The sequence below is a fragment of the Siphateles boraxobius genome, unplaced genomic scaffold (genome assembly GCF_051911475.1).
Source record: "Siphateles boraxobius isolate OS27281-9 unplaced genomic scaffold, OSU_SipBor_1 13, whole genome shotgun sequence".
Classification (NCBI taxonomy): domain Eukaryota; kingdom Metazoa; phylum Chordata; class Actinopteri; order Cypriniformes; family Leuciscidae; genus Siphateles; species Siphateles boraxobius.
The window spans coordinates 5,590,449-5,661,257 of record NW_027508733.1 but is presented as its reverse complement, the minus strand read 5'-3'; the positions used below and the strand labels follow the sequence as shown (position 1 = coordinate 5,661,257).

Genomic DNA, 70,809 nt, shown 5'->3' with positions numbered 1-70,809 from the left:
TGAAGCACTCGTGAAATCAGTCCAATGGCGTGACGAGACGTCATAGGCGGGTGACGTCATTGACCAGGAAACTATATAGCACCCCTGAACCAAACCATGTCAGCTTCTGATAGGTCGAACAAGTTGGTCACAGGCATGCCAGGAGTATGGCAAAGCGACGCAGCGTCTCGTTCCCTCTCAAGGAGCCATGGTTACATACGTAACCTGAGACGTTTCCTTTCAAGGGAACTCGCGCTGCGTCAAGCGCTGCGGGAACTGAATACCCACGTCGCCATAATCCTCAAGTGCCTGTATATGTGAAATCGTGTGCAACTAAACGCAAGCAACAAAATCTCTCCATTTTAGGGCATAAAGCCTCCTCGTAGAAGGAGCTCTGGAGTGCAACATGGTCTCCACTACCTCAGTAGAAAGACCTGAGTTTATGAGCTGAACCCCCTCAGAGGCCAGGCCCACAGTTTTCATAGCTCCGGGCGCGGGTGAAACCCTGGCCCCACCGTCTGGGAGAGAAGGTTGCTCCTGACTGGAATTTCCCACGGAGGACCCTCGAGGAGAGCCACAATGTCTGACAGCCATACTCGACCCGGCCAGAACGGGGCTATCAATAAGAGCCGAACCCCGTCCCGGCGCACTCTCTCCAGAACTCCTGGTAGTAATGCCAGAGGGGGAAAGGCATACACATGGCATCCAACCCCAAGGGGGCTGGGTGTGTTAGGGAATAATACAGGGGACAGTGCATTGTCTCTCGAGACGCAAACAGATCCACCTGAGCTTGCCTGAATCGGCTCCAAAGGAGCTCCACCACCTCGGGGTGGAGTCTCCATTCCCCCGGCACCACTCCCTGTCTCAACAGAGAGTCTGCCGCCTTGTTCATATACCCCGGAATATAAAGTGCTCAAACTGATAACAACTTTCCCTGGGCCCAAGCCAGAATTCGATGTGCCAATCTCCAAAGTCGGTAAGATTGTAAAACCCCCTGGCGATTTATGTAGGAGACCACCGCTGTGTTGTCCGTGCGAACCAACACATGGTGGCCCCTGAGGTCTGGGGGAAAGTGTCTGAGTGCCAGAAACACGGCCATCATCTCGAGCTGGTTTATGTGCCAGGAAAGCTGATGGTCGCTCCACAGACACCGAGCCGAGCGGCCACTCATGGTCGCCCCCCAACCGGTGAGGGAAGCATCCGTCGTTAGCATTAAGCGACGACAATGAGCTCCCAGCACCGGACCCTGGGACAAGAACCAAGGATCTTTCCACATCACCAACACACGTAGGCATCGCCGCGTGACCTTGATCATGCGAAACGGATTTCCCCTCGGGGAGAATCCCTTGGTTTTGAGCCACCACTGCAAGGGTCTCATGTACAGCAGGCCAAAAGGAATCACGTTGGACGCTGCTGCCATCAAACCCAGAAGTCTCTGAAACTGTGTTACAGTGAGTGACTGGCCTAGTCTTACCCTGCGCATGGCATCCAGGATCAATTTTATCCTGGCGGGTGCCAAATGGGCTCTCATGGTGTTTGTGTCCCATACTACGCCCAGAAAAGTGGTATTCTGTTGTGGAATTAGCACGCTTTTCTTTACGTTTAGCCTCAGCCCCAACGTCTTCATATGAGCTAGCACAGCATCTCAAGACTGAGCCACCTGATATTCCGACTGTGCCAGGATGAGGCAGTCGTCTATATAATTTAACACGCGGATGCCCTGGAGTCTCAATGGAGCCAGAGCTGCATCCACACACTTTGTGAACGTGCGGGGTGACAGTGCTAGGCCGAACGGCAGAACCCGGTACTGGTACGCTTCGCCCCCAAAAGCGAACCTGAGGAACTTCCTGTGTTGCGGAAGGATGGAGACGTGAAAGTATGCGTCCTTTAGGTCTATTGTGACACACCAGTCCTCGGACCTGATCTGACACACGATCTGTTTCAACGTAAGCATTTTGAATTTTAATTTCTTTACTGCTCGATTTAGTTGGCGCAGATCTAGAATGGGCTGTAGCCCCCCACTCTTCTTTGCAACTATGAAGTACGGGCTGTAAAACCCAGACTCTCTGCTGTGGGGAGGAACCCTTTCTATAGCCTCTTTTTGCAGAAGTGTATGTACTTCTCCTTCCATCACCAGAGCCTGCTCGGATACTACTACCGTGTGTACTACCCCGTTGAACCTGGGCGGGCAAGACCCAAACTGAATTCTGTACCCTTTTTCCACTGCACGCAGGACCCAATCTGAGACATTTGGCATAAGTTTCCACGCTGCCAGAAAATCTACTGATCACCCTCCTCAAAGAGCGCTCGGCGGGACCGGAGAGTTCTCATGGGCAGCCTCTCACAATGCTCACAGCCAGCCCCCTCGAGGGCTGACTGGGCATGCTCCAGTCCCAAACACACCACACAAAGCTCGTGTGTATCCCCACCCATGATAAAACGAGGGCAGGGAGTGACACACTGCTTAAATTGCTGCTTATTTTCCATTATTTATATATAGAGAGACAAACACACACCAAATAGACAGAACAATTTCAACATAGAGCGCTTGTGAAGACACAGAAGCTGACATGGTTTGGTTCAGGGGTGCTTTATAGCTTCCTGGTCAATGACGTCACCCGCCTGTGACGTCTCGTCACGCCATTGGACTGATTTCACGAGTGCTTCATGACGCGTTCACGCAGGAGCGTCCCGCTGCGCTTGTCGCAGCGCGAGTTCCCTTGAAAGGGAACCGTGATGTCATCATCCAGCTCAGTTCAGTTCTCATTTAATGGTGTTAATGCAGGCAGATCAATATTATTGTTGAATATTAAATGAAATGTCCCAAACTAAGCAAGCCTTTGTCTTAGTTTCCCACCAATCACTAGTTTCCATGGACACAGATTAATTGTCACAGCTGCTTATCATTTAGTTCAATATCTTGGTCTATTGAAGTTCCTCCTTGGTCACTCTTCAGTCGTTGGTTGTTGTTTGTGCACACTGTTGGCAAGGCAAGGCAAGCAAAGTTTATTTATACAACAATTCACCATGACGTCACAACAATAATCGACGTTCTTCCGGGTGGCAAAAGCCGAAGCGTTCCTATGGCAACACTAGTAAACTGCTTGGATGGGAGACACGCCGTCGGCAATAGCCTAATCTACATTTCAACAGTTGATTCAAAAACAGAAGTGGTGGAAATTCAGACATAGTTAACATGATCATTAGAGCTTAGCCCGAGCCCGAACTTGACCCGACCGATATTTCCCGTCACTATCCTCGGGCCGGGCCGGGCCTTTGATCTAGAAACGTGCACTCCCAACGCAAAAGAGTGCGGCGCGGGACTAGATTTGACGGCCGAGTGCGAGCGTGGGCGGTAATGCACTCACTCTGTGTGTGCGGATTGCGGGAGAATAAAACGATTCGCGGGACTCCCGCAAACTAAAAATATCTATGAATAAAACATATGAAAACTAACACATTTTTAATCATCTGTTGCAGAAAAGCAAATAGAACAACTAAAACAAAATAGAAATGATTTACAGGCCAGAGTTTATTTTTACAACCTGTTTGCAGAGTTGAGCGATGTAGCCAATCACAGACATATGTGTTGATTTCTTGAACGCAAAGGCCAATCAGAAGAATTTAAGATAGACTCCCCTCACCGCTCAAAATTGACTTTTTGTAGTATGTGTAGTAAGTGTATATATTATGAAAGATTCATTGTGCAGTCAGCTTCATTGATAATAACAGAGATGTGTGAGATCGGGATGAACTGATGTTAGCTTTTTAGGAATTATTAAGGGAACGCACTTTGCGCGCATTCAGTCAGGCCAAACCATGCGCTCAGTAGCCTGCTTGCTTTTATGTTATAACAGGGGTTTGTGTGTTAATGTGACAGAGACTGGAGAAGGATGCAATAGCAAACGCTTTATTAGTAGAGGTAAGTATTTAAATAACACGGTCAGGCACACAACAACACAGTTGGTCAGAAGGTGGATCGGACGGACACCAGCGCAGAAGGTGGGTGACGCAGGGACCTCGGTGGACAACCAGTGATGAATCTCCAGTGAGGTGCTTCCAGTCCAGTGATGAATCTCCAGTGAGGTGCTCAGTCCCGTGATGAATCTCCAGTGAGGTACTCAGTAATCCGTGGAAGTGCAAGGAAATCGCGAAGAAACACGACGACAACACAAGGGTAATCCACAGGAGGAAGAACAACTCAGGAACAGGAACACACCGGGACGAACAACATGGACACCATTTACTGAACATATAAAGGGTAAAACAGATTGAAGCCAGCTGGCGCTGCTGATCATCGCTGATCAGTGATCGCGCCCACAATTAACGCACACACACACAACAGCACGCAAGACGAGAGAGAGACATGAATTCATACACGTGACAGTTAATGCTTTAATAACAAATAATTTATCAGGAGCATTTATGCTGATGTGTATGATGGCGACACATAGGCTAACTTGAAAGTATTTGGAGGTACAGAAAAAAAGTCTATTTGCGGGCTTTTGCGGGCGGGACAAAACAGAAATGTGGCGGGCGGGAGAAAGTAACATAGAAAGTAGTTGAGAACGTCAGTTATAACGACCCACGTATTAAAAATGGTTGGGTTTAAATCTGGCTCATAATTACAGTTAATGTGTCGGGCCGGGAAGCGCAAAGAAGACAACATGCTCTACTTTTGACGACGTCCACTCGCTTTAACCTCCTCACCCACAGGTTCCGCTGGATAGATTTACTTTTTTCTGAAGGAAAACGATAAAACCCTACACCTTTTGCTGTATATCTGGCGGCGCAACTCCAAACACAAAACGTTTTCGCCATCGTTTTCAACTATGATCAACAAGAATGATTTTAACTATGTAACTGTTTACAGTAGCCAGCTGGATCTCTTCAGTTGGTCAGTAGAAGCCGCTCGCGCTCTGCCACCCGGAAGTATCTTGGTGCCTATTGTTTACAAACATTGTGAAATGCCCTATAGCACATTTCATACACAGTGTGGTGCAGTAAGAAGGAGAAGAGGAGTCCAAAGTTCCAATGCAAAGTTTTTACTTACAATAACATAACAAACTAGTACAAACAGGCAGAAGGTTAACACACACCAAAGACAGAGCGAACATGAGGAACTAAATGGCAACAGATGATGGTAATTAATAGGACACAGGTGATACAGATGAACTAATGATGGTAACCAGGGAGACAGACTAGTGGCGGGAAACTGAACAAAGGTAATTTGTCAATGTGACAAATGACAACTAACTGAAAAGTGGTGACACTATGGCAATTCAAAGTGCTTTACATGGAAAGGAATAAAAATAATCACGAAATAAAAGCAAAGAAAATTAAAACAGTTTTTCAAAATGCTTTACATAGAAAGGAATTAAAATGTCACACTATGGCAATTCAAAGAGCAATTCTGTTGTGCTTTGTAGATTACCTGAGTTTATGTTTTCATTAAATACATTTGAATTGAAACCTGTTGTCTCTTCTTCATCTTTGGATCTTTATCTTTGAGACTTTGTATATACCTGCAGTGTTAGTTTCGCTTTCCCTTTTTGAATCACGGATATATCTGCTTAATAGTTATATCTTTTACACGCAGGCGCAGAACGAGCGTGCTGCTTCTTGACAGTCGTAGTCCTTTATGTGTGTTCAAGCACATATTTCTTTCCCCGACGCGAGGTGACAACACGGTTGGCTTTTATCAACGCTAGTTCTTTGGCGTTGGTTAGGTGTGTCCCTACCTTAATTATGTTTGGCCATTATCATTAAAGATTCGCCAGATTGTGTCATTTATCTTAAAACCAATCACCAAAGCAGAAATAAATAGGTCAAATTGATGATTAGGTCAAATTGAAATAGGTCAAATTGATGACTGATTACTTTTTAGATAGACTAATGTCTGTTTCTCTTCAGCTGTTCTAGATCCAGGTTTGTCTTCAGCTGCTGTAGTAGGAATATGAGTGTTGTTCTGCTGGTCATTGATGCAGCTGCTGCTGTGATTTACTGTCGCTGCAGGACTTAACACCTAGAAACAAGCAAAATGGCAAGTATTACATGCAGCTAATATATCAAGAGGAGAATATGAGTTTTGTAAATATATCTAGAGATTGGCATGGGACACTTTCCATAAGATCATCTCTCAATGCAAATCAAACCAGTTATTAGCCTAACTGAAATAACACCATACCAATCGCTAGGTATGGTGAAGGAAATGTGATGATGTGGGATATTTTAATTCCAAAGGCCAAGGGAACTTTATCAGGATGCATAGTATCCTGGATCCATGAAACAACTGGCCTTTAAAAATAAAAATCTGCCTGCCTCTATGGGAATTTAACATAGGGGTGTCCTGACTTATGCAACCTGTACTTTAAGGAAGAACATTTATTTATTTACGATACATTATTCATTCACAAAGAAAATTGGTGTCCTTAAAGGTTGGATTTTTTAAATTAAGGGATTAAGATCAATGTCCAAAAGATTTTGTTCTCTCTCTCTTTTTAGTCAACTTTAGCATGGGTGTGTTCACTTATGCTAGGCACTGTAAATTTCACTGAAATGTCCAATATCAGATTAACCCCTAAATTACTGTTTTTTATGCAGTGTCAGAGCTTCTGGCCTTCTGCCACATAAGCAAATTCACATGAACAAACAAATTACTGCCTTTTGTATCGACCAAGGCAGAATTTCAGGCACGACCAATCATATTAAACAGAGACATAGCGAATAATTTAAATAATTTAAAATTTTGAGTTCATAACACTTAATCTCAATTCGAAAGATTTTTGCTGCCAAATGTGTACATTAAACACACCTGTTTATTTTTTATGCCAAAACTTGCTATTTTAAGTAATGTTAATTTTAGATAACTTGATTTCGATTTCTTTATTAATGACAACACTGGGGTTTACAGTGATACATCTCTCTTTCCTCTTTCTCCACCCAGCGAGAATTGGTCTCCCAGCGGACGTAGCGAGAATTCTCCCGGCCGGACTTCAATAATGTGAGACTCTGTAGTAAGCTGCTAGGGCCCCGGCCCGATGCCATGAGCTGCTCCCGACGGAGGCTACATGGGCCCTCTCGCTCTGACGTCCTTGATCTCGCTGCTCCCCGCCCATCAGTCGTCAGAGCTCACCCGTCTGATGCTGTGAGCTGTTCCCGTCAAGAAGTGGCGTGAGCCCTCCCGATCGGGCATTTGCATTCGACATGTTTTACAACTAGGCGAGAGTGGGACACAACCGTACACTTTCTGACCTTCTCAGTTTGTGTAAATTCACTTGAGGTTGAGAGTATTTTTTCCCTCAGTAATTTCAGAAATCTAGAACAAATATGTGGTCTTGACAATACTGTGTAAGTTTTCTTTTCTTTATTTTTCTTTAAAAATTGGAATTGAAATGTAAAAACAACCATAAAACAGCTTGAAGTGTTATCTGAATTTTGATGCTATTTTTTTCAATTCATTATTGATATGGCAACAAGTAAATACACTACACACACACAAACACCCACACTCACTCACACTGTGATACTGTAATGAGCTCTGACTTTACATCATAGATCTGTGTTTGATTTCACTTGCACTGACAAACTCATCCTAAATCAACCCATTTACCAGAATCTAATTCACTGATAGATGACAGATGTGCAGATTATCTCAGATTTTTTTAATCATTGTGTCTTTAGGTTTCTGTAACTCTAAACAGCACTGTTCATTTCTCTCTCTCTTCTTACAGAAAGATTACACACAGATCGTGTGATCTGAGAGGATCCCTCAGGATCAGTGTGCAGCTACAACATTATTACCATTAACGTGAATATACAGTATAACATATTGAAGTTTCAACCTGATCTCACAGAATTCCGTGAAATGAACACGGACCCTTAGCTCAAAATCCGTGGAAGTTTCACGGAATCGCCGAAAATTCCGTGATGTGCCCACGGAAGTGATGCCTATGTAAGTCAATGACAGGCAGCATCCGTGGTCCACACACGGACAGTTACAACACACGCGCTCCCCCAATTGACGTCGTTTTATAATTTGTAAATGTATCGCTTTGAATATTCTGAGTTTACTTAAAGTACTTTACTTTAAATATTTAGTTTTAAAGTGATTTTAACTTGATTGTTCTGCCGTCGTTTGATCGCTAGGATAACGTCTGGTCACCCTGAATTCCGTGACCGTACCACGGAATATTCAGTGGTCGCCACAGATTTTTTCACAGCTGGACGAGATTGCCTATTGCTGATTTTGACACTTTCCGTATTCAAGTTGTCTGTGTTTGTGATGCATGTAGCCTAATTAAACTGTGAACCTCTTATCTCCCCTGACCCGTTTCTATAGCCTTTTGCTTATTGACAAATTCTGTGATGGCACCACGGATTCTACCGTGACGGGACCACGGAATATTCAGTGGTCGCCACAGATTGTTTCACCTTCACTGGACGATATGGCCTATTGCTGATTTTGACACTTTAGGCTATTACAGTAAGTTGTCTGTGTTTGCGATGTTGCCTCATTAAACTGTGAACATATTATCTCCCCCGATCAGTTTGTAACCGTTTTTACTTATTGTCAAATTCTGTGATGGCACCACGGATTCTTCCGTGACGGGACCACGGAATTCTTCCGTGACGGGACCACGGAATATTCAGTGGTCGCCACAGATTGTTTCACCTTCACTGGACAGCCTATTGCTGATTTTGACACTTTAGGCTATTAAGTTGTCTGTGTTTGCGATGTTGCCTAATTAAACTGTGAACATATTATCTCCCCCGATCAGTTTGTAACAGTTTTCCTTATTGTCAAATTCTGTGACGGGACCACGGAATTCTTCCGTGACGGGACCACGGAATATTCAGTCGTCGCCACAGATTTTTTTCACCTTCACTGGACGAGATTGCCTATTGCTGATTTTGACACTTTAGGCTATTACAGTAAGTTGTCTGTGTTTGCGATGTTGCCTCATTAAACTGTGAACATATTATCTCCCCCGATCAGTTTGTAACCGTTTTTACTTATTGTCAAATTCTGTGATGGCACCACGGATTCTTCCGTGACGGGACCACGGAATTCTTCCGTGACGGGACCACGGAATATTCAGTGGTCGCCACAGATTGTTTCACCTTCACTGGACAGCCTATTGCTGATTTTGACACTTTAGGCTATTAAGTTGTCTGTGTTTGCGATGTTGCCTAATTAAACTGTGAACATATTATCTCCCCCGATCAGTTTGTAACAGTTTTCCTTATTGTCAAATTCTGTGACGGGACCACGGAATTCTTCCGTGACGGGACCACGGAATATTCAGTCGTCGCCACAGATTTTTTTCACCTTCACTGGACGAGATTGCCTATTGCTGATTTTGACACTTTCAGTAGGCTATTCAAGTTGTCTGTTTTTGCATGCATGTAGCCTAATTAAACTGTGAACATATTATCTCCCCTGACCAGTTTCTATAGCCTTTTGCTTATTGACAAATTCTGTGATGGCACCACGGATTCTTCCGTGACGGGACACACGGATAACCGGATAACTAGAGGCAGGCTTGATCAATCAAACTCCCCATCCATCATCTTGTGTAAATAATATTTGGACTAATTTACAATTTTTTTTATGTTTACTCAATTGAAAGATAGGCATATACAGACAACGAAAAAAAAAATGATAAAGACTAATTATAAATTAATGTTAAATCGGACGAGTCTGTTGCCATGACGGCGACCCCACTTTCGCGGTTTTTCCGTCATTGCGAGGATCCCCTCTACAAATCGGTATGTATCTCAGACCTGCTACTTATTTACTATCTATAAATGTTGAATTAAACGTTTTAATGCGTTTTAGATGGCTTGTATTGTTGATTGCTAAATAGTTGACATGATATCGTGTCTGTAACGTTAGTGGTTTTTCTCTAAAAAAAGTATGCATTTTTACATTACAAATATTTAATGTTTTCTCAAAATGAGTTTATTTTTTTTCATCCATCCAGTAACGTTACCAACATCTCATCCTATGTAGCACCATCATGTACACCAAAAAATATAGAGGAAATCGATTTTTTTTCTCCAGTATTATTTCCTAAGTAATTAAAGCATATAGCTAGGCCCTATCCTGAAATCCGTCTGATATTGTTTCAAATCATCTTGTGTGTAAACAAAATGAAAAAAAATAATTTTATCATATGCATATGTTCAGATTTTTGTTACCGAAAATATATATGCAAAATTGCGTTTATTTAATGAGATAATGCCTACTTTGCATAATTAAACATACACATTTCAAAAACTTATAATACACTGTTTTTATATACTTAATTGTGTAATTAATCAACTGAGGAAGTTTCATGGTGATAACTATTATTTTAAAAGTTTACCCTATTCACCTATAGTGTCTCGCATTAATGTGGACATTATATTTTTTTCTCAGAGATACTGTATATCTAATTATGCTTTCTTGTCTGTTCTACAGATTATTTGCTTTTTACATATTATCTCCATTGCTCTATCTCTATCGTTTAAAAAAACAAAGGCACTTTTAAGAGCCACTCTTTCAATCTCTCTCGCTCACTCTGTTTCTCTCTTAAGTCTCTCACACTTTCTGTCTCTCTCTCTCTCTCTCTCTCTCTCTCTCTCTCTCTCTCTCTCTCTCTCTCTCTCTCTCTCTCACTCACACACACACACACACACACACACACACACACACACACACACACACACACACACACACACACACACACACACACACACTCATCTTCATATCTGTATTGTGTGTCTATTGTCTGTATTTTTGTATTGTATCTGTGCATGCACCATGTCGGAAAACCACCCAGGATTCTTTGAAGATCCCAATGAGGTCAGGGGCCATATGGCTGCTGAAATTAGCAAGGCTCTTCTCCATGAGGCCAGGGTGAGAAGTTTTGATAAACTTACACCCATGTCTCTGAAAATCACTATTTACATATTGTTTGTTTGTTGTAGTTGCTGTTGAGGTATGATGTTCTAGACATTTAATGGACATTGGAGTAGTGTAGTATTTTATATCTTGTAGTTTTAGTTTTGTGTTTTTTATTGTTAGTTACTTTGGAAAAAAGCGTCCATCAAACATAACCATAAGTCTGATATTCTATCAGAAAACATTAATATTTTATTTTCATATAGGCTGCAATGGCAATGGGAAGCCATGTCCCTCAAAAAAGAAAGAGGACTAAGAGAGGGAAAGCAGTCGCAAGCGCAGCGGCCACAAGTAACAGACGTAAGAAACGTCAAAAAGCAGAACGTCGTGCATTAGGTTCGTTGTTTATAGCACTGTTATAGTTTAATAATGATAATTATCTAAATGTTGGTGAGTGAAAAGATGGTTTGAGCTCACTGAGCCAGATGTATGATTGAATATTGTTAATTTTCTGGACTAAAATATATGATGCTTTACAGTAAGACCCTGATAGAATAGATTACCTATTGTATTGGCCTTTGCAGCTTCTGAAGTTCAAGTGAACACAGTGTCTGAGGAAGTCCCTCAGATCGAAGAAGAGATTACTGCAAGTCTTGGTGAGTATGTTTGTATAATCCCTATAACTACATTTCCTATTCCTCCATATCAACAACTTTTCTAATGACCCTGTAAACTTTTCCTCGATTCATTGTTGTTGATGTCTCACGCTTCTTCTCCACGCAACTACATTAAAAGTGGTTTGTGTTTGTATTTTGTTGTTGTAGACAGAACATGTGCATTATATTCTATTTTTTTCTGCACTCATTGCTTTTGCATAGCTTGCTTTTAGAAATTCTTGCCTATTTTGGGAAGTGATAGACACTCCAACTCTTCATTTCAAACTGGTCTATTATCGGAAGCATATTACACGGTTTGTGAGACCATTGTGATACAATGGTTTGTGATACAATGATCCAGTCCATATACAGTACATTAAACCAACATTGAATGGACACTGTCGTGAATGGCTTGGTCAAAGTCAGATTTTAAGTCATAATTATTGTCGTACCATTCAGTATTATGTAATTTTTATCTATTGTGCCTTCACTCAATCGAAGGGTTGTTTTACAGTTATTTATTTATTTTCATTTATTTTCAGAAACGTGTCTTCAACAGCTGAGGGACACTCTTGACTCGGTTGAGGTTAATGTGGCAGCTGAAAAAACAGCATGGGCACAGCGGCAGCTACACGCTGATACAAGGGCAAAAGCAGCAAGGCCAGCGCTGCTTGATGCTAAACTGTCCGCTGAAAGAGACTTCTACCAAAAATGTCACAGGTGCGGTGCCGGAGAGGCAGTAATTAGGTGCCTGGATTGTGTGCCACTGGACATGGAGTATCTATGTGGAGGATGCGACATGGAGGCTCACAAAAAGAATGTGTTCCATGGCAGGGAGGCAATTTTCCACGGCTACCTGGAGTCTATTCCCCCCACAAAGGCTGTGGTGATGGGTGAAAACGGCCAGCCTCACTTTTGTGAGCAGGGTATGTGTTTATTAACAATTTGTGTTGACTAGTAAAGGGTAATTACTAATTACACAAATATTCTTTGTTGATATACTTTGTCAATGGAAAAGGTTTAAACTCTTAATTTGAATCACTCTTTGACTGAAGAAATTGTTTTTGTTTGGCTTTGACTATGAAACGTGCTATTAGTAAGCAAACAGTGATAATGACATGGTAGAGTTGTCTATTTTGTAGATGTTGGTTTTGAATCACTGATATGACAAGTGATATACCTTCTCGATTGAGGAAAAATGTAACAACCTCTTTGCATTGCAGTATGTCAGTTGCCATTGCCCGCACATAGGGCACTATGTGAATGCACCCATGAGATTAAGGTCACCTCTGGCAAGCATATTTCTGTGGTCACCATGAATGGTAAGTTTGGAAAGTCCTGCTTTTTGTTTCGTAGTACCGCAGAAGTTAACAATTGCCATCAAGGCAAAGCTTTTCTCTTGAGAAATATACCAATTGCCAAATGTTAATGCCATATCAAATACTACAGTGAATTAATAAGGGACAGTTGAGTTGGAAAAAGTTGATTCTGTGAAACACGTTTAATGTGTCTCTTTTTTGACAGGACGATATGATGTCTGTTTGCCCTGTAAAGTTTGTCCTACCTGCCTTGTGGAATGGACCCCAGGGGTGAAAGAGCTCCTCAGGTACCGTTACTGGCCAAGCACAACAAACTGCCAGACACTATATAGTTTTGATGTCTTTGAAGCTTTTGCTCACATCAAAGTATCGGCTCCTTCGATGTCAAGGCATGCCTTTTTAAAGCTACTGGAGCACCGTTCTGTTCAGGCTGGAAGGGTAAATCTGCTTGAATCATTGTTACACACAATCAAATTACTGTAATATTGTAATATTTCTTTTCTGTAAACACAATTTTTTTTATGTCATAGCCGGGGAATGTCTGTGCAGATACGTTCCAGAAAAGCTTTTTCGAATATTGTTTTTGCAAGCATACAGAAGAGGTGATGTGTGAAGTAAATCACTTTTATTGTCCAGCATGTCACCCAGACATGTTGGCAGTGTGTTGCGATGGCAATCGCAAACATTATCGCTTCAAAAAATCAAAAGGGTATGTTCATATTATACAGGCATTAATCTCAATATCAAAACCACAGCTGTGGTCTACATCTAGTTGCATGTAGAGTCATGTTTGGTCAGTTAAAAGAGGATTTTTTTTGTGATCAATTTTATTGGACAGGAATGAGGAACCCTCTCTGTACAAGGGGTTATTTCTTGCCAAAGATGAGGAGGTATCAGCCTTTCTCAACAATGTCAGAGGCAGCAGCATGACAAGAGTATGTCAAATATTGCATATTAAGACAGTATATCTACTGCTTATGTTTGAGTGTCTTTTCTGTTTTCTATTTGTTAAGACGAGTGATATCTGACTTTACAGGCAGATAACAGTGGAACATGTGGCGTTTCAAGGTTCAGGGCGAGTAAGGAGACGTCAAAAAAATCATCGTCCAAAATAGATGAAGAGGGGATACAAGTGGCAGTCTGCAGGTATGTGGGTAGATCAGAAGTGTGCAATTGTACAGATGCCATTTGTTACACGCTGTGGAAACTCATTTGTGGATAAATGTATCAGAGTCATGTTAAATTTCCTTATGGGAAGGAAAGTAAATCCCCTTAACAGATTTTTTTCCCTAGAAGATTGTTTTAAATATCAGTTAGTCACATATGTAGAGATTGATGGGGAAATGTCTGTGTGTGTGTGTGTGAGAGAGAGAGAGAGAGAGAGAGAGAGAGGGAGACTGAGAGAGACTGAGAGGCTTTGAATAGAGGGTTTTGATTAGCTTTGTTTTCCACAGGTCTTATTGTGTAAATTGATCATTAACCATATTGTCCTCTTGTGTATCAGACACGGGATATTGCTGCGAGGACTGAACCACTACCGGGGCGAGGTCTTCGCCTACCCAATGTTTTTACAGAGGGAATTGTCAGAGAGGGCCAATGTCACTTTCTTCTGCATGGATGTTGTCTGCAGGTAATTTTTATCTGTCATATTGAAACTCGGTCAACCTACTGTACATTAAGTGTCAAGTGCCTGCTTTTTTTTTCAGTTGTTTTATATTGATGGCCAGGCAAAGTGTTGGTTAATGCCTACTAATGCTGTGCTTCTTTTTAGGTACTGGCCATACCTAAGCAAAGTGACTGAAGAATCATCAGATCTTCAACCGCTGATGGAAATGAGGCCATTTCTCAGTGTGATGCATGCCAAAGCTCATACAGCAAAATGCGAGGTACCTCAAATTACTGAAATTCAGATGCAACAGTAGCCAGCAGGCAGCTAATGCGAAAAGCCGAGCAATGATTGTTTTTTATTATTTTAATCTGGTATTAGTGGCAATATACTAAATTGTAAGTCTTTGATTATGATATCTTGTGTAGTATATTATGCAGATAAAATATGACACCTTTAATGTGAAAATGATTTTAATGTGCACATAATCCATGATTGCATAACATTAGATTTTTAAAGTTATGGTATGAAATTAATCCAACACTATGTTGCAGGTGAGATGGGGCGGCAGGAATCAGGATGGAGCAGGGAACACTGTTGGAGAGGAAGTTGAGCAAGTATGTTATCACCGACATTATTGTAACTATGTAGATATAGGAGACTTCACTGATACATTTATGTGTGAGACAAGCAGAGTGTGAAGGATAATGCACATCAGGGTATCAAACAAAGATCTATGCTTGCTCGAATGACCATCAGAGCACAACACACATTATCTCACAAGTGCAACACACATTATGTCTCCTCTGAGTAAAAAGTGAGTAGTGGTGGTGTCTGCATGATACATCACTATTTCAAGTTATGTTCCCTCTGAGCTGCACTATTTAATTATATACACACTTTTGATCCTGTTAGGGAAATTCAGTCTCTGCATTTAACCTATCCGTGAATTAGAGACGCACATACACAGCACACAGTGAGGTCACACACACTAACTCCTTACCACTAGAGCAGTGGGCAGTCAGCTGATGCGGCGCCCGGGGAGCAGTGGAGGGTTTGGTGCCTTGCTTAAGGGCACCTTAGCCGTGGATGTGGACAGGACAGCGATTTTCAACAACTTTCCCCACCCACTTTCACTTTCCACACAACCACCCTCCTCCTGGTCGGCATTCGAACGAGACACACGCCCAAGGCCCTAACCAGTAGGCCATGGTAGACTTTTTCCAACCTACCAGTAGGACCCCATTTGACACACCAGGCTGGTGACAGTGCAAAATCATCACCCAGTTTCATGGGATTCTATGAAAATGCCGATTGTCACAGCTCTGGCATGTCATTGTGATGTTTTAAAATGTAGACCCAATTGGCAAGACCCAACTTTGAAAAATTGGGCTTGATCTTTCCTATTTTGCTGTCTATGGCTATGGCTGAAAGGGCGTGGTCGCTTTAGTTTCCATGGCATTCTGAGGTGGAGAGCTAGTTGACGATAAGATATTAGTTCAACAATAAGTATGGCTACACGTTCACATTTACATACAGTATGTTTTTGTTTATTTGTTGTTGTTTTTTGGTAATATAAAATAGGAATACATTTAATTTCTGTATTGTTTATCTAGGTAAACAGCTTTCTCTCCAGGGCAGCTCTTGTCACAAAGTACATGACAAAAGCAGGTTGGTATGACACATTACAAACCATACTCTGTGATGAGGTATTTCTGACTTCTAAAATGTAATTTCCTGTTCTCCTTGCACTAAAGTATTTGTTGTGTTAGGTTGTGTCTAACTGCAATGGTCTTTCCCAAGTAAATTGATCCAATCATGCATGCAGATTTATTTTTTTAAACAGGGAGAGAGAATATGCTCACTCAACAGGCCATGGGGTGGAACAGAAAAAAGACAGAGAACCTTCACAAAGTCTTGGCCCGCAGATACATCAAAGTAAGGACATTTCCCAATGGTCCTCTTGCCTGACACAACATACATTTTAACAACAAACAGCAGAGCTGGAGTCCATCCATCTGTAATAAGCTCATTCATTCATTCATTTATAAACTGTAGATGAAGGAATTTCTTGATCCCGGGATTGGCTGAAAGCTTGCATGATATTTTTTTATTTTTGTGTGATTTAAAGATCTCCGAGAGGGCAAAGTTGGAAGCTGCTAGCTTCAGTGATTTCTGCCAGAAGAATGACATCACTGAACAAACAGCACAGCAGTGGGTGGGTGATGTTCAGCAGTGGGCAGTCACAGGTAAATCATGCGTAGCGCTCAGATTTTTCACAAATACAACTGTTAATTACTTTGTTCAAATATGAACTACATAAGGTGATCAGACATTTTTAAATGAAACAATCGTTTAATTGTGTTACCTATTTAGAGCCAGTTAGCACAACAGAACAGGGAGCAACAGAGGATCTCAGGGCTGAGATAGAGAGCATCTTAGTGGCCCTGCTACGCAAGAAGCATGACCTCTATCGTCAGAATGGTTGGTTGACTAATATTCAAATGGCACATTGTAAATGCAAACAAACAAAAACTGTTTTCCTGAAATTTTTCTTATTTCACTTTGCAGATAGCAATCAAACAAGACAAAGAAAAAGAAGAAAAATAAGAGAATTAAAAAAAAAACTGAAACAAAAGATCCTGCTGTACAATGCAATTGCAGAGGATACAATTGACGAGGAGTTGGCCTCCAATTTGACAGAGGACTACATCCTGCCTTGGGAGAGACGTGAGGATGGTATGGTAGTCCTGACATGTTCTCTAAAATGTATGCCTGTCTTTTTTATTTTTTAATAAAAAAAAAAAAAGTATTTTATTGCAATGAAAATCTCTCTCTCTCTCTCTCTCTCTCTCTCTCTCTCTTTCTCTCTCTCTCTCTCTCTCTCTCTCTATATATATATATATATATATATATATCTTTCTCTCTCTCTCTTGTATGTTTGGGTTTATAACTTAATCATCATAAATACTAAATCACTTTTTCCATCAATTCCCTCTACTTAAAGGTCGCTCCTTCAGGTTAAAACGGTCTATTTTTGACCAAATGATGCTAGTTAGACGCCTTGAGGAGGAGCAGAGTATCCTGGTGAAGGAGATGTCTCAGCACATCACGTCTCTTCGTAAGGAGATAAAGGGAGTGGAGAAGCTGAAAGAGAACATCAGAATGGGCTGTAAGTCAAATTTGGAGTTTTTTTTCTCACTAACATATGTATAGTCCCTTTTCTACTGAATGGTATCAGTTCAACTCACCTCAACATGACTCTACTTGGTTTATTTTCAAATTTTTGGTTTCATTTTCCACTGCATAAAAGTACCATTTCATGTAACTGGTTGCTACAGCAACACTGAAGTAAACTATCTTAGCATCACCATTGTGTAAAAGTTGGTAACATCAATCACTACAGCAGAACAAATAAAATCAACAGTATTCTGAATTCATCACAATACAGACATGTTTTTGGGGAGATGGCAATATTTACTCTATCGGCCGTCCTGTCTTGCTAACACTAAGCTGCTGCTGAGGGCCTGCTCAGAACGTTAATATTATGATGCTAGCGATAACAATGACCACAGAGCTATCTACACATCATTGTTGGAACTTCAACAGAGGTGGAACCAAAAGTGCTTGGTACCAGAGTCAAGTGGATCTGGTACCAGTCTGTGGAAAAGAGCCACAAGTTTTGTTTTTTCTATATTAGTCATACCACTCTGCTCCACCCTCACACTTTGTTTGCCCTATCCTCACCTCAACATAGCCCCCCCCCCCCCCCCCCCAATTACACACAGACAGTCACAGCTTCTGCAAACCCCCATCCCTCCCCGACTGCACTTTATACCCCCAATTTATGCAAAGTATAGGCTGTCAAGCACATACAATTTCTATGAATTTCTTACATACAATAACTATGCATATGACAATAAAATGTCCTTGTATTCCGTGTTTAAGTTTTCTTGCAACAATAACCAAAAAATCTAAACAAAACAAAAAACAAGAAATTGAGTAACATGATTCTGTCATATGTGGTTCTACATGCTATAATTTTGGAACAATACTTGTTATTCTTATGTTTATGTATGTTACAGATTTTGGTGACATGTCAGAGGATGCTGCAGCTGGTTGGAAAAGTGTCCTCATGCGGAGGTCCTCTGCACTGGAGAGTTTATGCCAACAAGCTGTGAGCACGTATAGTGCTATAGTTGATGACCTCCAGATACAGGACACAGAATGCAGAACGGACACTGATGACGAATATGACTTTAGTAGTCCAGAGTCAGAAGAAGATTAGAAAGGAGACCACTCTGTTTTGTTTTGTTTTTAAAGGGGTGGTTCGGAATTTTGGACATCGGGGCTCATTTCCAAGTGAGCCTTAGTCTTATTTATCAGTAGAGATATTTTTCAAAGATTTTCTTCCAGTCGTTCAAGTTGCATAGTTCGCCGGTGCTAGGCTAGCGCGAGTCAACGGTAACTGCTAGCCTGCCATTAAAAACAGTTTTACCCACGACACAGTACACCAAAAGCAAATAAATTATAACGCCAGACTGTCGATGTAAATGTCTGTTGAGAGAATAATGTTAGAAATCAAACTACTCTTGCATCTCAATGATCTCATTACATTTACAGGAACTAGTTTCTCAGCAGCGGCGGTATTTTACTTTGCTCCGGTTAGTAGTACTGCGCCGAAAAGTAAACACAGAACAGAAGCGGACTACAGTCGGGGACGTCTAGCTAGCTAGTTTTAGTCTCGGTTGCCTAGGTAACTGAATATCACTCCGCCGCTGCTGTAGACTGTGCTAATAAATACAAGGAACAAAATAACTATTGCAATGCAATGAAAGGGTAATTTGATTTCTAACATTATTCTCTCAACAGACATTTACATCGATAGTCTGGCGTTATAATTTATTTGCTTTTGGTGTACTGTGGAGGGGGAAAACTGTTTTTAATGGCAGGCTAGCAGATACCGTTGACTCGCGCTAGCCTAGCACCGGCGAACTATGCAACTTGAACGAATGGATGAAAACTTTTGAAAACTGTCTCCACTGATAAATAACAATAAGGCTCACTTGGAAATGAGCCCCGATGTCCAAAATTCCGAACCACCCCTTTAAAATCTGTGAACTTTCCATTATCTCTCACCCTTCCTGAATAATAACAACTACCCAGAACATTGCTTGTTCATTCTTCACACATCAGGCAAAAGATACAGAGGCATCACTAGAAGGAACAATATTGGTTGATTGATTAATGATTCAGGGATAGTACCTACCCCAGGTTGCCTGGCCACGCCTTCCTATGCACTTCCGCTCGATTATCATCTCCCTACAGTGCTAGTTTGGATTTGATTCCATTGAGCTGGTTGTCTCCGGTGGCAAGGAGTTGTGAACGCTGAGCTAGAATACTATCAGCCAAGACAAGCTATCAGTCAAGGGCTGATCCTATCTTTTTAAACTTCAACAAGCTCCAGCAAGCAATAATTTATCGCTACCGAATGGCCAGACTCAGGCTAACTTTTATTACCAGGCTAACCCCCAAGCTTTCAGACACGTAAATATGCACTATGATAATTCAATTATCAACATTAGGTGTTGTTAAATGTGAAATTATTTTGCACTGCAACTTCATATACTACAATCATGAGTGTGTACATTAATATCAATGTAATATCTACTAAATGGATTGGCCCTCTGCATGGACTGTTGGACATGGACTGTTTTATGCATTCTGGACTGTGACATTTCAACCTCAACTTTAGCACTTAAAGGACAATATGGAGCTCATTTATGCTCTATTGAATTTTCTTGTGTGTTGGATGTGTGTTGTGGTACATGTGAGCACACAAAGATAGATTTCTTCAACTGTGGAAATGGCTACAATAAACTTGAATGTGAATTTGAAAATGTTGTAAATTATTTGTGATTGTAATTGAAGTGCATAAAGTACATAATTGCCTAGTAGTCTTCATTGAAAATCTACATTTTACAGTATACTGTCACAATATAAAAACTCTTCAGGATGCTGAAGTGGCACTGGTGATATCAAAAGTCAATTATTGTCCATGGGACCTGGTGTCACTTGGCAGTACTTAACATGCTGTGTTGACTTGACAGGTTAGAGCTTTGATAAAAAGCCACGGATCTTGTTTTTCATATATTCAAAACCAATGTATTCAAGCAGAATAGTATTTAAATTAATATGAAAAAAAGTGATCATTTCAGTAAGGGTGGTGATTGGTTCAGAGTTGGAAACGGGACAACAAGATCGTAGCTAGTGTCTGAAAGTATAATTAAGCTGCATGCCAGATGTCCACCAGCACAGTTGTTTTACAGCCTCATATCTCTCATCCCTAGACATTGCTCAATTTACGAGTCGACCAACTCCTCATTGAGTAGGCCTATACCTGCCAGACATCCTCTTTTTTCAGAAAATGGAAAGTAGAATGTGTCTTTAAAAGCGAGGATAAGCTGCAACTCCAAGTTGATTATGATTTTACTTGATTTGGATACAAAAAAATTGATTGACTTGATTGGTCTGCATTCAGGCTACACACCATTGTATCATCACTCATGGATCCCTATCAGTTTGCTTACCAGGCTGTGGAAAATGCCATCAACCTGGCTGTTTACTCTGCTACATTTGGAGTCAATTAACACCTATGCGTGCATAGCTTAGCATATAACATGATAGATCCTCTCAATCTGTTCTCCAGCCTGCAATTCATGAATGGCAATATAGCTCTGTGTCACTTCATACTTTCATATAATTAATTTGGTCAATTTTAACAATATGGAAACATGCCCTCAATACGGATAGGCCACCAGAAGGCTGTAGAGAGGTAGTAGGAGCAAAAACTGTATTCTACTGTCGCTGGTGGCTTGTGCTTCTCGCCTACTGTCCAGTACACTGTCCTGCGCCACTCACTTATTGTCCTGTGCCACTGGTCTATGGTCCCGCACCACTGTCCCGTGAGACTTATAAATTGTTAAAAACCTAAACCTAATCCGAAACCTAACCCATGGACAGTGACAAATGACAAGGGACAGTAGGCACATCAGATGGGATATTGAGTGAGTGCCATGTGAGAGTAGGCAAGTGTCACAAAACAGTATGAGTTGTGCAGGACAGTGTATGGGACAGCAAGTCAGTGGCACAGTGCACAGGACAGGTGGCACAAGACAGTTGATGGGTGGCGCAGGACAGGTCACGAGACAGTGGATCAGGAGTGCAAACCACCAGCAACAGTACAGTACAGTTATTGCTCGTACTGCTGGAGGAGAAATGACCAAGATCAAGTTTGCAGGTGATACCCCCATCATCAGTCCCATCAGATACAGTATGAGTCTCAGTGCTCCATGGAGGTGAATTGGGATGTAGAATGGAGTATACCAACAGCAAATTTCATCCTGAGAAGGAGGCCAAAGTCCCAGTTATTATAGTTGAGCCCTGATACTCTTACATTTATGGCGTCTCACATCAGACATAATGAATTGAATTTAAATGTGATATTAAAATCCTACCTTATGAACAGGCACAAAAAAACACATTGATCAGACATGATCTGGACATGTTATGTGTAAACAAACTCTTCTATAATGCCATATATCTTATTCATCACTACCTGGTATGGAAGGTCTGACAGACAGTCGCACTGGATGGAAATTAGAGAGGACTGACACAAAAGTCTCTGTTTATTTAGAAATAATTAATATATGCATAATTTCCAGTCAATAAAATTAAATAAAAAAAGGATATTTAAAGGTCTTCTTGTTGTAATCCCCCTTCCCCCTAATTAAGTCTTATTTCATTGTATATTATTTTGACCCAGCCCTCCCCTGGATACACATCAGCTTAACCACTATCATGCAAGGACAAATTCAATATTTTTTCAGCATTTACACTACCCATGTTAAAGTGTAGATTAAGTCTAGTTTGTGATTTCTATAAAGATGGTCTGCTGAACATCAAGAGGAAAAAGGACATTATACCTGTGACTTAGCAATAGACTGGCCAGTTATAACTACCACTATGATGAGGAAACTGATGGGACAGGACAGTGAGGACACTGTAGGAAGGATTAATAAGAACCTGTAGAAGATACACTATTGTCCATAAGGCAGATTCTGTCCATTATGGCTGGCATTAGCAAACATCCCTATTTAACAAATGAATGGAGGACAGAATCCATATTAATCACATCTAGAGTGCATTCACCTCTAGCAACTACTGTAGTGTATTAAAGTTAGAAATTAATATGAAGATTCATTGTATAGCCTACAACAGCCTGCTTTGTCTTAGTAGATTACTGTATGACATTTCATCACATGACCTGGACCATTTTGCTTTGTTGTTTAAAGTCATCGCAATTCAGCAATGACTGACTGTTATTGAGCTGAGCCCCATTTCATACATAACTTGAACCATGTTTGAGAGACAATGGGCCCTATTATAACATCTGAAACATCAAACGTGAAACGCAAGTAACTTTGTGGGCGGATCTTGGGCGCTGTTGCTATTATAGCCTACCAGCGAGATTCTTGGGCGCGACGCAAATCTAAAATGAAGTAGCTACATTACTCATAGGTGTGGTTTGGGCCTAACATGAAATAAACCAATCAGAGCGACATCTCACATTCCCTTTAAGAGCAGGTGCGCTTGTTCCATTGATTATAATAGAGGATTTGCCAGATGTGCGCCAGGAGCACTTCACAACAGAGGAGAGCAACGTTCTCGTCAGGGCCGGAAAAAGACGTGACATTGTATGGGGCCCATCTCCCATAGAAACCCACCCAAATTAGCCTTGTTCAAACAGGCGTTTAAAAATTTGGATAAATGTGCTAGCTAGATTTATGCCTATTTTTTTACATCTTCATGGACACAACAATGATTCCCTCGTATGTGAATATCTTCCCTTGTAAAAATGTACATGGTTTTATAAAAATGAGAACTGCTGCATCTGTGTGTAGATGAGAAAAGTAAAGTGCATGCGCATTGATTATGGCCAAGCAGACGCCCTTAAAATAACATAACATGCGCAACGCACCACTGACTTTAGACTAGGTTTTTCCTGGTCAGTGGCGTGATTGTTTTCTAAACCTGCAAAATAGCACCAGGGAACGTTTGCATCTGTGGAGGGAAAAGTCCGCTGTGTGTTGGTGCAAAATAGGAATGATACATGCACCGAGGTACAAAGTCAATTGCGCTGGGTACAAGATAGTGCCCCAAGTGTTACTGTCTGTCAACTGCCCACAGCCTGGTTGCAGTGTCCTTTTTTTACCTGGCAACAGAACCGGGCCCCAAGTTCCCATTTTAGAGACTAAAGTAAACGTTTGTTACTTAACAGCCCAAACTCTTCTGCAATGTAACCATTGGTACCACAATGAAGACTGGTGCGCGACTTGAACGGGACTTTATATAGTGTGTACCAGTCTTTGACAGCAAGAGGAAGGAATGAAATGAAAAGGAGTTCCAGTACTCCTGACAAACTGATAAGTTGTACAAACTGTCAACATACAAGAGATTATAAAATAAACTGTCATGTTTAATACAAATGTCCCCAGTCCTTCATACCAACAAGCCCAAATGCTGTTAGTATGATGCCTACTAAAGGAAAAGCTTAGTATATTTATTCAAATCTTCATGTACATCCTATTATTAAAAGTACTACACAATGATCTCTGCTAGGTCACTTACATGAGTGTGAGTGATGTCTGTTAGACATGACATAGAAAAGCTTAGTAAATACAAATCTTTATTAAAACAATACAAACCAACCAAAAATGAACAAATAACATAAAAAACAAACTAGACAGGGATAAAATTGCATTGTGTAGGTTTATGACAGACAAATAAAACTGGAGTGAATATCAAGCCGTCTGCCAGGTTGGAGGCCAGGTTTTCCCGCTAAAAAAGACAAGAGATAGGTTGTTAGTGAAAAAGGTATGAATAATGACTTAACATTCAATGCTGTAACGTCTACACTACACTATTACACAATATTAGAGTACAGTAATTAAGATGTAAGACAAGGTATTCAATAGGAGTGATGTTAAGATTAACCATAGGCCTAAAAATGAAAATAGCATCTAGAGATTTTAATAAACAAAGAAAAATTTCTAGACAACACCGTTTACAACTGGTAACTGTTAACTCATAACCTAATAAAATTTAGATAGTAGTACATAGAGTATACAGTAGTATAAAGTAGATTGCAAAGACTTAAAAACAGAATTTTGATAATGCAATCTTGTCTGGCCTCGCTTTAAACCAATGTAGCACTCAGTGAGAGTAGGGTTGGTAATGAATAGTCAAGGGTGTGGTAAACACAACTTTAGGTATATCCATTACAACTATCATGATCACAAGCTACGGCTATAAGTCAATAGTTCTTATTCAGCAGTTCCCCTTGAATCTAAATGTCAAAATACACTTGAGACATGTTTATTTTCCTTTTTTTGTTTTTTGGCTCAATGTCATCTGTCAAACACAGTAGTTCTAACCAACTGGTTTAGTTGCTTGCCATGCAACGTGTTGTCTTTGAAGTTACACGAAGGTTTGTGTTGTGCATTGCAATGTAAAAATGTGGTATACTAAGGCTACGTTCACACTGCAGGCTGAAACGACCCAATTCCGATTTTTTTGCCCCACTTGTATCTGATCTTTTCACGACAGTCTGAACGACACAGATCCGATCTTTTCAAATACGACCCAGGCCACTTGAGTATGTGGTCCAAATCCGATACGTATCCGATCTTTTGAAATGCGACTTCAGTCTGAACGGCCAGGTCACATGTATCCGACCCGCACGTCATTGATACGCGACAAACGTCATAATTCTGCGTTTAATAGGCGGGAATGAGAAGATAAACAACAACTATGGTGGACGATGCTGAGACCAGTCAATGGAAGGGAAGCGAGGTTTCTGATGTAATTAATGGTAAATAGACTGCATTTATATAGCGCTTTCACAGACCCAATGGCCACCAAAGCGCTTTACATTTTGCCTCACATTCACTCTCTCATTCATACACTGACGGCGGTGTCAGCCATACAAGGCGCCATCCAGCTCGTCGGGAGCAGCTGGGGTTAGGTGTCTTGCTCATGGACACCTCGACACTTGGTCAGGTGGAACCGGCGATTAAACCACCAACCTTCTGGCAAACTCTATTCAGGCCAAACTCGAGGGCTCTTATCGGAACTTCCGCAAACAACAAGTGACGTTGTTGACCGTTGAGTACACTTCTGCGCATGCGGGTCACTTCTGGGTCATTTCACGTTCACACAGGATATCACAAAAGGTCGCATTTAATTGGAAATGTAAACGGCCTTGCAAAAAAAAAATTTTTTTTCAAAAAAATCGGAATTGAGCATTAAGCCCCTGCAGTGTGAACGCAGCCTAAGGGTGAACTGTCCAAGCAAGGGTATCATACCATAGATCACAGGGCATCCAGTCATACAGGAGTTCGGTCTTCCCCTGTGGAAGGCAAAAAAAGACATGGAAACGTGTTACATGAAATATTGCATACAGAATTACAATGCAAACTTAAATTTAATGATTTGGAATGACATTAGTTGATCAGTTTTCAAATAATTTCAGTAATTTTTGTAAGAGGAAACCCCCTTGAGATGTGACATCTAGTTTTCGAGGGGGCCTCTAATGCATGATTGTTTTGGAGAATGCACCAATAAAAAATTGTTTCCCTGCCTACACAAACAATTTCTCACTCAATTAAGTGTGCTTTTCAATAATTGATCTAAAAAAAACTTTGCCTATCTTCCTTTGTGTGCCAGTTTTCTCCAAACTTCTAAAAACCTTATTACATTTTGTTTTACTTATTTGGAAATGAGACATTTGTACCAGTCACTCTGAGACATTTTAAATGATACTAAACATAATACTCAATGATAATCATTCACATTAAACCATATGTATTCTTGAGAGAGAATGAAATGTAGATTAGGTGAGACTGTATGAGGGGAGGTCAAATGTTCATTTCCAGCTAGGTCCTTTGTCTTACTGAGCAGTGGTCGTTCTTTAACCAGTTTTTCCAGTCTTGCACGATTACCGGTAAAGATAATAGGAACGAGAATATTTCGCAGAACAACAATCTGGTCCATATTCTGATTACTTGCAAGCAATAGTCTGTCAGGATAGCAAACATCATGTAGTTAACGGGGAAGAGGGTTGCCACCCTTTCTCCGCATCAAATACTGTATAAGGACCTTTAAATAATATTTCTAGGCATTTAAAAATAAATGTTTAGAGATATGGATCAAGGGCAAATTTTATAGACGTGACAACAAAGAATTCCCTGGTGATACAATTGGTACTAAATTTCACTATGGACATGTATTCGAAATTTAGCAATAGGACACACTCCACTGTGACTACAGGAGATACTATCACGGTGTGGGTTCTGTCATGTTTCCTGTCTGTGTTCCCCTGTCTTTTTTCCTGTTTAGCAGTTCCCGTTATGTCTATTATTATAAAGGCAAACAAGCTAAACAAGATAATGAGGGGAGTGGCTAATCAGAGACACCTAGGAAGACTATAGCTGCGTCCCAATGTGCATACTATGCCCTAAATAGTATTTAAAATTACTAATGTCACATACTATTTAGGATTGATAGTATGCACATTAGGACGCAGCTACTCCCCCTCATTATCTTGAGGGGCGTGGCTAATCTGAGTGGCTAATCAGAGACACCTAGGTGTCTCTGATTAGCCACTCCCCTCATTATCTTGTTTAGCTTGTTTGCCTTTGTATTTAAGCCCTGTGTCTAGCTCAGTCTTTGTGAGTTCTTGATGTTGTTCTGTTGCATGTTGTCGGGTCTGTTCTGGAGTCTTAGCCTTTGTCATAGTTCAAGTTTATTCTTAGTCTTTGTCATTGTTCTAGTTTATTTAATAAAAAAACTGCTGCATTTGGATCACAACAGATACAGTGGTTAGCTTTGCTGACATCTAAGCAGATGATGCGGGTCTCACCTATTATGGTACACTTTAGTTTAATTTATGATGCTAAGTAACTTGAACATGTCATGGTTCAGTGGCATGCCACTGGGGTACCTGAGCCTTGAGTAGTGTGCCCAAGAAGGAGCACTAGCACTCAGTTACTCACACCCCGTGATGCAGGACAACTTCTAAATTGGCACTGCAAGAGCCTTAAGGGTTTTTTTTTTGCCAAGATTTTTTTTAAATCAAATATCTTTTCACAGTTTTATATGATGTTAGTTGTAGTTTAAACCTTGCAGAAAAATTATGCTGGTTGCTGGATGGTCTAAGCTAGAGTGGGCTTGAAGAGAAAATGGTGCGTTCCAGCATGTAACATAGGACCAAGTAGCAATTGGTTGAAGCAGAAAGTATCTGCCCACCAGGAAGCAAATATCCCAATGGATAGGTTCCTGGGGCCTCATTTATAAAACTGTGCGTAGGATCCTTACTAAAAGTGTACGTGCGCCCGAAAGCCAGACTTATGAAACCGTTCGTACGCCAGAATCTGCGCAGAATTCACTTTATCAATCCCAGTCAGCAGAAGATTGTGCGCACATGCGTCTCCTCCCCGAAATAACCATAAATGAGCTTACAACGCCTAGTTTTACTATGCATATCCTCATCTGCATATCATTTGCATATGATTATTCATCCATGTGATAACATGTTTAACGGTACAAGACATCAGGAAAATATGAAATACGGATGTGCTGTCACATTACATTAATAAAAACCATTTAGTAGCCTATCCTTGCCTTGTTTTTGAATAAATAAATCAAATAGTGTAAAATAAATTTCAGAGAAAGTTTTTTTCAATCTTTTCCACTGGCCAAATAGTATTTTAATTGATTTATATTTTTAATGGAAACAGATAGACCATGTTGTGCATTAGGCTATATTTGCACATTCTGCTAGTATCATGGTAAGCAATTCTCTCTGTAGTTAAAACATTAAAAGATAGCATGCCATATATAGCATGAGGAAAAATTTTCAAAAGCATTACATCCACGACAAATATTTATATTTATTGAATATAAAAAATGTTTGAACTCCTCAGTAAATTTCATGTAGTTTATGTGTTTAAATCCATTAATGAGAATGACATATTTAATCAAAATGTTTGTATCAGAAGTAAAACATAGTTTAAATCATTTTATTTAAAATGCTATTGTGAACATGCACTGTATGATTGGGGCTCATAATGAAGATTTACGGTTTTACTTCATCCGCCATTAGATATGAGTCAGTTTAACTAAACGGCCCAACGCTTTCGCTGGCGCTCATTTAAGGTGTGGATATTTGCTTCAAGTGACAGGCTTTGTGAGTGAAATTATATTTGTATTATCTTTCTGTATATGTATAATTTTCTTTAGATTTTCTCTCTAAAATTAACAAAAAAAATATAACTCCATCTCACCATCGGTGTCGCCAAACTACTCCGTCTCCAAAACGTTCGTATGCATGGGTCAGAGTTTGTGTGCAGGTGCGCACATTTTCCCATCAAGTTTGTTTTTATAAATCACAATTTATGCGTCGGAAGTGGCGTACGCCTCTTTCAGGGCCTGTTTTGTACGTACACAAAGGTTATAAATGAGGTCCCAGGTGCTTTTCACAAAGTGAAATAATGTGAAAGCGTTTGGTGTATCAGGCTAAGAATGGCAATCATAAGATGGTCAAACGAACTTAACCATCAAATCTCATGCAAAAACATGAACTGGTAAAAAAAAATGGCTGATCAAACCAGTTTCAAAACATGCTTAGACTAGCCAAGATGTATTTTCTGTAGGGAAGACATCATATCAGATAACACAATCTAACTACCTCTCCAATCCTACCTTTCTCTGCCTTGTCCGTATTATCCCACGGTATGGGTGCACATCCCGATTGTTGTGGGGGCAATCTTTTGTTCTCACTGTACAACATAAGAACATAGAGTAGTGAATGATAGATGATAATCCAAATGCAAATGTAGCCTTAGAAAATACTTAATACTTGAAAACTTGCGTATCTACAGTATGAACACTATGCATACAATTCATATGGAAATTAATTAAACCAATTATATCAGGAAGACCTGCACAACAATTCCATTAATACTTTTGTGTTGATAATGTAAAAGATGACAGAATATCAGATGTCAGATTTCAGACCTCTCTTCCTCTGATTTCGTCTTTTCCCTATATAAACAAATAGACTTGGTTCAGTACAGTACAGATATTTGAAGCTTAAGCATATTCTTTTAAAGATAAAGAACAGAAAAGTTGAAAAGTTTAAGACCTTGTCCAGTAGCAGGTTGATCAGCCACAGCCACAGTCCCAGCCCCCTGGTCCACAGATACTGCAGCTACTGAATCTAAAATGAGTGAAGAGATATCATTGTATATCATAATATACAATTAGGTCATAACAGAGACCTGAAAAAAAGAGCTTAAAGGGTTAGTTCACCCAAAAATGAAAATTAAGTCATTAATTACTCACCCCCATGCTGTACCAACCCCGTAAGACCTTCGTTCATCTTCGAAACACAAATGAAGATATTTTTGATTAAATCTGAGAGGTGGATCACTGCTACATAGGCTGCCAGAGGGAATGAAACTTGACGGCCCAGAAAGTCATTAAAGAAAATGTTTAAATATTCCATGTGCCTACAGTGGCTCAACTATAAGTTTATCAAGCGACGAGAATACTTTTTTCCCGAAAAAAACCCCATAAATAACGACTTTATTCGACTACTCCTTTTCTTCCTTGTGGGCCTGAGACGAGAGTTCAAGAGATTTCCACGACGCATGCGCGAGAACTGAACAAGAAGTATTAGAAGAAGAACGTCCTCTTCTCAGTTCTCGCGCATGCGTCTTGGAAATCTCTTGAACTCTCGTCTCAGGCCCACAAGGAAGAAAAGGAATAGTCGAATAAAGTCGTTATTTATGGGTTTTTTTTCGGGAAAAAAGTAGTCTCGTCGCTTGATAAACTTATAGTTGAGCCACTGTAGGCACATGGATTATTTAAACATTTTCTTTAATGACTTTCTGGGCCGTCAAGTTTCATTCCCTCTGGCAGCCTATGTAGCAGTGATCCACCTCTCAGATTTAATCAAAAATATCTTCATTTGTGTTCCGAAGATGAACGAAGGTCTTACGGGGTTGGTACAGCATGGGGGTGAGTAATTAATGACTTGATTTTCATTTTTGGGTGAACTAACCCTTTAAAGCAATACTACAGAGTACATCCAACCATAGCACTGTTTTAAAGATAAAGAACAGAAATAAAGCTGAGAAGTTTAAGACCTTGTCCAGTAGCAGGTTGATCAGCCACAGCCACAGTCCCAGCCCCCTGGTCCACAGATACTGCGGCTACTGAATCTAAAATGAGTGAAGAGATAGCATTGTCCATCATAATATACAATTAGGTCATAACAGAGACCTGAAAAAAAAGAGCTTAAAGCAATACTACAGAGTACATCCAACCATAGCCCTGTTGTTTGAGCTTCCCAAGTGCTGTTGGTAGGAAGAAGAACAAGAGAATTTGGTACAGCATAGACTACATAGCAAACCATCTGAGACCATGAGCTCACTTTTAGTTTAATTTCTCATGGTACCATTCAAAATAAAGTTCATGTTCTCTGTTTGGTCTATGTTGTACCAAATTCTCTCGTTCTTGTTCCCACTGACAGCATACAGTGAGCTCAAATAACAGGGCTATGGTTGGAAGTACTCAGGACACTGTAAAACCTTGTACTGTAGGAGGAGGGCTAAGCAACCATTCTGGACCATCCTCAGTCCCAGCCCCCTGGTCCAAACTCATGCCGCTTGTCAAATCTGAGGATGAGAATGAGAATGAGTGCAAAGAAGATGTTGTCTCTCTAAAGTGTATACACAGATTACATAATATACAGTACAATTAGGGTCTGTATTCACAAAGAATCTTAGGGATGAAAGTATCTCAACATTTTAGGAGAAAAAAATTTGCGCTAAGCCCTAATGAGGAAATTTTAACATCATTTAGGAATTATTTTGTGCTAAAATGAAATTCTTTGTGAATTTTGTGAAAGAACATAAATAAACCTGAAGAGCTTAAGACCTTGTCCAGTAGGAGGTTTGTTAAAATCAGCCACAGTCCCAGCCCCCTGGTCCACGGATATTGTGGCTACTGAATCTGAGGATGAGTGGAGAGATGGTCACATTGTGTCTTATAAAAGTTTAAATAGGTGTAGTGAAAAGACATCTGCTGCTAAAGCATATTTTCACAAAAATCTCAGAGAACACAATAAAGTGAAGGCACCAAATCTGGGCCGAACGCACCTTGTTCTCTTAATGGGGTTATCTCAAAATTTAGAGTGACAGTAGCCTCCTCAGGCTCATGGCTACTGTCTGTTGCCTGTTCTGTATTCACTAGAAGAATACAAACACAAAAAATTTACTATACGCAATTAAGTCAAAATGTGAAAGCTAAGGCAAAATAATACAAAATCCACATGCCTCATATAATCAGAGAAGTTTCACAGTTGCCCTTACTAGGCATCACAGTTGCCCTTACTATTTCCAATCATTGCTTAACACCATCTACCCCTAAATAATAATATATATAAAAAAATACATATATAAAGTTTATAGTATATAAATATAGTCTTACCTTCAACCATCATTTTAAAAATTTCATAAATGTTTTCCACACAGGTCTGTGCACTTTTGCCCAACACTTTATCTTTAGGCAAGATCATTTTGGCCTTCTTGTGTGGATATTCCACCAGGAGCAAAGGCCTCCAGCCGACTGCGTGCAGCTTCTCTATCTAAAGATTTAAAAAAAACATTAAAAAAAAAAACATTAAAAACAATTACAAGTGCTTTGGTGTGGCTGTGTATGGATCTTTGTCTGCTTATCACAAAGCTGGGACACAAATGCAGGTCAACAAGAAATACTTAGGGTAGAAGCAGACTTTTGGAACATCACAAGGAATAGCTGTATTCAAGATCCCAGAGGATCCCAGAAGCCCTTTGTGGGTTGTTGCTGAATGTATCTTAAAGTACTGCAGGCTAAGTGATCCTGAGAGTCTTTGGTCTGTTTGCAACGTTTTTCAATGACAGTAGAGTACAGTTAAGATGCTAAAGCTATTGAATAAATAGCTTTCATAAATATGTTAATGCATTATCTTGTCTCAGTCAAAACCAGAAAGTCTCCCCAGTACCCAAAAATAACTGGACTATGGTGACAGGACAACAAAAGTTACTTACCAAAATGATGGCATCGTCCCACAAATGTGAGGTCACCTGATTTTTTTTTGTGTTGGCAACCCATATCTTTTTTTTTCTCTCGAATTTTTCAATCTTTTTGTTTAGGCGCACATTTTTAGGCTGTGGGGCCTTGCACATAGGGCACTTCTTGAAGCCATTAAAAATTTTATTTTTGCACGCTGGGCATGTCTTCTTGAGCCCTCCACCTTTTGACATGTTTTGATGCTGTAAACCAGACAGAAGGCATAATGTATGTCACAAACATGACTTCGTCCTGGTTCAGTTATAATACAGTTTTAGTAAGACACTGGATTTACTCCAAACATCTGAATATCAGACTTTGATGGCTAACTTATGGTTATGTTTGATGGACGCTTTTTTAGTAAGTAACAATAAAAAACACAAATCAAAAACTACAAGATATAAAATACTACACTATTTCAATATACATTAAATGTCTAGAACATCATACCTCAACAGCAACAACAACAAACAAACAATATGTAATACCAAAAGTTATTTGACATAGATATGGGTGTAAAGTTATCAAAATTTCTCACCCTGGCCTCATTGGGATCTTCAAAGACTCCTGGGTGGTTTTCTGACATGGTTATACGATACAAAAATACAGACAATAGACACACTATACAGTTATGAAGATGAGTGTGTGTGTGTGTGTGTGTGTGTGTGTGTGTGTGTGTGTGTGTGTGTGTGTGTGTGTGTGTGTGAGTGAGAGAGAGAGAGAGAGAGAGAGAGAGAGAGAGAGAGAGAGAGAGAGAGAGAGAGAGAGAGAGAGAGAGAGAGAGAGAGAGACAGAAAGTGTGAGAGACTTAAGAGAGAAACAGAGTGAGCGAGAGAGATTGAAAGAGTGGCTCTTAAAAGTGCCTTTGTTTTTTTAAACGATAGAGATAGAGCAATGGAGATAATATGTAAAAAGCAAATAATCTGTAGAACAGACAAGAAAGCATAATTAGATATACAGTATCTCTGAGAAAAAAATATAATGTCCACATTAATGCGAGACACTATAGGTGAATAGGGTAAACTTTTAAAATAATAGTTATCACCATGAAACTTCCTCAGTTGATTAATTACACAATTAAGTATATAAAAACAGTGTATTATAAGTTTTTGAAATGTGTATGTTTAATTATGCAAAGTAGGCATTATCTCATTAAATAAACGCAATTTTGCATATATATTTTCGGTAACAAAAATCTGAACATATGCATATGATAAAATTATTTTTTTTCATTTTGTTTACACACAAGATGATTTGAAACAATATCAGACGGATTTCAGGATAGGGCCTAGCTATATGCTTTAATTACTTAGGAAATAATACTGGAGAAAAAAAATCGATTTCCTCTATATTTTTTGGTGTACATGATGGTGCTACATAGGATGAGATGTTGGTAACGTTACTGGATGGATGAAAAAAAATAAACTCATTTTGAGAAAACATTAAATATTTGTAATGTAAAAATGCATACTTTTTTTAGAGAAAAACCACTAACGTTACAGACACGATATCATGTCAACTATTTAGCAATCAACAATACAAGCCATCTAAAACGCATTAAAACGTTTAATTCAACATTTATAGATAGTAAATAAGTAGCAGGTCTGAGATACATACCGATTTGTAGAGGGGATCCTCGCAATGACGGAAAAACCGCGAAAGTGGGGTCGCCGTCATGGCAACAGACTCGTCCGATTTAACATTAATTTATAATTAGTCTTTATCATTTTTTTTTTCGTTGTCTGTATATGCCTATCTTTCAATTGAGTAAACATAAAAAAAATTGTAAATTAGTCCAAATATTATTTACACAAGATGATGGATGGGGAGTTTGATTGATCAAGCCTGCCTCTAGTTATCCGGTTATCCGTGTGTCCCGTCACGGAAGAATCCGTGGTGCCATCACAGAATTTGTCAATAAGCAAAAGGCTATAGAAACTGGTCAGGGGAGATAATATGTTCACAGTTTAATTAGGCTACATGCATGCAAAAACAGACAACTTGAATAGCCTACTGAAAGTGTCAAAATCAGCAATAGGCAATCTCGTCCAGTGAAGGTGAAAAAAATCTGTGGCGACGACTGAATATTCCGTGGTCCCGTCACGGAAGAATTCCGTGGTCCCGTCACAGAATTTGACAATAAGGAAAACTGTTACAAACTGATCGGGGGAGATAATATGTTCACAGTTTAATTAGGCAACATCGCAAACACAGACAACTTAATAGCCTAAAGTGTCAAAATCAGCAATAGGCTGTCCAGTGAAGGTGAAACAATCTGTGGCGACCACTGAATATTCCGTGGTCCCGTCACGGAAGAATTCCGTGGTCCCGTCACGGAAGAATCCGTGGTGCCATCACAGAATTTGACAATAAGTAAAAACGGTTACAAACTGATCGGGGGAGATAATATGTTCACAGTTTAATGAGGCAACATCGCAAACACAGACAACTTACTGTAATAGCCTAAAGTGTCAAAATCAGCAATAGGCTATATCGTCCAGTGAAGGTGAAACAATCTGTGGCGACCACTGAATATTCCGTGGTACGGTCACGGAAGAATTCCGTGGTCCCGTCACGGTAGAATCCGTGGTGCCATCACAGAATTTGTCAATAAGCAAAAGGCTATAGAAACGGGTCAGGGGAGATAAGAGGTTCACAGTTTAATTAGGCTACATGCATCACAAACACAGACAACTTGAATACGGAAAGTGTCAAAATCAGCAATAGGCAATCTCGTCCAGCTGTGAAAAAATCTGTGGCGACCACTGAATATTCCGTGGTACGGTCACGGAATTCAGGGTGACCAGACGTTATCCTAGCGATCAAACGACGGCAGAACAATCAAGTTAAAATCACTTTAAAACTAAATATTTAAAGTAAAGTACTTTAAGTAAACTCAGAATATTCAAAGCGATACATTTACAAATTATAAAACGACGTCAATTGGGGGAGCGCGTGTGTTGTAACTGTCCGTGTGTGGACCACGGATGCTGCCTGTCATTGACTTACATAGGCATCACTTCCGTGGGCACATCACGGAATTTTCGGCGATTCCGTGAAACTTCCACGGATTTTGAGCTAAGGGTCCGTGTTCATTTCACGGAATTCTGTGAGATCAGGTTGCCACAGATTGTTTCACCTTCACTGGACAGCCTATTGCTGATTTTGACACTTTAGGCTATTAAGTTGTCTGTGTTTGCGATGTTGCCTAATTAAACTGTGAACATATTATCTCCCCCGATCAGTTTGTAACAGTTTTCCTTATTGTCAAATTCTGTGACGGGACCACGGAATTCTTCCGTGACGGGACCACGGAATATTCAGTCGTCGCCACAGATTTTTTTCACCTTCACTGGACGAGATTGCCTATTGCTGATTTTGACACTTTAGGCTATTACAGTAAGTTGTCTGTGTTTGCGATGTTGCCTCATTAAACTGTGAACATATTATCTCCCCCGATCAGTTTGTAACCGTTTTTACTTATTGTCAAATTCTGTGATGGCACCACGGATTCTTCCGTGACGGGACCACGGAATTCTTCCGTGACGGGACCACGGAATATTCAGTGGTCGCCACAGATTGTTTCACCTTCACTGGACAGCCTATTGCTGATTTTGACACTTTAGGCTATTAAGTTGTCTGTGTTTGCGATGTTGCCTAATTAAACTGTGAACATATTATCTCCCCCGATCAGTTTGTAACAGTTTTCCTTATTGTCAAATTCTGTGACGGGACCACGGAATTCTTCCGTGACGGGACCACGGAATATTCAGTCGTCGCCACAGATTTTTTTCACCTTCACTGGACGAGATTGCCTATTGCTGATTTTGACACTTTCAGTAGGCTATTCAAGTTGTCTGTTTTTGCATGCATGTAGCCTAATTAAACTGTGAACATATTATCTCCCCTGACCAGTTTCTATAGCCTTTTGCTTATTGACAAATTCTGTGATGGCACCACGGATTCTTCCGTGACGGGACACACGGATAACCGGATAACTAGAGGCAGGCTTGATCAATCAAACTCCCCATCCATCATCTTGTGTAAATAATATTTGGACTAATTTACAATTTTTTTTATGTTTACTCAATTGAAAGATAGGCATATACAGACAACGAAAAAAAAAATGATAAAGACTAATTATAAATTAATGTTAAATCGGACGAGTCTGTTGCCATGACGGCGACCCCACTTTCGCGGTTTTTCCGTCATTGCGAGGATCCCCTCTACAAATCGGTATGTATCTCAGACCTGCTACTTATTTACTATCTATAAATGTTGAATTAAACGTTTTAATGCGTTTTAGATGGCTTGTATTGTTGATTGCTAAATAGTTGACATGATATCGTGTCTGTAACGTTAGTGGTTTTTCTCTAAAAAAAGTATGCATTTTTACATTACAAATATTTAATGTTTTCTCAAAATGAGTTTATTTTTTTTCATCCATCCAGTAACGTTACCAACATCTCATCCTATGTAGCACCATCATGTACACCAAAAAATATAGAGGAAATCGATTTTTTTTCTCCAGTATTATTTCCTAAGTAATTAAAGCATATAGCTAGGCCCTATCCTGAAATCCGTCTGATATTGTTTCAAATCATCTTGTGTGTAAACAAAATGAAAAAAAATAATTTTATCATATGCATATGTTCAGATTTTTGTTACCGAAAATATATATGCAAAATTGCGTTTATTTAATGAGATAATGCCTACTTTGCATAATTAAACATACACATTTCAAAAACTTATAATACACTGTTTTTATATACTTAATTGTGTAATTAATCAACTGAGGAAGTTTCATGGTGATAACTATTATTTTAAAAGTTTACCCTATTCACCTATAGTGTCTCGCATTAATGTGGACATTATATTTTTTTCTCAGAGATACTGTATATCTAATTATGCTTTCTTGTCTGTTCTACAGATTATTTGCTTTTTACATATTATCTCCATTGCTCTATCTCTATCGTTTAAAAAAACAAAGGCACTTTTAAGAGCCACTCTTTCAATCTCTCTCGCTCACTCTGTTTCTCTCTTAAGTCTCTCACACTTTCTGTCTCTCTCTCTCTCTCTCTCTCTCTCTCTCTCTCTCTCTCTCTCTCTCTCTCTCTCTCTCTCTCACTCACACACACACACACACACACACACACACACACACACACACACACACACACACACACACACACACACACACACACACACTCATCTTCATATCTGTATTGTGTGTCTATTGTCTGTATTTTTGTATTGTATCTGTGCATGCACCATGTCGGAAAACCACCCAGGATTCTTTGAAGATCCCAATGAGGTCAGGGGCCATATGGCTGCTGAAATTAGCAAGGCTCTTCTCCATGAGGCCAGGGTGAGAAGTTTTGATAAACTTACACCCATGTCTCTGAAAATCACTATTTACATATTGTTTGTTTGTTGTAGTTGCTGTTGAGGTATGATGTTCTAGACATTTAATGGACATTGGAGTAGTGTAGTATTTTATATCTTGTAGTTTTAGTTTTGTGTTTTTTATTGTTAGTTACTTTGGAAAAAAGCGTCCATCAAACATAACCATAAGTCTGATATTCTATCAGAAAACATTAATATTTTATTTTCATATAGGCTGCAATGGCAATGGGAAGCCATGTCCCTCAAAAAAGAAAGAGGACTAAGAGAGGGAAAGCAGTCGCAAGCGCAGCGGCCACAAGTAACAGACGTAAGAAACGTCAAAAAGCAGAACGTCGTGCATTAGGTTCGTTGTTTATAGCACTGTTATAGTTTAATAATGATAATTATCTAAATGTTGGTGAGTGAAAAGATGGTTTGAGCTCACTGAGCCAGATGTATGATTGAATATTGTTAATTTTCTGGACTAAAATATATGATGCTTTACAGTAAGACCCTGATAGAATAGATTACCTATTGTATTGGCCTTTGCAGCTTCTGAAGTTCAAGTGAACACAGTGTCTGAGGAAGTCCCTCAGATCGAAGAAGAGATTACTGCAAGTCTTGGTGAGTATGTTTGTATAATCCCTATAACTACATTTCCTATTCCTCCATATCAACAACTTTTCTAATGACCCTGTAAACTTTTCCTCGATTCATTGTTGTTGATGTCTCACGCTTCTTCTCCACGCAACTACATTAAAAGTGGTTTGTGTTTGTATTTTGTTGTTGTAGACAGAACATGTGCATTATATTCTATTTTTTTCTGCACTCATTGCTTTTGCATAGCTTGCTTTTAGAAATTCTTGCCTATTTTGGGAAGTGATAGACACTCCAACTCTTCATTTCAAACTGGTCTATTATCGGAAGCATATTACACGGTTTGTGAGACCATTGTGATACAATGGTTTGTGATACAATGATCCAGTCCATATACAGTACATTAAACCAACATTGAATGGACACTGTCGTGAATGGCTTGGTCAAAGTCAGATTTTAAGTCATAATTATTGTCGTACCATTCAGTATTATGTAATTTTTATCTATTGTGCCTTCACTCAATCGAAGGGTTGTTTTACAGTTATTTATTTATTTTCATTTATTTTCAGAAACGTGTCTTCAACAGCTGAGGGACACTCTTGACTCGGTTGAGGTTAATGTGGCAGCTGAAAAAACAGCATGGGCACAGCGGCAGCTACACGCTGATACAAGGGCAAAAGCAGCAAGGCCAGCGCTGCTTGATGCTAAACTGTCCGCTGAAAGAGACTTCTACCAAAAATGTCACAGGTGCGGTGCCGGAGAGGCAGTAATTAGGTGCCTGGATTGTGTGCCACTGGACATGGAGTATCTATGTGGAGGATGCGACATGGAGGCTCACAAAAAGAATGTGTTCCATGGCAGGGAGGCAATTTTCCACGGCTACCTGGAGTCTATTCCCCCCACAAAGGCTGTGGTGATGGGTGAAAACGGCCAGCCTCACTTTTGTGAGCAGGGTATGTGTTTATTAACAATTTGTGTTGACTAGTAAAGGGTAATTACTAATTACACAAATATTCTTTGTTGATATACTTTGTCAATGGAAAAGGTTTAAACTCTTAATTTGAATCACTCTTTGACTGAAGAAATTGTTTTTGTTTGGCTTTGACTATGAAACGTGCTATTAGTAAGCAAACAGTGATAATGACATGGTAGAGTTGTCTATTTTGTAGATGTTGGTTTTGAATCACTGATATGACAAGTGATATACCTTCTCGATTGAGGAAAAATGTAACAACCTCTTTGCATTGCAGTATGTCAGTTGCCATTGCCCGCACATAGGGCACTATGTGAATGCACCCATGAGATTAAGGTCACCTCTGGCAAGCATATTTCTGTGGTCACCATGAATGGTAAGTTTGGAAAGTCCTGCTTTTTGTTTCGTAGTACCGCAGAAGTTAACAATTGCCATCAAGGCAAAGCTTTTCTCTTGAGAAATATACCAATTGCCAAATGTTAATGCCATATCAAATACTACAGTGAATTAATAAGGGACAGTTGAGTTGGAAAAAGTTGATTCTGTGAAACACGTTTAATGTGTCTCTTTTTTGACAGGACGATATGATGTCTGTTTGCCCTGTAAAGTTTGTCCTACCTGCCTTGTGGAATGGACCCCAGGGGTGAAAGAGCTCCTCAGGTACCGTTACTGGCCAAGCACAACAAACTGCCAGACACTATATAGTTTTGATGTCTTTGAAGCTTTTGCTCACATCAAAGTATCGGCTCCTTCGATGTCAAGGCATGCCTTTTTAAAGCTACTGGAGCACCGTTCTGTTCAGGCTGGAAGGGTAAATCTGCTTGAATCATTGTTACACACAATCAAATTACTGTAATATTGTAATATTTCTTTTCTGTAAACACAATTTTTTTTATGTCATAGCCGGGGAATGTCTGTGCAGATACGTTCCAGAAAAGCTTTTTCGAATATTGTTTTTGCAAGCATACAGAAGAGGTGATGTGTGAAGTAAATCACTTTTATTGTCCAGCATGTCACCCAGACATGTTGGCAGTGTGTTGCGATGGCAATCGCAAACATTATCGCTTCAAAAAATCAAAAGGGTATGTTCATATTATACAGGCATTAATCTCAATATCAAAACCACAGCTGTGGTCTACATCTAGTTGCATGTAGAGTCATGTTTGGTCAGTTAAAAGAGGATTTTTTTTGTGATCAATTTTATTGGACAGGAATGAGGAACCCTCTCTGTACAAGGGGTTATTTCTTGCCAAAGATGAGGAGGTATCAGCCTTTCTCAACAATGTCAGAGGCAGCAGCATGACAAGAGTATGTCAAATATTGCATATTAAGACAGTATATCTACTGCTTATGTTTGAGTGTCTTTTCTGTTTTCTATTTGTTAAGACGAGTGATATCTGACTTTACAGGCAGATAACAGTGGAACATGTGGCGTTTCAAGGTTCAGGGCGAGTAAGGAGACGTCAAAAAAATCATCGTCCAAAATAGATGAAGAGGGGATACAAGTGGCAGTCTGCAGGTATGTGGGTAGATCAGAAGTGTGCAATTGTACAGATGCCATTTGTTACACGCTGTGGAAACTCATTTGTGGATAAATGTATCAGAGTCATGTTAAATTTCCTTATGGGAAGGAAAGTAAATCCCCTTAACAGATTTTTTTCCCTAGAAGATTGTTTTAAATATCAGTTAGTCACATATGTAGAGATTGATGGGGAAATGTCTGTGTGTGTGTGTGTGAGAGAGAGAGAGAGAGAGAGAGAGAGAGGGAGACTGAGAGAGACTGAGAGGCTTTGAATAGAGGGTTTTGATTAGCTTTGTTTTCCACAGGTCTTATTGTGTAAATTGATCATTAACCATATTGTCCTCTTGTGTATCAGACACGGGATATTGCTGCGAGGACTGAACCACTACCGGGGCGAGGTCTTCGCCTACCCAATGTTTTTACAGAGGGAATTGTCAGAGAGGGCCAATGTCACTTTCTTCTGCATGGATGTTGTCTGCAGGTAATTTTTATCTGTCATATTGAAACTCGGTCAACCTACTGTACATTAAGTGTCAAGTGCCTGCTTTTTTTTTCAGTTGTTTTATATTGATGGCCAGGCAAAGTGTTGGTTAATGCCTACTAATGCTGTGCTTCTTTTTAGGTACTGGCCATACCTAAGCAAAGTGACTGAAGAATCATCAGATCTTCAACCGCTGATGGAAATGAGGCCATTTCTCAGTGTGATGCATGCCAAAGCTCATACAGCAAAATGCGAGGTACCTCAAATTACTGAAATTCAGATGCAACAGTAGCCAGCAGGCAGCTAATGCGAAAAGCCGAGCAATGATTGTTTTTTATTATTTTAATCTGGTATTAGTGGCAATATACTAAATTGTAAGTCTTTGATTATGATATCTTGTGTAGTATATTATGCAGATAAAATATGACACCTTTAATGTGAAAATGATTTTAATGTGCACATAATCCATGATTGCATAACATTAGATTTTTAAAGTTATGGTATGAAATTAATCCAACACTATGTTGCAGGTGAGATGGGGCGGCAGGAATCAGGATGGAGCAGGGAACACTGTTGGAGAGGAAGTTGAGCAAGTATGTTATCACCGACATTATTGTAACTATGTAGATATAGGAGACTTCACTGATACATTTATGTGTGAGACAAGCAGAGTGTGAAGGATAATGCACATCAGGGTATCAAACAAAGATCTATGCTTGCTCGAATGACCATCAGAGCACAACACACATTATCTCACAAGTGCAACACACATTATGTCTCCTCTGAGTAAAAAGTGAGTAGTGGTGGTGTCTGCATGATACATCACTATTTCAAGTTATGTTCCCTCTGAGCTGCACTATTTAATTATATACACACTTTTGATCCTGTTAGGGAAATTCAGTCTCTGCATTTAACCTATCCGTGAATTAGAGACGCACATACACAGCACACAGTGAGGTCACACACACTAACTCCTTACCACTAGAGCAGTGGGCAGTCAGCTGATGCGGCGCCCGGGGAGCAGTGGAGGGTTTGGTGCCTTGCTTAAGGGCACCTTAGCCGTGGATGTGGACAGGACAGCGATTTTCAACAACTTTCCCCACCCACTTTCACTTTCCACACAACCACCCTCCTCCTGGTCGGCATTCGAACGAGACACACGCCCAAGGCCCTAACCAGTAGGCCATGGTAGACTTTTTCCAACCTACCAGTAGGACCCCATTTGACACACCAGGCTGGTGACAGTGCAAAATCATCACCCAGTTTCATGGGATTCTATGAAAATGCCGATTGTCACAGCTCTGGCATGTCATTGTGATGTTTTAAAATGTAGACCCAATTGGCAAGACCCAACTTTGAAAAATTGGGCTTGATCTTTCCTATTTTGCTGTCTATGGCTATGGCTGAAAGGGCGTGGTCGCTTTAGTTTCCATGGCATTCTGAGGTGGAGAGCTAGTTGACGATAAGATATTAGTTCAACAATAAGTATGGCTACACGTTCACATTTACATACAGTATGTTTTTGTTTATTTGTTGTTGTTTTTTGGTAATATAAAATAGGAATACATTTAATTTCTGTATTGTTTATCTAGGTAAACAGCTTTCTCTCCAGGGCAGCTCTTGTCACAAAGTACATGACAAAAGCAGGTTGGTATGACACATTACAAACCATACTCTGTGATGAGGTATTTCTGACTTCTAAAATGTAATTTCCTGTTCTCCTTGCACTAAAGTATTTGTTGTGTTAGGTTGTGTCTAACTGCAATGGTCTTTCCCAAGTAAATTGATCCAATCATGCATGCAGATTTATTTTTTTAAACAGGGAGAGAGAATATGCTCACTCAACAGGCCATGGGGTGGAACAGAAAAAAGACAGAGAACCTTCACAAAGTCTTGGCCCGCAGATACATCAAAGTAAGGACATTTCCCAATGGTCCTCTTGCCTGACACAACATACATTTTAACAACAAACAGCAGAGCTGGAGTCCATCCATCTGTAATAAGCTCATTCATTCATTCATTTATAAACTGTAGATGAAGGAATTTCTTGATCCCGGGATTGGCTGAAAGCTTGCATGATATTTTTTTATTTTTGTGTGATTTAAAGATCTCCGAGAGGGCAAAGTTGGAAGCTGCTAGCTTCAGTGATTTCTGCCAGAAGAATGACATCACTGAACAAACAGCACAGCAGTGGGTGGGTGATGTTCAGCAGTGGGCAGTCACAGGTAAATCATGCGTAGCGCTCAGATTTTTCACAAATACAACTGTTAATTACTTTGTTCAAATATGAACTACATAAGGTGATCAGACATTTTTAAATGAAACAATCGTTTAATTGTGTTACCTATTTAGAGCCAGTTAGCACAACAGAACAGGGAGCAACAGAGGATCTCAGGGCTGAGATAGAGAGCATCTTAGTGGCCCTGCTACGCAAGAAGCATGACCTCTATCGTCAGAATGGTTGGTTGACTAATATTCAAATGGCACATTGTAAATGCAAACAAACAAAAACTGTTTTCCTGAAATTTTTCTTATTTCACTTTGCAGATAGCAATCAAACAAGACAAAGAAAAAGAAGAAAAATAAGAGAATTAAAAAAAAAACTGAAACAAAAGATCCTGCTGTACAATGCAATTGCAGAGGATACAATTGACGAGGAGTTGGCCTCCAATTTGACAGAGGACTACATCCTGCCTTGGGAGAGACGTGAGGATGGTATGGTAGTCCTGACATGTTCTCTAAAATGTATGCCTGTCTTTTTTATTTTTTAATAAAAAAAAAAAAAGTATTTTATTGCAATGAAAATCTCTCTCTCTCTCTCTCTCTCTCTCTCTCTCTCTTTCTCTCTCTCTCTCTCTCTCTCTCTCTATATATATATATATATATATATATATCTTTCTCTCTCTCTCTTGTATGTTTGGGTTTATAACTTAATCATCATAAATACTAAATCACTTTTTCCATCAATTCCCTCTACTTAAAGGTCGCTCCTTCAGGTTAAAACGGTCTATTTTTGACCAAATGATGCTAGTTAGACGCCTTGAGGAGGAGCAGAGTATCCTGGTGAAGGAGATGTCTCAGCACATCACGTCTCTTCGTAAGGAGATAAAGGGAGTGGAGAAGCTGAAAGAGAACATCAGAATGGGCTGTAAGTCAAATTTGGAGTTTTTTTTCTCACTAACATATGTATAGTCCCTTTTCTACTGAATGGTATCAGTTCAACTCACCTCAACATGACTCTACTTGGTTTATTTTCAAATTTTTGGTTTCATTTTCCACTGCATAAAAGTACCATTTCATGTAACTGGTTGCTACAGCAACACTGAAGTAAACTATCTTAGCATCACCATTGTGTAAAAGTTGGTAACATCAATCACTACAGCAGAACAAATAAAATCAACAGTATTCTGAATTCATCACAATACAGACATGTTTTTGGGGAGATGGCAATATTTACTCTATCGGCCGTCCTGTCTTGCTAACACTAAGCTGCTGCTGAGGGCCTGCTCAGAACGTTAATATTATGATGCTAGCGATAACAATGACCACAGAGCTATCTACACATCATTGTTGGAACTTCAACAGAGGTGGAACCAAAAGTGCTTGGTACCAGAGTCAAGTGGATCTGGTACCAGTCTGTGGAAAAGAGCCACAAGTTTTGTTTTTTCTATATTAGTCATACCACTCTGCTCCACCCTCACACTTTGTTTGCCCTATCCTCACCTCAACATAGCCCCCCCCCCCCCCCCCCCAATTACACACAGACAGTCACAGCTTCTGCAAACCCCCATCCCTCCCCGACTGCACTTTATACCCCCAATTTATGCAAAGTATAGGCTGTCAAGCACATACAATTTCTATGAATTTCTTACATACAATAACTATGCATATGACAATAAAATGTCCTTGTATTCCGTGTTTAAGTTTTCTTGCAACAATAACCAAAAAATCTAAACAAAACAAAAAACAAGAAATTGAGTAACATGATTCTGTCATATGTGGTTCTACATGCTATAATTTTGGAACAATACTTGTTATTCTTATGTTTATGTATGTTACAGATTTTGGTGACATGTCAGAGGATGCTGCAGCTGGTTGGAAAAGTGTCCTCATGCGGAGGTCCTCTGCACTGGAGAGTTTATGCCAACAAGCTGTGAGCACGTATAGTGCTATAGTTGATGACCTCCAGATACAGGACACAGAATGCAGAACGGACACTGATGACGAATATGACTTTAGTAGTCCAGAGTCAGAAGAAGATTAGAAAGGAGACCACTCTGTTTTGTTTTGTTTTTAAAGGGGTGGTTCGGAATTTTGGACATCGGGGCTCATTTCCAAGTGAGCCTTAGTCTTATTTATCAGTAGAGATATTTTTCAAAGATTTTCTTCCAGTCGTTCAAGTTGCATAGTTCGCCGGTGCTAGGCTAGCGCGAGTCAACGGTAACTGCTAGCCTGCCATTAAAAACAGTTTTACCCACGACACAGTACACCAAAAGCAAATAAATTATAACGCCAGACTGTCGATGTAAATGTCTGTTGAGAGAATAATGTTAGAAATCAAACTACTCTTGCATCTCAATGATCTCATTACATTTACAGGAACTAGTTTCTCAGCAGCGGCGGTATTTTACTTTGCTCCGGTTAGTAGTACTGCGCCGAAAAGTAAACACAGAACAGAAGCGGACTACAGTCGGGGACGTCTAGCTAGCTAGTTTTAGTCTCGGTTGCCTAGGTAACTGAATATCACTCCGCCGCTGCTGTAGACTGTGCTAATAAATACAAGGAACAAAATAACTATTGCAATGCAATGAAAGGGTAATTTGATTTCTAACATTATTCTCTCAACAGACATTTACATCGATAGTCTGGCGTTATAATTTATTTGCTTTTGGTGTACTGTGGAGGGGGAAAACTGTTTTTAATGGCAGGCTAGCAGATACCGTTGACTCGCGCTAGCCTAGCACCGGCGAACTATGCAACTTGAACGAATGGATGAAAACTTTTGAAAACTGTCTCCACTGATAAATAACAATAAGGCTCACTTGGAAATGAGCCCCGATGTCCAAAATTCCGAACCACCCCTTTAAAATCTGTGAACTTTCCATTATCTCTCACCCTTCCTGAATAATAACAACTACCCAGAACATTGCTTGTTCATTCTTCACACATCAGGCAAAAGATACAGAGGCATCACTAGAAGGAACAATATTGGTTGATTGATTAATGATTCAGGGATAGTACCTACCCCAGGTTGCCTGGCCACGCCTTCCTATGCACTTCCGCTCGATTATCATCTCCCTACAGTGCTAGTTTGGATTTGATTCCATTGAGCTGGTTGTCTCCGGTGGCAAGGAGTTGTGAACGCTGAGCTAGAATACTATCAGCCAAGACAAGCTATCAGTCAAGGGCTGATCCTATCTTTTTAAACTTCAACAAGCTCCAGCAAGCAATAATTTATCGCTACCGAATGGCCAGACTCAGGCTAACTTTTATTACCAGGCTAACCCCCAAGCTTTCAGACACGTAAATATGCACTATGATAATTCAATTATCAACATTAGGTGTTGTTAAATGTGAAATTATTTTGCACTGCAACTTCATATACTACAATCATGAGTGTGTACATTAATATCAATGTAATATCTACTAAATGGATTGGCCCTCTGCATGGACTGTTGGACATGGACTGTTTTATGCATTCTGGACTGTGACATTTCAACCTCAACTTTAGCACTTAAAGGACAATATGGAGCTCATTTATGCTCTATTGAATTTTCTTGTGTGTTGGATGTGTGTTGTGGTACATGTGAGCACACAAAGATAGATTTCTTCAACTGTGGAAATGGCTACAATAAACTTGAATGTGAATTTGAAAATGTTGTAAATTATTTGTGATTGTAATTGAAGTGCATAAAGTACATAATTGCCTAGTAGTCTTCATTGAAAATCTACATTTTACAGTATACTGTCACAATATAAAAACTCTTCAGGATGCTGAAGTGGCACTGGTGATATCAAAAGTCAATTATTGTCCATGGGACCTGGTGTCACTTGGCAGTACTTAACATGCTGTGTTGACTTGACAGGTTAGAGCTTTGATAAAAAGCCACGGATCTTGTTTTTCATATATTCAAAACCAATGTATTCAAGCAGAATAGTATTTAAATTAATATGAAAAAAAGTGATCATTTCAGTAAGGGTGGTGATTGGTTCAGAGTTGGAAACGGGACAACAAGATCGTAGCTAGTGTCTGAAAGTATAATTAAGCTGCATGCCAGATGTCCACCAGCACAGTTGTTTTACAGCCTCATATCTCTCATCCCTAGACATTGCTCAATTTACGAGTCGACCAACTCCTCATTGAGTAGGCCTATACCTGCCAGACATCCTCTTTTTTCAGAAAATGGAAAGTAGAATGTGTCTTTAAAAGCGAGGATAAGCTGCAACTCCAAGTTGATTATGATTTTACTTGATTTGGATACAAAAAAATTGATTGACTTGATTGGTCTGCATTCAGGCTACACACCATTGTATCATCACTCATGGATCCCTATCAGTTTGCTTACCAGGCTGTGGAAAATGCCATCAACCTGGCTGTTTACTCTGCTACATTTGGAGTCAATTAACACCTATGCGTGCATAGCTTAGCATATAACATGATAGATCCTCTCAATCTGTTCTCCAGCCTGCAATTCATGAATGGCAATATAGCTCTGTGTCACTTCATACTTTCATATAATTAATTTGGTCAATTTTAACAATATGGAAACATGCCCTCAATACGGATAGGCCACCAGAAGGCTGTAGAGAGGTAGTAGGAGCAAAAACTGTATTCTACTGTCGCTGGTGGCTTGTGCTTCTCGCCTACTGTCCAGTACACTGTCCTGCGCCACTCACTTATTGTCCTGTGCCACTGGTCTATGGTCCCGCACCACTGTCCCGTGAGACTTATAAATTGTTAAAAACCTAAACCTAATCCGAAACCTAACCCATGGACAGTGACAAATGACAAGGGACAGTAGGCACATCAGATGGGATATTGAGTGAGTGCCATGTGAGAGTAGGCAAGTGTCACAAAACAGTATGAGTTGTGCAGGACAGTGTATGGGACAGCAAGTCAGTGGCACAGTGCACAGGACAGGTGGCACAAGACAGTTGATGGGTGGCGCAGGACAGGTCACGAGACAGTGGATCAGGAGTGCAAACCACCAGCAACAGTACAGTACAGTTATTGCTCGTACTGCTGGAGGAGAAATGACCAAGATCAAGTTTGCAGGTGATACCCCCATCATCAGTCCCATCAGATACAGTATGAGTCTCAGTGCTCCATGGAGGTGAATTGGGATGTAGAATGGAGTATACCAACAGCAAATTTCATCCTGAGAAGGAGGCCAAAGTCCCAGTTATTATAGTTGAGCCCTGATACTCTTACATTTATGGCGTCTCACATCAGACATAATGAATTGAATTTAAATGTGATATTAAAATCCTACCTTATGAACAGGCACAAAAAAACACATTGATCAGACATGATCTGGACATGTTATGTGTAAACAAACTCTTCTATAATGCCATATATCTTATTCATCACTACCTGGTATGGAAGGTCTGACAGACAGTCGCACTGGATGGAAATTAGAGAGGACTGACACAAAAGTCTCTGTTTATTTAGAAATAATTAATATATGCATAATTTCCAGTCAATAAAATTAAATAAAAAAAGGATATTTAAAGGTCTTCTTGTTGTAATCCCCCTTCCCCCTAATTAAGTCTTATTTCATTGTATATTATTTTGACCCAGCCCTCCCCTGGATACACATCAGCTTAACCACTATCATGCAAGGACAAATTCAATATTTTTTCAGCATTTACACTACCCATGTTAAAGTGTAGATTAAGTCTAGTTTGTGATTTCTATAAAGATGGTCTGCTGAACATCAAGAGGAAAAAGGACATTATACCTGTGACTTAGCAATAGACTGGCCAGTTATAACTACCACTATGATGAGGAAACTGATGGGACAGGACAGTGAGGACACTGTAGGAAGGATTAATAAGAACCTGTAGAAGATACACTATTGTCCATAAGGCAGATTCTGTCCATTATGGCTGGCATTAGCAAACATCCCTATTTAACAAATGAATGGAGGACAGAATCCATATTAATCACATCTAGAGTGCATTCACCTCTAGCAACTACTGTAGTGTATTAAAGTTAGAAATTAATATGAAGATTCATTGTATAGCCTACAACAGCCTGCTTTGTCTTAGTAGATTACTGTATGACATTTCATCACATGACCTGGACCATTTTGCTTTGTTGTTTAAAGTCATCGCAATTCAGCAATGACTGACTGTTATTGAGCTGAGCCCCATTTCATACATAACTTGAACCATGTTTGAGAGACAATGGGCCCTATTATAACATCTGAAACATCAAACGTGAAACGCAAGTAACTTTGTGGGCGGATCTTGGGCGCTGTTGCTATTATAGCCTACCAGCGAGATTCTTGGGCGCGACGCAAATCTAAAATGAAGTAGCTACATTACTCATAGGTGTGGTTTGGGCCTAACATGAAATAAACCAATCAGAGCGACATCTCACATTCCCTTTAAGAGCAGGTGCGCTTGTTCCATTGATTATAATAGAGGATTTGCCAGATGTGCGCCAGGAGCACTTCACAACAGAGGAGAGCAACGTTCTCGTCAGGGCCGGAAAAAGACGTGACATTGTATGGGGCCCATCTCCCATAGAAACCCACCCAAATTAGCCTTGTTCAAACAGGCGTTTAAAAATTTGGATAAATGTGCTAGCTAGATTTATGCCTATTTTTTTACATCTTCATGGACACAACAATGATTCCCTCGTATGTGAATATCTTCCCTTGTAAAAATGTACATGGTTTTATAAAAATGAGAACTGCTGCATCTGTGTGTAGATGAGAAAAGTAAAGTGCATGCGCATTGATTATGGCCAAGCAGACGCCCTTAAAATAACATAACATGCGCAACGCACCACTGACTTTAGACTAGGTTTTTCCTGGTCAGTGGCGTGATTGTTTTCTAAACCTGCAAAATAGCACCAGGGAACGTTTGCATCTGTGGAGGGAAAAGTCCGCTGTGTGTTGGTGCAAAATAGGAATGATACATGCACCGAGGTACAAAGTCAATTGCGCTGGGTACAAGATAGTGCCCCAAGTGTTACTGTCTGTCAACTGCCCACAGCCTGGTTGCAGTGTCCTTTTTTTACCTGGCAACAGAACCGGGCCCCAAGTTCCCATTTTAGAGACTAAAGTAAACGTTTGTTACTTAACAGCCCAAACTCTTCTGCAATGTAACCATTGGTACCACAATGAAGACTGGTGCGCGACTTGAACGGGACTTTATATAGTGTGTACCAGTCTTTGACAGCAAGAGGAAGGAATGAAATGAAAAGGAGTTCCAGTACTCCTGACAAACTGATAAGTTGTACAAACTGTCAACATACAAGAGATTATAAAATAAACTGTCATGTTTAATACAAATGTCCCCAGTCCTTCATACCAACAAGCCCAAATGCTGTTAGTATGATGCCTACTAAAGGAAAAGCTTAGTATATTTATTCAAATCTTCATGTACATCCTATTATTAAAAGTACTACACAATGATCTCTGCTAGGTCACTTACATGAGTGTGAGTGATGTCTGTTAGACATGACATAGAAAAGCTTAGTAAATACAAATCTTTATTAAAACAATACAAACCAACCAAAAATGAACAAATAACATAAAAAACAAACTAGACAGGGATAAAATTGCATTGTGTAGGTTTATGACAGACAAATAAAACTGGAGTGAATATCAAGCCGTCTGCCAGGTTGGAGGCCAGGTTTTCCCGCTAAAAAAGACAAGAGATAGGTTGTTAGTGAAAAAGGTATGAATAATGACTTAACATTCAATGCTGTAACGTCTACACTACACTATTACACAATATTAGAGTACAGTAATTAAGATGTAAGACAAGGTATTCAATAGGAGTGATGTTAAGATTAACCATAGGCCTAAAAATGAAAATAGCATCTAGAGATTTTAATAAACAAAGAAAAATTTCTAGACAACACCGTTTACAACTGGTAACTGTTAACTCATAACCTAATAAAATTTAGATAGTAGTACATAGAGTATACAGTAGTATAAAGTAGATTGCAAAGACTTAAAAACAGAATTTTGATAATGCAATCTTGTCTGGCCTCGCTTTAAACCAATGTAGCACTCAGTGAGAGTAGGGTTGGTAATGAATAGTCAAGGGTGTGGTAAACACAACTTTAGGTATATCCATTACAACTATCATGATCACAAGCTACGGCTATAAGTCAATAGTTCTTATTCAGCAGTTCCCCTTGAATCTAAATGTCAAAATACACTTGAGACATGTTTATTTTCCTTTTTTTGTTTTTTGGCTCAATGTCATCTGTCAAACACAGTAGTTCTAACCAACTGGTTTAGTTGCTTGCCATGCAACGTGTTGTCTTTGAAGTTACACGAAGGTTTGTGTTGTGCATTGCAATGTAAAAATGTGGTATACTAAGGCTACGTTCACACTGCAGGCTGAAACGACCCAATTCCGATTTTTTTGCCCCACTTGTATCTGATCTTTTCACGACAGTCTGAACGACACAGATCCGATCTTTTCAAATACGACCCAGGCCACTTGAGTATGTGGTCCAAATCCGATACGTATCCGATCTTTTGAAATGCGACTTCAGTCTGAACGGCCAGGTCACATGTATCCGACCCGCACGTCATTGATACGCGACAAACGTCATAATTCTGCGTTTAATAGGCGGGAATGAGAAGATAAACAACAACTATGGTGGACGATGCTGAGACCAGTCAATGGAAGGGAAGCGAGGTTTCTGATGTAATTAATGGTAAATAGACTGCATTTATATAGCGCTTTCACAGACCCAATGGCCACCAAAGCGCTTTACATTTTGCCTCACATTCACTCTCTCATTCATACACTGACGGCGGTGTCAGCCATACAAGGCGCCATCCAGCTCGTCGGGAGCAGCTGGGGTTAGGTGTCTTGCTCATGGACACCTCGACACTTGGTCAGGTGGAACCGGCGATTAAACCACCAACCTTCTGGCAAACTCTATTCAGGCCAAACTCGAGGGCTCTTATCGGAACTTCCGCAAACAACAAGTGACGTTGTTGACCGTTGAGTACACTTCTGCGCATGCGGGTCACTTCTGGGTCATTTCACGTTCACACAGGATATCACAAAAGGTCGCATTTAATTGGAAATGTAAACGGCCTTGCAAAAAAAAAATTTTTTTTCAAAAAAATCGGAATTGAGCATTAAGCCCCTGCAGTGTGAACGCAGCCTAAGGGTGAACTGTCCAAGCAAGGGTATCATACCATAGATCACAGGGCATCCAGTCATACAGGAGTTCGGTCTTCCCCTGTGGAAGGCAAAAAAAGACATGGAAACGTGTTACATGAAATATTGCATACAGAATTACAATGCAAACTTAAATTTAATGATTTGGAATGACATTAGTTGATCAGTTTTCAAATAATTTCAGTAATTTTTGTAAGAGGAAACCCCCTTGAGATGTGACATCTAGTTTTCGAGGGGGCCTCTAATGCATGATTGTTTTGGAGAATGCACCAATAAAAAATTGTTTCCCTGCCTACACAAACAATTTCTCACTCAATTAAGTGTGCTTTTCAATAATTGATCTAAAAAAAACTTTGCCTATCTTCCTTTGTGTGCCAGTTTTCTCCAAACTTCTAAAAACCTTATTACATTTTGTTTTACTTATTTGGAAATGAGACATTTGTACCAGTCACTCTGAGACATTTTAAATGATACTAAACATAATACTCAATGATAATCATTCACATTAAACCATATGTATTCTTGAGAGAGAATGAAATGTAGATTAGGTGAGACTGTATGAGGGGAGGTCAAATGTTCATTTCCAGCTAGGTCCTTTGTCTTACTGAGCAGTGGTCGTTCTTTAACCAGTTTTTCCAGTCTTGCACGATTACCGGTAAAGATAATAGGAACGAGAATATTTCGCAGAACAACAATCTGGTCCATATTCTGATTACTTGCAAGCAATAGTCTGTCAGGATAGCAAACATCATGTAGTTAACGGGGAAGAGGGTTGCCACCCTTTCTCCGCATCAAATACTGTATAAGGACCTTTAAATAATATTTCTAGGCATTTAAAAATAAATGTTTAGAGATATGGATCAAGGGCAAATTTTATAGACGTGACAACAAAGAATTCCCTGGTGATACAATTGGTACTAAATTTCACTATGGACATGTATTCGAAATTTAGCAATAGGACACACTCCACTGTGACTACAGGAGATACTATCACGGTGTGGGTTCTGTCATGTTTCCTGTCTGTGTTCCCCTGTCTTTTTTCCTGTTTAGCAGTTCCCGTTATGTCTATTATTATAAAGGCAAACAAGCTAAACAAGATAATGAGGGGAGTGGCTAATCAGAGACACCTAGGAAGACTATAGCTGCGTCCCAATGTGCATACTATGCCCTAAATAGTATTTAAAATTACTAATGTCACATACTATTTAGGATTGATAGTATGCACATTAGGACGCAGCTACTCCCCCTCATTATCTTGAGGGGCGTGGCTAATCTGAGTGGCTAATCAGAGACACCTAGGTGTCTCTGATTAGCCACTCCCCTCATTATCTTGTTTAGCTTGTTTGCCTTTGTATTTAAGCCCTGTGTCTAGCTCAGTCTTTGTGAGTTCTTGATGTTGTTCTGTTGCATGTTGTCGGGTCTGTTCTGGAGTCTTAGCCTTTGTCATAGTTCAAGTTTATTCTTAGTCTTTGTCATTGTTCTAGTTTATTTAATAAAAAAACTGCTGCATTTGGATCACAACAGATACAGTGGTTAGCTTTGCTGACATCTAAGCAGATGATGCGGGTCTCACCTATTATGGTACACTTTAGTTTAATTTATGATGCTAAGTAACTTGAACATGTCATGGTTCAGTGGCATGCCACTGGGGTACCTGAGCCTTGAGTAGTGTGCCCAAGAAGGAGCACTAGCACTCAGTTACTCACACCCCGTGATGCAGGACAACTTCTAAATTGGCACTGCAAGAGCCTTAAGGGTTTTTTTTTTGCCAAGATTTTTTTTAAATCAAATATCTTTTCACAGTTTTATATGATGTTAGTTGTAGTTTAAACCTTGCAGAAAAATTATGCTGGTTGCTGGATGGTCTAAGCTAGAGTGGGCTTGAAGAGAAAATGGTGCGTTCCAGCATGTAACATAGGACCAAGTAGCAATTGGTTGAAGCAGAAAGTATCTGCCCACCAGGAAGCAAATATCCCAATGGATAGGTTCCTGGGGCCTCATTTATAAAACTGTGCGTAGGATCCTTACTAAAAGTGTACGTGCGCCCGAAAGCCAGACTTATGAAACCGTTCGTACGCCAGAATCTGCGCAGAATTCACTTTATCAATCCCAGTCAGCAGAAGATTGTGCGCACATGCGTCTCCTCCCCGAAATAACCATAAATGAGCTTACAACGCCTAGTTTTACTATGCATATCCTCATCTGCATATCATTTGCATATGATTATTCATCCATGTGATAACATGTTTAACGGTACAAGACATCAGGAAAATATGAAATACGGATGTGCTGTCACATTACATTAATAAAAACCATTTAGTAGCCTATCCTTGCCTTGTTTTTGAATAAATAAATCAAATAGTGTAAAATAAATTTCAGAGAAAGTTTTTTTCAATCTTTTCCACTGGCCAAATAGTATTTTAATTGATTTATATTTTTAATGGAAACAGATAGACCATGTTGTGCATTAGGCTATATTTGCACATTCTGCTAGTATCATGGTAAGCAATTCTCTCTGTAGTTAAAACATTAAAAGATAGCATGCCATATATAGCATGAGGAAAAATTTTCAAAAGCATTACATCCACGACAAATATTTATATTTATTGAATATAAAAAATGTTTGAACTCCTCAGTAAATTTCATGTAGTTTATGTGTTTAAATCCATTAATGAGAATGACATATTTAATCAAAATGTTTGTATCAGAAGTAAAACATAGTTTAAATCATTTTATTTAAAATGCTATTGTGAACATGCACTGTATGATTGGGGCTCATAATGAAGATTTACGGTTTTACTTCATCCGCCATTAGATATGAGTCAGTTTAACTAAACGGCCCAACGCTTTCGCTGGCGCTCATTTAAGGTGTGGATATTTGCTTCAAGTGACAGGCTTTGTGAGTGAAATTATATTTGTATTATCTTTCTGTATATGTATAATTTTCTTTAGATTTTCTCTCTAAAATTAACAAAAAAAATATAACTCCATCTCACCATCGGTGTCGCCAAACTACTCCGTCTCCAAAACGTTCGTATGCATGGGTCAGAGTTTGTGTGCAGGTGCGCACATTTTCCCATCAAGTTTGTTTTTATAAATCACAATTTATGCGTCGGAAGTGGCGTACGCCTCTTTCAGGGCCTGTTTTGTACGTACACAAAGGTTATAAATGAGGTCCCAGGTGCTTTTCACAAAGTGAAATAATGTGAAAGCGTTTGGTGTATCAGGCTAAGAATGGCAATCATAAGATGGTCAAACGAACTTAACCATCAAATCTCATGCAAAAACATGAACTGGTAAAAAAAAATGGCTGATCAAACCAGTTTCAAAACATGCTTAGACTAGCCAAGATGTATTTTCTGTAGGGAAGACATCATATCAGATAACACAATCTAACTACCTCTCCAATCCTACCTTTCTCTGCCTTGTCCGTATTATCCCACGGTATGGGTGCACATCCCGATTGTTGTGGGGGCAATCTTTTGTTCTCACTGTACAACATAAGAACATAGAGTAGTGAATGATAGATGATAATCCAAATGCAAATGTAGCCTTAGAAAATACTTAATACTTGAAAACTTGCGTATCTACAGTATGAACACTATGCATACAATTCATATGGAAATTAATTAAACCAATTATATCAGGAAGACCTGCACAACAATTCCATTAATACTTTTGTGTTGATAATGTAAAAGATGACAGAATATCAGATGTCAGATTTCAGACCTCTCTTCCTCTGATTTCGTCTTTTCCCTATATAAACAAATAGACTTGGTTCAGTACAGTACAGATATTTGAAGCTTAAGCATATTCTTTTAAAGATAAAGAACAGAAAAGTTGAAAAGTTTAAGACCTTGTCCAGTAGCAGGTTGATCAGCCACAGCCACAGTCCCAGCCCCCTGGTCCACAGATACTGCAGCTACTGAATCTAAAATGAGTGAAGAGATATCATTGTATATCATAATATACAATTAGGTCATAACAGAGACCTGAAAAAAAGAGCTTAAAGGGTTAGTTCACCCAAAAATGAAAATTAAGTCATTAATTACTCACCCCCATGCTGTACCAACCCCGTAAGACCTTCGTTCATCTTCGAAACACAAATGAAGATATTTTTGATTAAATCTGAGAGGTGGATCACTGCTACATAGGCTGCCAGAGGGAATGAAACTTGACGGCCCAGAAAGTCATTAAAGAAAATGTTTAAATATTCCATGTGCCTACAGTGGCTCAACTATAAGTTTATCAAGCGACGAGAATACTTTTTTCCCGAAAAAAACCCCATAAATAACGACTTTATTCGACTACTCCTTTTCTTCCTTGTGGGCCTGAGACGAGAGTTCAAGAGATTTCCACGACGCATGCGCGAGAACTGAACAAGAAGTATTAGAAGAAGAACGTCCTCTTCTCAGTTCTCGCGCATGCGTCTTGGAAATCTCTTGAACTCTCGTCTCAGGCCCACAAGGAAGAAAAGGAATAGTCGAATAAAGTCGTTATTTATGGGTTTTTTTTCGGGAAAAAAGTAGTCTCGTCGCTTGATAAACTTATAGTTGAGCCACTGTAGGCACATGGATTATTTAAACATTTTCTTTAATGACTTTCTGGGCCGTCAAGTTTCATTCCCTCTGGCAGCCTATGTAGCAGTGATCCACCTCTCAGATTTAATCAAAAATATCTTCATTTGTGTTCCGAAGATGAACGAAGGTCTTACGGGGTTGGTACAGCATGGGGGTGAGTAATTAATGACTTGATTTTCATTTTTGGGTGAACTAACCCTTTAAAGCAATACTACAGAGTACATCCAACCATAGCACTGTTTTAAAGATAAAGAACAGAAATAAAGCTGAGAAGTTTAAGACCTTGTCCAGTAGCAGGTTGATCAGCCACAGCCACAGTCCCAGCCCCCTGGTCCACAGATACTGCGGCTACTGAATCTAAAATGAGTGAAGAGATAGCATTGTCCATCATAATATACAATTAGGTCATAACAGAGACCTGAAAAAAAAGAGCTTAAAGCAATACTACAGAGTACATCCAACCATAGCCCTGTTGTTTGAGCTTCCCAAGTGCTGTTGGTAGGAAGAAGAACAAGAGAATTTGGTACAGCATAGACTACATAGCAAACCATCTGAGACCATGAGCTCACTTTTAGTTTAATTTCTCATGGTACCATTCAAAATAAAGTTCATGTTCTCTGTTTGGTCTATGTTGTACCAAATTCTCTCGTTCTTGTTCCCACTGACAGCATACAGTGAGCTCAAATAACAGGGCTATGGTTGGAAGTACTCAGGACACTGTAAAACCTTGTACTGTAGGAGGAGGGCTAAGCAACCATTCTGGACCATCCTCAGTCCCAGCCCCCTGGTCCAAACTCATGCCGCTTGTCAAATCTGAGGATGAGAATGAGAATGAGTGCAAAGAAGATGTTGTCTCTCTAAAGTGTATACACAGATTACATAATATACAGTACAATTAGGGTCTGTATTCACAAAGAATCTTAGGGATGAAAGTATCTCAACATTTTAGGAGAAAAAAATTTGCGCTAAGCCCTAATGAGGAAATTTTAACATCATTTAGGAATTATTTTGTGCTAAAATGAAATTCTTTGTGAATTTTGTGAAAGAACATAAATAAACCTGAAGAGCTTAAGACCTTGTCCAGTAGGAGGTTTGTTAAAATCAGCCACAGTCCCAGCCCCCTGGTCCACGGATATTGTGGCTACTGAATCTGAGGATGAGTGGAGAGATGGTCACATTGTGTCTTATAAAAGTTTAAATAGGTGTAGTGAAAAGACATCTGCTGCTAAAGCATATTTTCACAAAAATCTCAGAGAACACAATAAAGTGAAGGCACCAAATCTGGGCCGAACGCACCTTGTTCTCTTAATGGGGTTATCTCAAAATTTAGAGTGACAGTAGCCTCCTCAGGCTCATGGCTACTGTCTGTTGCCTGTTCTGTATTCACTAGAAGAATACAAACACAAAAAATTTACTATACGCAATTAAGTCAAAATGTGAAAGCTAAGGCAAAATAATACAAAATCCACATGCCTCATATAATCAGAGAAGTTTCACAGTTGCCCTTACTAGGCATCACAGTTGCCCTTACTATTTCCAATCATTGCTTAACACCATCTACCCCTAAATAATAATATATATAAAAAAATACATATATAAAGTTTATAGTATATAAATATAGTCTTACCTTCAACCATCATTTTAAAAATTTCATAAATGTTTTCCACACAGGTCTGTGCACTTTTGCCCAACACTTTATCTTTAGGCAAGATCATTTTGGCCTTCTTGTGTGGATATTCCACCAGGAGCAAAGGCCTCCAGCCGACTGCGTGCAGCTTCTCTATCTAAAGATTTAAAAAAAACATTAAAAAAAAAAACATTAAAAACAATTACAAGTGCTTTGGTGTGGCTGTGTATGGATCTTTGTCTGCTTATCACAAAGCTGGGACACAAATGCAGGTCAACAAGAAATACTTAGGGTAGAAGCAGACTTTTGGAACATCACAAGGAATAGCTGTATTCAAGATCCCAGAGGATCCCAGAAGCCCTTTGTGGGTTGTTGCTGAATGTATCTTAAAGTACTGCAGGCTAAGTGATCCTGAGAGTCTTTGGTCTGTTTGCAACGTTTTTCAATGACAGTAGAGTACAGTTAAGATGCTAAAGCTATTGAATAAATAGCTTTCATAAATATGTTAATGCATTATCTTGTCTCAGTCAAAACCAGAAAGTCTCCCCAGTACCCAAAAATAACTGGACTATGGTGACAGGACAACAAAAGTTACTTACCAAAATGATGGCATCGTCCCACAAATGTGAGGTCACCTGATTTTTTTTTGTGTTGGCAACCCATATCTTTTTTTTTCTCTCGAATTTTTCAATCTTTTTGTTTAGGCGCACATTTTTAGGCTGTGGGGCCTTGCACATAGGGCACTTCTTGAAGCCATTAAAAATTTTATTTTTGCACGCTGGGCATGTCTTCTTGAGCCCTCCACCTTTTGACATGTTTTGATGCTGTAAACCAGACAGAAGGCATAATGTATGTCACAAACATGACTTCGTCCTGGTTCAGTTATAATACAGTTTTAGTAAGACACTGGATTTACTCCAAACATCTGAATATCAGACTTTGATGGCTAACTTATGGTTATGTTTGATGGACGCTTTTTTAGTAAGTAACAATAAAAAACACAAATCAAAAACTACAAGATATAAAATACTACACTATTTCAATATACATTAAATGTCTAGAACATCATACCTCAACAGCAACAACAACAAACAAACAATATGTAATACCAAAAGTTATTTGACATAGATATGGGTGTAAAGTTATCAAAATTTCTCACCCTGGCCTCATTGGGATCTTCAAAGACTCCTGGGTGGTTTTCTGACATGGTTATACGATACAAAAATACAGACAATAGACACACTATACAGTTATGAAGATGAGTGTGTGTGTGTGTGTGTGTGTGTGTGTGTGTGTGTGTGTGTGTGTGTGTGTGTGTGTGTGTGTGAGTGAGAGAGAGAGAGAGAGAGAGAGAGAGAGAGAGAGAGAGAGAGAGAGAGAGAGAGAGAGAGAGAGAGAGAGAGAGAGAGACAGAAAGTGTGAGAGACTTAAGAGAGAAACAGAGTGAGCGAGAGAGATTGAAAGAGTGGCTCTTAAAAGTGCCTTTGTTTTTTTAAACGATAGAGATAGAGCAATGGAGATAATATGTAAAAAGCAAATAATCTGTAGAACAGACAAGAAAGCATAATTAGATATACAGTATCTCTGAGAAAAAAATATAATGTCCACATTAATGCGAGACACTATAGGTGAATAGGGTAAACTTTTAAAATAATAGTTATCACCATGAAACTTCCTCAGTTGATTAATTACACAATTAAGTATATAAAAACAGTGTATTATAAGTTTTTGAAATGTGTATGTTTAATTATGCAAAGTAGGCATTATCTCATTAAATAAACGCAATTTTGCATATATATTTTCGGTAACAAAAATCTGAACATATGCATATGATAAAATTATTTTTTTTCATTTTGTTTACACACAAGATGATTTGAAACAATATCAGACGGATTTCAGGATAGGGCCTAGCTATATGCTTTAATTACTTAGGAAATAATACTGGAGAAAAAAAATCGATTTCCTCTATATTTTTTGGTGTACATGATGGTGCTACATAGGATGAGATGTTGGTAACGTTACTGGATGGATGAAAAAAAATAAACTCATTTTGAGAAAACATTAAATATTTGTAATGTAAAAATGCATACTTTTTTTAGAGAAAAACCACTAACGTTACAGACACGATATCATGTCAACTATTTAGCAATCAACAATACAAGCCATCTAAAACGCATTAAAACGTTTAATTCAACATTTATAGATAGTAAATAAGTAGCAGGTCTGAGATACATACCGATTTGTAGAGGGGATCCTCGCAATGACGGAAAAACCGCGAAAGTGGGGTCGCCGTCATGGCAACAGACTCGTCCGATTTAACATTAATTTATAATTAGTCTTTATCATTTTTTTTTTCGTTGTCTGTATATGCCTATCTTTCAATTGAGTAAACATAAAAAAAATTGTAAATTAGTCCAAATATTATTTACACAAGATGATGGATGGGGAGTTTGATTGATCAAGCCTGCCTCTAGTTATCCGGTTATCCGTGTGTCCCGTCACGGAAGAATCCGTGGTGCCATCACAGAATTTGTCAATAAGCAAAAGGCTATAGAAACTGGTCAGGGGAGATAATATGTTCACAGTTTAATTAGGCTACATGCATGCAAAAACAGACAACTTGAATAGCCTACTGAAAGTGTCAAAATCAGCAATAGGCAATCTCGTCCAGTGAAGGTGAAAAAAATCTGTGGCGACGACTGAATATTCCGTGGTCCCGTCACGGAAGAATTCCGTGGTCCCGTCACAGAATTTGACAATAAGGAAAACTGTTACAAACTGATCGGGGGAGATAATATGTTCACAGTTTAATTAGGCAACATCGCAAACACAGACAACTTAATAGCCTAAAGTGTCAAAATCAGCAATAGGCTGTCCAGTGAAGGTGAAACAATCTGTGGCGACCACTGAATATTCCGTGGTCCCGTCACGGAAGAATTCCGTGGTCCCGTCACGGAAGAATCCGTGGTGCCATCACAGAATTTGACAATAAGTAAAAACGGTTACAAACTGATCGGGGGAGATAATATGTTCACAGTTTAATGAGGCAACATCGCAAACACAGACAACTTACTGTAATAGCCTAAAGTGTCAAAATCAGCAATAGGCTATATCGTCCAGTGAAGGTGAAACAATCTGTGGCGACCACTGAATATTCCGTGGTACGGTCACGGAAGAATTCCGTGGTCCCGTCACGGTAGAATCCGTGGTGCCATCACAGAATTTGTCAATAAGCAAAAGGCTATAGAAACGGGTCAGGGGAGATAAGAGGTTCACAGTTTAATTAGGCTACATGCATCACAAACACAGACAACTTGAATACGGAAAGTGTCAAAATCAGCAATAGGCAATCTCGTCCAGCTGTGAAAAAATCTGTGGCGACCACTGAATATTCCGTGGTACGGTCACGGAATTCAGGGTGACCAGACGTTATCCTAGCGATCAAACGACGGCAGAACAATCAAGTTAAAATCACTTTAAAACTAAATATTTAAAGTAAAGTACTTTAAGTAAACTCAGAATATTCAAAGCGATACATTTACAAATTATAAAACGACGTCAATTGGGGGAGCGCGTGTGTTGTAACTGTCCGTGTGTGGACCACGGATGCTGCCTGTCATTGACTTACATAGGCATCACTTCCGTGGGCACATCACGGAATTTTCGGCGATTCCGTGAAACTTCCACGGATTTTGAGCTAAGGGTCCGTGTTCATTTCACGGAATTCTGTGAGATCAGGTTGCGAAGTTTATAAAATACTTATTGTGAAATTGAGCTTTTGTATTATGTTTAAATGGCCCTTAGCTTCATTTCTCTGTTCTGTTTCAATTTTTCAGTCACTGTGATTGTGTTTTTGTGTTTTGTTTAGGTTTGTTATGGGTTTGTTATGGGTTTAATGATTTCTGATCTTGTGACGCTCTAAGCGCTGTACATGCTGAGAAAGAATTATTTTTCTGTGGCCATGAATAATATCATTTTCTTAGAATTAATAAATAATCAAAGTGTTTGCTGGACGAACTGAGTAAGTGATTGCAATATTAAGTTAGCCACATCAAGTTAATCCAATTAACTGATCTAAATATTCATTATTAATCATAAGTTATGATTAAAGACATAGTCACTGTTCAGAAATGTTACTTTCATTGTACCTCAGACATTGAAATTATTTTATAAGCTTTGTCCAAATAACTGCAATGTCTATTATGTTACTGAACATTTTTGGAAGTGAAACTTATAAACCTGTATAAACCTACCACAAACCTACCAGTAACACAATGTGTTTAATTGACAAATTCCACATGAAGAAATACAATATATAATTCTGAAGAAAAATCAGTCCGAGAATCATGGTTCCAGATTTTTAACATCTTCATTCATCATGGATTGCATTAGTTGGTACAGACAAACTTAGCAGAATCATTCCGTCTGAATTAATATTTTATTGTTATTAAACCCTTCAATTAAAAACAGGTTTATTTATGATTCATAGTTGTATCTCAGGTACTACTCAGATCTCAGTTTAAATTTGATGTTTTTTATTGGCATGACAGATATTTCTACATTTGTGTTTATAAAGCATTTGCAGTTTTGTTCTGTACAATTAAAACAAAGCAAAGTGAAAATGTGCAAAGTAACGAAACATAAATTAAGAAACTGTAATTGGCAAAGAAATATAATCAAATGAATGGCAATTAAATTAAATATTGATGAATAATCTAGGTTCTGGCCACCAGATGGACACAACATACACCATATGGAGAAAAGCATCTGAAAAAGCATACATGTAAATCACTATTATAGATTAAAACTCACACTATTGTGAAATCTGATGGATGTTTTTCTTATTCAATGCCACAAGATAACATAATCATATTATTTACATTAGCTGCCAGAAAGAGATAAAAAAATAAAGCACATAAAATACACACATTTCTATCATGAATATGAATATCATTAACATAGATTTCTAAATCATTCCAGAATAGTATTATAGTAGATGAATAGACTTACAGTAGACAAAATAAAACAGATCCAAAATAACTGGACAAATTCAATGTTATCTGCTCTATTTCTCTGTTATTAAACATCATTGGTCAGAAGAACAGTTGCAGCATGCAGGACATTGTGGGACATGTGTGTGAGAGATAAATGTACTATTATACTATGTTAATATTGAAAAATATAAAAAAAATACATCATGCAGTCTTTTTTCCTTATTTTCATAAACTTTTTTTAATGGCTTATAACTATTTTAGTGAAATCCTAATGGAGAAAATAAACAAATGCATCTAGAATTAAGTATGCTGTAAACTTGGTCTCTTACACTGTTAAGATGTGTACATTTACACTGTGTTTTTAAATAAACTGTTTAATTGTGTAAATGTATTTTTATTCAACCGTCATACAATCTGAATAGGAGTTCATAGGTTATTCTTATTAAGATGCCCCTTCAATTAAAGCAAAAGCATATGTTTGATTCATAGCTGTATATCAATTCGGTAGGAAATATTCAGTTAAACTCTTTATTGTATAAATCACTGAAATATTTTTACATTTGTATTTGTGGAGTTTCTGCTTACATTTATGAAAGGAAATTAAAATAGCATTAAGAAAAAATACAACAGTGTAATTAACAAAATACATGGATTGCATTAAAGAATAAAATTAAACATTAAAGAATATTCAGTAAGCAAAGCTCACTAAGCAATTAGACCACATTTTCATCTTTACGACTAAAAATCCAATAAATGCCACCATATTTATGACATCTCTTCTGTTTTCTTCATTTTCCCTCTTGAAGCTCTGACGTCATTGACCAGAAGAACAACAGCAGCCGCAGAAGCCACGCCCATCAGCGCAGTGACGACCAATCGCAGCACAGCTTCAACTGACTCACAACAGGAGGCGTGGCCTTCTGGAGAAACTAGTGAAACAAATGATACATTTTTTAAATTAAGATTTTCAACAAGCTGACTTTAGTCTTTCATGAATTTAAAAAGATCAAATGTTCTGCTCCACACAAGAAAAAATAAAATAAAAACAGTTTTAAAAACATGAGATGACAGAAGCTCATTCATCATGTCTGGCATCTTAAGTTACAAGTCTTGATAAAATCCACACATTAGTGATTGAATGTGAATAATATCATCAGTGCTGTGGTACCTGCACATGTGTGACAGAGTGTGTTGATGTCCAGATGTGTGGTCTGGTTGCTGATGGGATTGTTCAGCACACAGCTGTAGGTGTTTTTATCCTGATATTCCACCTCCAGAGGTAGAGAGAGACTGATGCTGAGATCAGACGCACTGATGCTGGACAATACACTGATTCCTGCATACCAGGAGAGAGTCACATGACCCACATTCACAGATGAACACACCAATGAACAACTTGAAGATGATGATGATGATGGTGATGATGAAGAACATTGTGAGGAGTTACTGCCGATGACAGGAACCGGAAGACGTGCTAGAATAAAGATAATTAATAATATGTGGGGAATAATTGACAAGACATGTTAACATTTTGTTCAGTAATTTGTCTCTATGGGATCAGTTCTTCCTCTATGGTGCTCACGTTTCTGGAGCTTAACTGCAGTCTGGTAACTAATGCCAGGTTAATCTCATGTCCACTATATCTTTCATCAGTCCTGTTAAAAGACTAAGATAAATGATGAAAAGGCCTGATATTCCTGTTATACACTCTCATCTCATCAGACTTTTTTTTATTTATAGCGATGATCATGATACTTCTTTAAGTCCTAAAAAGGAATGACCTTTATACAATACATTGTATAATATATTAAGTATTCTCAAACATCGTATTCTAGTATTTTAAAATTCTAAAATCGTACAGTATGCATCTCTATAAAGCTGCTTCAAAACAATGCGTGTTGTGTAAAATGCTATAATTAACCCAAAGTTAGCCTAAACAGAATTCAACAATTCATTATAAGTAAACAGATTTAGGTATTTTGTGAAATTCCTTTAGAGAAGGAGAAACAACAAAGGCATTGAACTTTCCATCGTTTGTGAAAAGATGCAGTGTTATATTTTCATGTATTTGCATTTATTCTTGAAAGATGTGGGATGGAGATCCATCAAGTGTTTTTGAACTAAAGGCCAAATCATCATAGTTGGTAAAAACCCCATCTTAAGATTAGTTGTACTAATAAATAGTGACAGAACAAGCAAGCACACCTGCAATTCTCTACTCACCATAGACAGTAAAATTGAATCTGTATGTGGTCTCTTTTGTGCCTTTGATGAATACTTTATATTCTCCAGAGTCTGTGTTTCTGGTGTTTGTGATGGTCAGAGATCCAGTCTGATGATCCAGCTTCAGTCTGTCTCTGAATCTCCCATCAAGAACGCCATCATATGTGGTGAAATTTACAGGATCCACAATATAAGCTATTCTAGTCCCATGACCAAACGTCCATGTTATTATATCATGTGTCTGTATTTTAGTAATACTAGAGTTTAGAGTGACTGAATCTCCCTCCATCACTGAAACTGACTCTGTCTTCACTGCATCTGTATCAGCAAACACTGGAGAAAAACAGTTTCTCAGTCACACAATCAAGTTCTGTCAAAAATAAATATTTTAACATTGGTTTAATCAATCTTTAACTTTAAACTTGTAGTTTTAAAATGATCACAAACTTTAATTTTGGCTTTGCCATTAAAATTAGACTCTGAACACTGTGGTAAAGTGACATCTATTTTTTTTAAAAGGTGAGTATTTGAGCTGATTTTAGTTCAGCTCAGGCCAGTCTGTGTATGAAGGATCTTTAGCACTGGCTCTTGTTGAACTTAAACATCAGGAGTGAAATAAAGCCACAGGCAGCCGTTACAAAGAACAACATGACAGATGACAGATCTGTTTTGAGAACTTTTAACTGGACATCAGCATCTCAGGTGATGATTTTAGACCACAAGTAGAATTACTGACAATAAAACGTTTGACGATTAGGCCAGGCATCGTGATAACGACATAGGCTACATATAACATTGTTTGAGGCATTGCAAAGATATATCCTCATCATCAGTCATGATCTTATCTGTGTGATTTACTAAATCCAAACATGCAGATTTCTGAATTTCATCTTTTACTGCACTATTTTCACAAGGGCCAACATTTCTAAGCTCTCAATGACAACAAACTACTTCTTCAGCAGAATGGCATTAATAATGATGGGACATTTATAACACAAAGACTTTAGAATGCATCATTTAAGAAAACTAAGCAAACACAGAGATATCTTAGTTTGATTGATTCTGGTACATTTGAAACTATAAAAAATGTTTTGAACTTACCAACCAGATGCCAAAAGCACAAAGAGCAAAAAACAAACGAACAAAACATTTTCTTCATCAGTTCAGAAAAGAGGAAATGTTTAGAAGTCCTGTAGAGAAGTCTATAATCACTGAGATAAAAACTGCTTCAGTCTGTGTCAGTATGTGTGTGTTGTGGGTTGTGCTTCAATTCTGCAATTCTTCAAAAAGTTTTTTTTTTCTCCAAAACCACAGTCTGTCATGTTTTTGTTGAGCTGCGTGTCATCGCATTGATAATAATGTAATGATTTATGACGACTCGTTTGAGACTAGTTTAAATTACTAATGTAGTCTAGAAACAAATACTATGGCTTACTATGTCCAAACCAAAAATATAAAACACAGAGACAATTTCTGGGCAAAGAAAGGGAACTTTGAATGGGGAATTTCATTTACTTCTAAATTTCAGCATAAACTGGTAAAATAATTTATTCTTTTCTGTGGTCACAACAACAAATAAATGCTAAAATGGAACGCATCAATGTATATGTTGTCATGACTTCACTGAACACATTGTGTAAATGTTTACAGCACATGGTGGTAAAAGTATCATGACTTAAAAGCGAACTGGATCAGGAATCTGCAAACAATGAGTCCAAACAATGACTGGAGAAGTACTTGAGTTCAGTATCCTATTTACAATAGATTTGTTCATTTGAATAAAGCTGGAAATAATTGTATTGAAAAACAAGTTCTCTAGAAGTTGCTCTAAAAGCCTTGTCTATAAATGGAAAACGTTCAGCACTGTTTCTGCTCTTATGATGAAATAGCGGTGAATGATATATGTTAAGAACACTGCATCGCTCGACACTGGACATCAGTCAAGTAATGAATATCAAAGACGCCGACCACCAAGTCCTCCATGATTCCCCCGCCATTTTGTAACACTGAAAGAGTATTTTGACTCGATGTGCAACAAGGAATTTCGGCATCGGCTGATCACAAGCACCGCAGATCAGCCCTGCCGAGGTTGAGCTTGCCGTCAAAAAGATGAAGAAAGGACAGGCCCTGGGACCCGACAACATTCCCACTGAGGCGTGGAAGCTACTCGGACACCGAGACACTGAAGTCTGTAAGACTGGAAAAACTAGAAGGATTTTAAGAGAGGGCTACTCTCTGAGAAAACCAAGGAAATTAACATTTGAACTCCCCCTCATGCACTATTGAGACGAAGGTCTCACCTCCCTCATCCTAATCTACATTTCTCTCCCCCATTCTTCATCCTGGCAGAGATCTCCCAAACACACAAGAATCGAAATGATTTAATGTGAATGATTTATCATCGAGTTTTATACATGTTTGATATTATTTGAAATGTCTCGGTGCGACTGGTACAAATGTCTCATTCCCAAAGAAGTAAATCAAAAGGTAATAAAGTTCTTAGGAAGTTTAGAAATATCTTCCACACCGGTGTGTCTTTGAGTTAACACCTTCTGACCATTTGACTAAATGCTAATTTTCCACTGCTAGCAAATGTTGACTTACAGGTAAATTTCCACTGTGGATGATGTTTAGATTTGAAATGAGGTCTGGGTATATAATGAAACGCAGCGAGCGCTCGGGGCCTTTTCTGTATCTGAGATCGGCCCTTGAGGCTGAGAGTTGCGAGACTCTCGGCCTCACACATTTCTTGTCGGGTAAACTTTTTCCCTCTTTGTTCTAGAGCATTTGATGTTTTGCATTGATTATCTTTGAATTGGTTATGAAATTGTAATGATACATTTACCTGACAAATTAAATTGTGATATTTGATTATTCTAATTGACTTTGACATTATTTTCATTCAACAGTTTAAAATAATAGTAAAACATTTGCTCACATTTTAATGATGCACAGATATCATTAAAACCTTTTTCATGTATGGAGTCAGATGAAATAACGAGAAAATACATGAGAAAATGTATTGCATTTAACCAAAAATACTTTGCCGCGAGAAAAGACAGTAACACGCAGAGACCTTCACCGCTAATTCGAATACTGCCATTGGATCGAGTTAGTCGGCCTTACAAGTCCTTCCCCAACTGCTTAATAAGATCATTGACAAGGGCACCACTCCCTCAACATGGGCCGCCAGTGTTACATTCCCGATCTGGAAAAGCAAAGGCGACGTCAGCGAATGCAACAGCTACCGCACGATTCACCTGCTCTTCAATGCCATGAAGATATTTGAGCGTGTAATTGACGCCCGTGTCTGGAAGATCATCTCCTTCAGTCCCAATAAGTGCAGATTTGTTAGAGGAAGCAAGACTACTGATGCGATCCACGCCGTCAGGCTGCTAGTGGAGAGGCACCGGAAGAAGAACCAGCAACTACACATGGCCTTCCTCGACCTCGAGAAGGCATTTGACTGTGTGCCCCGGGACCTCAATTGGTTTAAACAGCCAAGTCTTTTACGCAGCTGAGGGCTGCTGGACAGTGCTTTTTAATGGACGCGCACGCTCGGGTTATTATTCACTGCAATGTCCACACACCAGTTAATATGCTTACATTGTAGATTTATTTTACCGTGACTGGTCTTCATTTATAGTAAGCAAGAGTCCAACAAACAGTCAATAAATCCACAGTTCCAAGTTCTTCACCAGTAGAGATTTCCTACTGCACAGCGTGGCCTAGCATAACTTAGCATAGCTTAGTGTAGCGGTCAAAAAACTGTGTGCACCTTCCCTCCAGCAACACCTCTCATCTGAAGGAAGGTTCCTACCTATATTCAGTAACCAATTACCCAAAGAGAGACCCCTAATGGACACTTACATAACAAGGTTTAAATAAAGACAAAATGGCTCTTATATTTGGCATTCCCTCGGCTCTCACGGTGCCCCCGAAGAGTACATACGGGGGATCCAGCTCCTCTACACCAACACCACCAGCATCGCTCAATGCCCCACCGGCCTGTCTGAACCATTTCCGACCACCGTTGGCGTGCACCAGGGATCCGCCCTCTCTCCACTCCTTTTCATCCCTTGCATTGACACTGCCACGGGGGATATTCAGGCGTCCTAGCCCTGGTCACTTCTATTTGCTGACGACATCTTCCAAGCTGATGAAGCCCATCGTGGGCTGGGACGTCAAGTGCAAGACTGGAATGAGCGGTGGACGTGCATGGATTGCGCCTCAACATCAAAAAGACTGAGAATATGGGGTGCGGACCCCAGACCGACAGGGGCAATCAGAGTGAGAGGGCAGCCATTAAACAAAGTCACTGAATTCAAATATCTGGGTTCACTCATTTGGAGTGATG

At 39.2% G+C, this 70,809-nt stretch overlaps 5 protein-coding genes across 10 annotated transcripts; 2 read left to right on the top strand and 3 right to left on the bottom strand.

Moving 5' to 3' along the window:
• The first annotated feature begins 10,460 nt into the window (after positions 1-10,460).
• Positions 10,461-19,375, top strand: LOC143734725 (uncharacterized). 2 transcript variants are annotated; one of them, XM_077225233.1, is made up of 19 exons: positions 10,461-10,882; positions 11,134-11,263; positions 11,452-11,523; positions 12,066-12,449; positions 12,747-12,845; positions 13,048-13,280; positions 13,373-13,551; positions 13,681-13,777; positions 13,879-13,988; positions 14,347-14,472; positions 14,614-14,728; positions 15,003-15,065; positions 16,065-16,119; positions 16,295-16,386; positions 16,580-16,697; positions 16,825-16,932; positions 17,020-17,217; positions 17,456-17,620; positions 18,534-19,375. In XM_077225233.1, exons 1-19 carry the CDS (start codon positions 10,787-10,789, stop codon positions 18,734-18,736), a joined length of 2,643 nt encoding a protein of 880 aa, XP_077081348.1. In that variant the 5' UTR covers positions 10,461-10,786; the 3' UTR covers positions 18,737-19,375. The 2 variants fall into 2 exon arrangements, with proteins under 2 accessions (XP_077081348.1, XP_077081349.1); XM_077225234.1 differs by having other exon boundaries at positions 17,020-17,187; positions 18,534-18,926.
• Positions 19,376-24,221: 4,846 nt separating this feature from the next.
• On the bottom strand, positions 24,222-33,592 carry LOC143735229 (uncharacterized). 3 transcript variants are annotated; one of them, XM_077225325.1, is made up of 12 exons: positions 33,224-33,592; positions 32,664-32,888; positions 32,065-32,221; positions 31,734-31,823; positions 31,513-31,587; positions 31,164-31,250; positions 30,720-30,794; positions 29,714-29,788; positions 29,587-29,613; positions 29,272-29,348; positions 25,875-25,918; positions 24,227-24,348 (listed from the first exon to the last, which is right to left on the bottom strand). In XM_077225325.1, exons 1-12 carry the CDS (start codon positions 33,269-33,271, stop codon positions 24,312-24,314), a joined length of 1,017 nt encoding a protein of 338 aa, XP_077081440.1. In that variant the 5' UTR covers positions 33,272-33,592; the 3' UTR covers positions 24,227-24,311. The 3 variants fall into 3 exon arrangements, with proteins under 3 accessions (XP_077081443.1, XP_077081440.1, XP_077081442.1); XM_077225328.1 differs by lacking the exon at positions 29,714-29,788 and having other exon boundaries at positions 24,222-24,348; XM_077225327.1 differs by lacking the exon at positions 30,720-30,794 and having other exon boundaries at positions 24,238-24,348.
• A 4,039-nt stretch (positions 33,593-37,631) lies between these two features.
• Positions 37,632-46,546, top strand: LOC143734699 (uncharacterized). Of its 2 annotated transcripts, none has more exons than XM_077225231.1 (19): positions 37,632-38,053; positions 38,305-38,434; positions 38,623-38,694; positions 39,237-39,620; positions 39,918-40,016; positions 40,219-40,451; positions 40,544-40,722; positions 40,852-40,948; positions 41,050-41,159; positions 41,518-41,643; positions 41,785-41,899; positions 42,174-42,236; positions 43,236-43,290; positions 43,466-43,557; positions 43,751-43,868; positions 43,996-44,103; positions 44,191-44,388; positions 44,627-44,791; positions 45,705-46,546. In XM_077225231.1, the coding sequence occupies exons 1-19, from the start codon at positions 37,958-37,960 to the stop codon at positions 45,905-45,907; spliced, it is 2,643 nt and encodes an 880-aa protein (XP_077081346.1). In that variant the 5' UTR covers positions 37,632-37,957; the 3' UTR covers positions 45,908-46,546. The 2 variants fall into 2 exon arrangements, with proteins under 2 accessions (XP_077081346.1, XP_077081347.1); XM_077225232.1 differs by having other exon boundaries at positions 44,191-44,358; positions 45,705-46,095.
• Positions 46,547-51,392: 4,846 nt separating this feature from the next.
• LOC143735228 (uncharacterized) lies at positions 51,393-60,761 on the bottom strand. Of its 2 annotated transcripts, XM_077225323.1 has the most exons (12): positions 60,395-60,761; positions 59,835-60,059; positions 59,236-59,392; positions 58,905-58,994; positions 58,684-58,758; positions 58,335-58,421; positions 57,891-57,965; positions 56,885-56,959; positions 56,758-56,784; positions 56,443-56,519; positions 53,046-53,089; positions 51,399-51,519 (listed from the first exon to the last, which is right to left on the bottom strand). In XM_077225323.1, the coding sequence occupies exons 1-12, from the start codon at positions 60,440-60,442 to the stop codon at positions 51,483-51,485; spliced, it is 1,017 nt and encodes a 338-aa protein (XP_077081438.1). In that variant the 5' UTR covers positions 60,443-60,761; the 3' UTR covers positions 51,399-51,482. The 2 variants fall into 2 exon arrangements, with proteins under 2 accessions (XP_077081439.1, XP_077081438.1); XM_077225324.1 differs by lacking the exon at positions 56,885-56,959 and having other exon boundaries at positions 51,393-51,519.
• Positions 60,762-64,440: 3,679 nt separating this feature from the next.
• LOC143735272 (CD48 antigen-like) lies at positions 64,441-70,027 on the bottom strand. The gene is made up of 4 exons (XM_077225391.1): positions 67,554-70,027; positions 66,453-66,785; positions 65,398-65,703; positions 64,441-65,158 (listed from the first exon to the last, which is right to left on the bottom strand). Exons 1-4 carry the CDS (start codon positions 67,609-67,611, stop codon positions 64,995-64,997), a joined length of 861 nt encoding a protein of 286 aa, XP_077081506.1. The 5' UTR covers positions 67,612-70,027; the 3' UTR covers positions 64,441-64,994.
• Between the last annotated feature and the right edge of the window lie 782 nt (positions 70,028-70,809).

What these genes read in the sequence shown, in the direction of transcription:
- LOC143735229 (XM_077225325.1), bottom strand. Translation starts at nt 33,271, where the DNA reads ATGTCAGAAAACCACCCAGGAGTCTTTGAAGATCCCAATGAGGCCAGG. An exon ending in GGGACGATGCCATCATTTTG is followed by an intron (nt 32,222 to 32,663) that starts GTAAGTAACTTT and finishes TTAAATCTTTAG; the next exon opens with ATAGAGAAGCTGCACGCAGT. An exon ending in ACGAAATCAGAGGAAGAGAG is followed by an intron (nt 29,349 to 29,586) that starts GTCTGAAATCTG and finishes TATGTTGTACAG; the next exon opens with TGAGAACAAAAGATTGCCCC.
- LOC143734725 (XM_077225233.1), top strand. Translation starts at nt 10,787, where the DNA reads ATGTCGGAAAACCACCCAGGATTCTTTGAAGATCCCAATGAGGTCAGG. An exon ending in TTCTGTGGTCACCATGAATG is followed by an intron (nt 12,846 to 13,047) that starts GTAAGTTTGGAA and finishes CTTTTTTGACAG; the next exon opens with GACGATATGATGTCTGTTTG. An exon ending in TTGGAGAGGAAGTTGAGCAA is followed by an intron (nt 15,066 to 16,064) that starts GTATGTTATCAC and finishes TTGTTTATCTAG; the next exon opens with GTAAACAGCTTTCTCTCCAG.
- LOC143734699 (XM_077225231.1), top strand. Translation starts at nt 37,958, where the DNA reads ATGTCGGAAAACCACCCAGGATTCTTTGAAGATCCCAATGAGGTCAGG. An exon ending in TTCTGTGGTCACCATGAATG is followed by an intron (nt 40,017 to 40,218) that starts GTAAGTTTGGAA and finishes CTTTTTTGACAG; the next exon opens with GACGATATGATGTCTGTTTG. An exon ending in GAGGCAGCAGCATGACAAGA is followed by an intron (nt 40,949 to 41,049) that starts GTATGTCAAATA and finishes CTGACTTTACAG; the next exon opens with GCAGATAACAGTGGAACATG.
- LOC143735272 (XM_077225391.1), bottom strand. Translation starts at nt 67,611, where the DNA reads ATGAAGAAAATGTTTTGTTCGTTTGTTTTTTGCTCTTTGTGCTTTTGG. An exon ending in ATTCAATTTTACTGTCTATG is followed by an intron (nt 65,704 to 66,452) that starts GTGAGTAGAGAA and finishes TCTTTATTCTAG; the next exon opens with CACGTCTTCCGGTTCCTGTC. An exon ending in ACTCTGTCACACATGTGCAG is followed by an intron (nt 65,159 to 65,397) that starts GTACCACAGCAC and finishes TTGTTTCACTAG; the next exon opens with TTTCTCCAGAAGGCCACGCC.
- LOC143735228 (XM_077225323.1), bottom strand. Translation starts at nt 60,442, where the DNA reads ATGTCAGAAAACCACCCAGGAGTCTTTGAAGATCCCAATGAGGCCAGG. An exon ending in TACGGACAAGGCAGAGAAAG is followed by an intron (nt 53,090 to 56,442) that starts GTAGGATTGGAG and finishes TGCCTTCCACAG; the next exon opens with GGGAAGACCGAACTCCTGTA. An exon ending in TGGATGCCCTGTGATCTATG is followed by an intron (nt 51,520 to 53,045) that starts GTATGATACCCT and finishes TGTCTTTTTTAG; the next exon opens with CGGGAAAACCTGGCCTCCAA.